The 72,089-nt window shown below is 39.2% G+C and overlaps 1 protein-coding gene across 1 annotated transcript; it reads right to left on the bottom strand.

Moving 5' to 3' along the window:
* Positions 1-5,379: 5,379 nt before the first annotated feature.
* Positions 5,380-58,291, bottom strand: STMN2 (stathmin 2). Its single transcript, XM_045063180.1, has 5 exons — positions 58,047-58,291; positions 30,165-30,260; positions 27,387-27,559; positions 16,275-16,466; positions 5,380-6,740 (listed from the first exon to the last, which is right to left on the bottom strand). Exons 1-5 carry the CDS (start codon positions 58,063-58,065, stop codon positions 6,681-6,683), a joined length of 540 nt encoding a protein of 179 aa, XP_044919115.1. The 5' UTR covers positions 58,066-58,291; the 3' UTR covers positions 5,380-6,680.
* Positions 58,292-72,089: the final 13,798 nt, after the last annotated feature.

Here is a 72,089-nt window from a genome sequence, read left to right on the forward strand (position 1 = left end):
ATTGGTAATGTGGTACAGGTAGTTTAAATGGAGAAGTGAGAACGGAAGGCAGATGACTGTAGGTTAAGGAGAGCACGGGAAGTGAAGGGAGAGAAATGGCTTCTGGAAACTTGACTGAGATGAGCAGGGGAACTAGGATTAGAAGAGACTAGAGAATAGCAATTTTTTTTTTTTCTTCAAAGACCTGAGTGCTTAATGCTAACCTGAAAGTTAGTAGAGATGCACTGCTGGATTTGGCCTCTAAGATATCCACCACCTCCTTGCCCATCGGTACAAGATGTGCTGTTGGGGGTAGGGAAGAAAGAAGATTTGGAGGTGACTCCAAGAAGAGGGAGTGGAGATAATTTCCATGATAGTGTGTGCCACCGCATACTAACGTGTGCTCTAGCCGAGCATCTGTCCTATAGCTTACAGAACCAAACAGATGCATTCATTTATCTGGTATTCAGGGGAGGGTAACATATTTATTGCAAGCAGGTGTGAAAAGACTTTCCTCAAGTACCTATGGATTTAAGTGAAATGTTAGTACACCTTACATCTCCCTTTAATACACAAAGGGTCTGTTGAAACCTCAGTTTCTGGAATTGGTGACTGAGAAATTATAACCTTTAGAGGTAGTTGACAGGAGTATGCCTGTGAAGTTTTGTATGTTAGAGTTTTCTTTTTTTTTTAACCTCTTTCCTCTCTTAGTCTTGAAAACAATGCAGGTGAGTATCGTTGCCATCATAATAAACCAATGAAAACATTCAGTTTGCCCTTTAGTATCTGAGATGAATAGTTCGGTTGTTAGATAAAGCCTCCCTCCCAATATTATGGCTTTAATTGGTTTCCTTGGCATGTAGGGTTCAGAAAAATTGAAGATAAGGAAGCCACTCGAAAGCTGTTGAAACATTCAATTTCAGATGGAGGATGATGCGGCTAGCTAAGGACCCATATGACAGTGAAAAGAGTTTCAATCCACTAATCCTTATTAATGAATAACAAACAACTTCAAAATTCAGAGGCTTAGAACAGAAGGAGTTCACCTCACTCATGTTATATGTCTCTCACAGATGTGGGCTATGCTCTTCTTCATATTTATTCCAGGCCACAGCAGTGGAGGGAAAGCAGGATGGTGAATCATGAATTTGCTCTTAAAGCTTCCGTTTTCAGGGACACACGTGACTTCTGCTCACATCTCAGTGACCAAAGTAGGTCACACAATCTTACCTAACTACAAGTGTCGGGAAAGTACAATCCTGAAAGAAAAATGCTAGAAATAGTGAGCAGTGCTAGCGACAAATAAGTGTGAAGACGTCATAGCTGTCATTAGTGCTGGCCACTGAATGAGTCTGTGGTCTGTGCTGCAGGTGGCCACGTTCTCTGTTTGTCCCTCCACGGTCTTTCTCTACCTTTCTTCTTCCTGCCTAGAAGTCAGAGGCTGACTTCTATGCACTGTGTCAACCAGGCTCCCTTACCCTCTGGTTTATGGTTGGGGATTTGGCCAATGTGAGGCTTTGGCTAGAGCTTGAAGAATGCAAGTAGAAAGATGTTGAGACGTTTATTGCCCAATCCTTCCTTGCCAGTCTGTGTTTGTTAGAGGCTGAATTCCTCTCCAGAAGATCATGGCCCCAGGTCGGGAGACCTTCTTCTACAGGAACAACTGTCTCCTGGGTCTTCAGGCTGTGGGCGGAAATGGCTTCTCTCTCTTGATATACCCTCGGTGCTTTACCTCCTTAGTTGGTTTCTTTTAATCTGCACATACCATTCTATCGCAATAGAATCATCATTCATTTCTCTTCTTCTACCCATTTATAGTGATGTATCATCTGTTTCTTGCCAGGATCTGGACCAATAGGATGACCAGGAAAAACTCAGCAACTCTTGGATCCACAAGGTGGGCAGCAAGCTGGCTGGGAGAGCTGCTCGGATTTCAAGGAAGGCATTATTTTCCAACGCCCCTGTTGATGTGGCCAAGGAGAATGAAGGAACAGGCAGATCTGCTTAGAGCCAAGAGCCATGGATGGGAGAGCTCCTCTCTGGGTATCAGAATAGAGACAGGAGCAAGGAATGTTCCCTATTTATCCTAAGGGTCGACGGCCCTCGCAATATCTCTCCAGAATTTCTATTGTCAGTGAATGCTCTGTATCTTCTATTGTTTCCCTTTAGAACAGGTATGTTTATTGTGATCATCTTATCCCCATCTCATCATTGTATATTGAATATGTTGGGGAAAATAATTTGTCTTCCTAACTAATTTGTCTCTGCTCAAGAGGACTCATGTCCACATCTGTCACTGTGCGTCATGTGACACTGTGCATCGTCACCCCGAAACCCTGGATCTTGAGCTTGCTGCTGTGGTCAAATGGACCTGGGGATTTTCCTGCAGGGACAGTGTGAATGTGCTTTACATGTGGGAAGGAGAATGACTGAATGTTTGGTGACCAGTAGTGTGGTAGTCACCTGTGCTGTTTGTGAAATATTCCTGGCTTTCTTCCTTCTGAGTTTATGTTGGGATTGCACTCTGGAGTTAAACGTGGACATATAGCTTGCTTTGGCCAATGAAATGTGATGTGGGCTGTTTCTGGGTAGAAGCTTAGGAGAGCCAGTGCATGATTTGCCTGATTTCACTTCCCCTTTTCTGCAGTGACCGGCAGTGTCTCACAGAGGCAGCTCCCTGGCCTGCAGTGCAGAGCGAGGAATGACGCAGAGTCCATTGTGACCCACACTGGCCGTGCATCAGGAAGTACACAACTGTGATTTACTAGCCTGAGATTTTGTGGGTTTTATCATAGCCTGATCTAGCATCTTCTGGCTCATTTGTAGTGAAGATAGTTCCAGACAGAGTGCAGTATGTGCATAGAGACCATAAGTTTCTTGTCAGAGTGAACAGTTTGGTGTCCAAGGGGAGTAATGTTCTTGACAAATGAGGGGGATAGTGAAGCACTTTTAATGCCTTGCAGAGGAGTGCAGCTTGGAGTGAAGGAGACATGTTTGTTGTTGTAAGAGGCTAATACAACCCAAATTAGGGCAGTGATTATGGAAATAGAAAAGAAGTAAGAAATGAGGGACCGTGTGGAGGTCACATTGATGCTACTTGATTTCAGCAGGAGGTGGGTAGTGGGGACAGGGAGGGATCCAAGATGACTGCAGTAATTTGGGGGAGGAGCGTGAGAATCTTCGTTTTGCATTGGATTGTGTGTTCGACTTAGGAATTTTCAGCAAATTGCCTGATTAGAACTCAAAGATATGCTTGTTCAGGGCTGGGAACACACAAGGTGATTGATTATTTGGTTGCTAATGTCAGGATGCATGTCTCCTCCTTCTCATCTTTTCCCTCAGTGGGATAGGAATGGTGGATCACTATCCATATGTTTTTGCCTAGTTTTCTCCTCAGAAGTGTTGTAAAGGCCGGTGTTTGCCTCCAGAGAAAACAGCATTTGTCAACCCTCAGTTGTGCCATGTATTTTTCAGTACAGAAGAAACAAGAGAGGAGGGTAAATCTTTAAACCAATGAGATTACATGAATTTTCTTCAGAGTGCATTTCAGTCATATATACAATTTAAACATAGTCCTGAGGAAAACAGACTCTGTTAAAAAAAAAATTATAAGTGGAATAAGACTAATGACCTGGATAATTCACAAAATGACATCATCCCTGCAAAGAGCATGTAGTTCAACTCTTAAAGGGTGAGGAGCATCTTAGATGTTTTAAATGACAGGAGACGCAAGACTATTGGTTCCTTGACCTCAACTGTCTCTTAGATGCTTTCTTTCTGGTGTTTTATTAACCTGCAAGATGTAGTTGTTCATTTTTTCTTCTTCTTGGATTCCTTTGGGTTCTGCTTCTACTTTTTTTTGAGAAAGATGGAGTTTCTTTTCACGCCCCACTTCAGTGGAACATGCCCTGACTGAAACAGTATCATGACTGTGGCCATTGCCCAGAGTCCACGCATCTATACCAAATCGATTTTGTGGTGGGGTCTCTCCAGTGAGGTTGCAGACAAAAAGCACTAGTACCACTTGGAAACATGATAGAAATGCACATTCTCAGGTTTCCACACAGACCTCAGGAATCAGAAATTCTGGGGTTGGAGCTCAACAATCTGTTTTTATCAAGCCCTCCAAATGACTCTGAAGTGTGCCAAAATTTGGGAACCAGTTGTCTAGGGGAGCCTCAAAGACATAACGTATCCTCAATGTTGTGGAAAGATTTGAGGATGGTCTGTTGATGAGCTACTAATAAGGAGAGAAATCCCATTAAGTGGGCCTTGTGACGTGGAGCAAAATCACTTAAACTTCTCTGTCTCTCTGTGCCTTAGTCTCTTTACCTTTGGGATGGGGCAGTTGGAATGGTCAGCATTTCCAGTTTAGGATCCCATAAAGTAGTGTGAGGGGTTTGTCGATTAATTCTAATATTTCAGAAAACTTCACAGAAACTATGTTTCCCCTCAGTATGCTGAAAAGACAGACCAAAATATCTTACTTGCTAGTTCTGAGCCAAAAATAAGCACTTAAACTGTGAGCTTCTTGTGGTCACTCATTTTCGTGTTTTCAGGGCTTAATCACAGGGTCCAGTCTGAGGGGAGCCCTTCAAATAACGTTATATAAAAAAGTTATGAACCAAGTTACATAAAAATCAGTATGAAAATACAGATCACTTTATGCTAATCAGAAGCTGCAATAGATTTCCCAAAGGAAGATAATGGCGCCCACGTTTGTAAGCATGCGTCTTGAGGGTTGCAGCATTAGAGTCCTGCAAACAGAGGCTAGTCAAGGCAGGGACCAGGTGGCCTGCCCCCGACACTTGGCTTGTTAGTGCTTCTATGGACGATAGCCCAGTTCACTTATTCATAAGTCTGTGTGGTTTCAATTATTTATGATGTTCTGCTAAACCTGGATGTGGTTCATTTGGTCCTGGAGGATCCATCTGGGTCACTGACAGGACCCCGCTGTGTCCATGTGTGCCGTGCGCTTCCTGGCAGTGCAAAATTCAGCAGCATGGCAGGGAAATCACATCTCACAGACTGGCGAAGGGGGTCTGGGGCCACATGGGAGAATGCAAGGTGTGCCAGGAACCTCCCAAATGCTTTGCAAGGGGGTCTCTTTCTCAGAATGATCAATCTGAACCTAAGGTTATCTCCTTCAGCCCTGAATGTTTTTTTTTAAGGGGAACAGATTGAAGACCTCCCCTGCCGGGCTGGCCTGTCAGAGGGAGAGAGAAGAGAGAGGCCACCTGCTGCCCCAGAAGGGAAGTGAATCAGCAGGGCATTGGTTTCCTTCAAACACTAATTATTGTCTCTTGGCTTTGGAGATTGTCTAATCCCATGGCTACTCTTTGGAAATCTGAACTCTGGGGTCAGATATGTACAGGGGCAAGAGACCAGACCGAACCTTTATTAGTTCACAGAACTCCAATTCTTTATTAATCACAGCTTGCTCACAATGACACAGGAAAATAGCACTAATGAAGAGTAAATATGCAGGCAGCAACCTTCAGGAGTTGGGATTTGGGGGAGAAACGACTTCAAAACTGCGATAGGTACTTATGGTGGGTGTCTGGTGATTCTTAGTTGGCACAAATGCCCTGCCTAGCCCCCTTAGCTGTACCAGCCCTCACAGATGGAGTTTCTTTTTATTTTAACAGGCAGGATTGCCTCACACTGGGGAGAAAGACCAGCTTGAGTGAAAGTCCGCAGTGTTTTTGACCTTGTTCGTATGTGTGTTTTAATGCAACAACCAGCTCACAGTTTCCAAGTGGAAAAATATTCAGTAGCATCATGTACTTGTACTATAGGTAAGAGCTTAAAATGACATCATCAATCATGGCATCCACAAATAAGCCACCTGACACATTAAGTAATTCATTCCATCAAAAGAACTTAAACTAGAGAATTAAGCCCACTTCATGAAGAGCGAATTCGTGGCTGCTTGAACCACTGGGATTTGGATCTGTGTTCAGCAGTTTTAAAAGGTTCGACTTTTTGCTTCTACCCAGACTGATCTCAGATCTGTCTTCTCATCCATCCCTTTCTAAAGCCAAAGCACATTTGTAGCACATAATCCAGGAGAAGCCGAAGTAAATGCTATGATTGGTGTGTGTTTGTTTTTTCTTAGCCTGGTTTTGTAGTTTCTAGGCAGTTAGTAGATTATGAGTGAACAAATGTGGAGGTTTGCGTGGAATTGTAATTAATACCTGTAACCTAGGCATGGTCTTAGTCAAGTTCAGATATTACAAAGCCGTCTAGGTCATTAGGCAATGGTGGGTTTCTAGCACCATGGACTGTCTACTGACCTCATTTTTCTGTTGGTGTGAAAAGGGCAGGGAATGGAGTTCAACATGAGGGCTTCAAAAAGAACAGACCTAGCAAATTCATTTGAGTGGAAAGACACAACATCAAAAGCCTGTTACAGGACATGTAAGATTATGAAATAACTTGCATAATGCAATACTTGTATTTTTTAACAAAAATGTAAGTATTTACAAAATAAGATCCAAGGTATTTTTTAAACATCAAGCAAAACATTCTGCAAAGAGACCGCATTGAATTTTTTTTTTAATTTTTGATTCTGTTTTTTGTTTTTTATAATGAGTTCTTTTTAAACCATGTCATACATTTCCCATACTGATATCGCATGATCCATTATAATATAGGCAGGGGGATTTACTAACGGTGGGGCGTGCCATCCCTCCATCGCTTCAGCCAGAAAGTTCAACCTGCAGCTCCTTGTTCCTGCGCACCTCGGCAGCATGCCTCTCCTGGAAAACACCAAAGGGAGAAGCAACGTCACAGAGCCTGGCTGTCTGCTCCACAGAGAACCAGGAAGGACTGCCTACTCCTTTCCACAGTCTGCATCTCACTGGACATCACCCAGTTGTTTGGTGTCTATCTTTAGGAAATTTTCGCATTTCATGATAAATGACCACAGGAGACCCAGGAAGTGTCACGTTAGGGAAAACCGTATAAGACTTATGGAGACTAAAAAGACCTTCACACCATATTTGATCAAAATCATGATCAGAAGGTCTATGATTAAGAGAATTTTGAATATGCCAACTACTGTCCTAGATCCAGAAAATAGCAATAAAACATCACATTGTTGTTTACCCTGTCATTTTTAATGGTGTTTTTTTCCCCCCACTTCCCAAATATATATAAAGGGCTTTATAATTGCTGGTGGATACTTTGAGAGGATTAGTTGCAAAACTTTTTGTGCGCTTCCTAAATGCTTACCCTGTTTGTCAGGGCCTTTCAAAGCTTGTCCAAATCACCTTTGCAGCCTTGCCCACCATTCTTCTCCTTTCCACGTGAAGCCGAGGCTTTTGTATAATGGAGTTGTCTTTTCATGAATTTTTAATGCTTGAGATTCCTAGTCTTCTGTCTCTATTTGGTCAGGATCTTAAACCTAGTCTTTAAAGCCCGTAGCAGTCACGTTTTCTTCCATGAAGATTTTCAGGAGACCACAAAATAAAATTAATCTTACCTTCCTTTTGAACACCTGCATAACTGTTTGCTTATATGTGGCAGCCATTTTGTTTTAACTTGTACTATGGGCATTTCTGTGCTTGTCTCATCTTCTGTGTTAAGTAGTTGCTTATATATAAGCTCATTGAGGGCCAGGACTCTATTTTCTCACCATATAACTATATAACTATATATATATATAGTTACCATATATAAGTAGTTGCTTATATATAAGCTCATTGAGGGCCAGGACTATATTTTCTCACTATATAAGTTATGCTATACCTTGCTGAGCATAGCAGAGTGTTCTACGTTCAGCCTGTAATTGGTGGATGTTTATTTATGTGAGGGACTGAGGTGCTAAGTTTGGTTTGGGAACTGAGCTTACTGTGGAGGGAACTGAGAGGAAAGGTGGATCAGGTATTTTTCAGTACATGGTTCTGTACCAAATGACTATAATCCCCTTGTCTTGCATATCATAGGTACTAAATAATTGCTTGTTGAATTGAAATTTTAAAACGCTAATGGTTACTAGTATTACTTCTTTTTCTAATTAGAATATTATTTACATTCCCATTTTTTCCCTGCAGTTCCAGAAGTTTCTTGTGGCTCTATGGATTCCCTTAGTTCAGGGGCAAAGACCTGGACCAACTATAAAGTAAATCTTACCATTAAACTCCAGTAATCTCAAGGAGTCTCTGCTGTGTTCTTTATAATACTGAGCATTTATTAGAACTTAATATGGAATCAGTTCTGCATAAATACAGATTTTTATCTGTTAAGTTCCCTTTCTTCCTCACAACAATCCCATGGTAGAAATGTCATTCTGGTTCCCACTTAACAGATGAAGAAACTGAGGCACGGAAAGCCTACCTCATTTGTCCAGGACCACAGAACTAACAAGCGGCAGAGCTGGGACTCCACCTCAGGAAGCCTGTCTCTACAGCCCACTCTGTTAACCACTGCTGTACAAACTCACTGTTAGCAGAAGGAAAAAAATTTAATAGTTGTGAGGAAAAATGTGTCTTTTCAAATGTAGGTGTTGGGACAAAAAGGCATATAACATCTGACACTTCCTTTAAAGTAAGAACTGGAGCAAACAGGAAGTTGACTCTAGAGAGTTGAAACACAATTTTATTTAATTGGTTTAAATGAGCTTTTTGTGTTTGTTGAAGAGCCATGAGGAGAAGGAGAAAAAAGCATTGTTAGGGAAGTCACCTCTGTCCCATCCAGAAATGTCACTGAGGAAGGGGCAGGGATAAAACTGGCTCTTCCTTCCTTCCTTTTTCCCGCCATTACAAGGAAAACGATAAGCAAAACCTTTCTCAGGCAGAAAGAAGCTAATTAGAGCTGAGCTCTGATAAAAATTGAGAAAAAGTCCAGACCATCAGTATACTTGAGCAAAATAGCAGACACCCAAGCATAAGGGTTGATACAAATTCCAATTTCTAACAGGGAGCATTATAATTAATATTACTGGGCTACTCTGGAGCGCACTTCTTACGAAACTCAAAATTAGTTGTAAGGAAACAGGTTTTGCTATAGGAAAGAACAACTACATCTGTGAGCTGGAGATAAACATTAAAAAAGGGAAATTAAATAAATTCTGAGTTTCTAGGAAAAATATTGTCTGTTTTCAGGTATTTTACTAAATACATTATTTGAAAACTTTCTATTCAAATCACCAAAGAGATACCCATGAAATTGTACTTTCACTTCCTATTAGAATGTGGGAGAGGGGCAGCTGGGTGGCTCAGTGGGTTAAGCCTCTGCCTTTGGCTCAGGTCATGATCCCAGGGTCCTGGGATTGAGCCCCACATCGAGCTCTCTGCTTAGCAGGGAGCCTGCTTCCCCCCACCCCCGCCCCTGCCTACCTCTCTGTCTACTTGTGACCTCTGTCTGTCAAATAAATAAATAAAATATTAAAAAAAACAACAACAACAATGTGGGAGAATCAAAGGGCAGACATGTGGGAGTTTTTCAACAGTTTTTTTTTTTTTTTTTTTTAAATCAGGAAACTCTAATTGTCAGAGGTTACTGACATAGTTGTGATACTCTGAGATAGCTCCTCAAAAGTCAAGGCTATTCTTTGATAAGATGCATCTCATTATTGACCTTCTACTACTTGGTGGGTGCTATCAGACACTTGGCAAGAAAGACTGAAGCAGAACTACATTTACCAAGTTCTCTGCAATCTCCCTCCTTCCTCCTGTCTATATAAGGGAGGTGTAATACATCATCTTTTAGCATTGTATGCAACTGTGTGATACAAGCATGTATTAAAGGAAAAAATTAGGAAAAATTCTGATTCCTTAAGAATATGTGATTAGAGATTTCTTTGAGGTCTTCCTTCTTTTTTCCCTTTACATTTTAATGTCTCCTTTTCCTCACTAGATATCAAATACAAACCAGGGATTTGAATTAGATGACCTAGACTATCAGTTCCATCTATGAAATTTTGTTAGGTGAATCTATTTAAATGCCCCACGAGGTCAATTGGTGTCATCAAGAATTCTTTTGACAAAAGAACAGGCAACTTGTAAAATAAAAGAGGGATCAAGAGTGAGCTGTGAGTGCCCGGAAGGCATGTTTTCATTTATATCAAGATGACAGTGGTCACTGAGTATAAACTCCCAATGGTACTGCCCAGCTTTCTTACTGAGCAGTGTTTGATGATTGACAAAGAATTGCTGTTTTAGCTTAGTACAGACACTGGGAATCAAAAAGATGTGGGTTCAAATCTAGACTCTGTGGTCTACTTAGCTTTGTGATCTTGACCAAATGGTGTAATCTCTCTAGGGGACGGTAACAAGATCTCCTTTCAGGGTTGTTGTTTGGATTACGTGCAATAGTACACTCAAAATGGTTGGTCTACAGGAACCAATCAGTAATGGCTGGGTTTAACTCCTTTTCCTTTCATTAGTCTTTCATCAGACATGTTCAACAGTAAATAGTTTCATAAGTGGCACTTATGAATGAGAATGACCCCCCCCAAAAAAACAAAGTCAGATGAGAAGAATAAAACTTGACAATAGATGAAAACTAATAATGGCTAAAATCTTGATTTAAAGTTATATAACATTCTCTCAAAATATTTTTATTATTTTAAGTTATATCATGTTATGTGATGTGATTGTCACTGAAATAAAGGCTATGATGTTTCAGTTCAACTTTTCTATATTGTTAGAGGTGAAATTTATCAACTATAGTAAGACAATGTCCCTTATTTCCTAAGTGCTATCCTTTGTGGTTGGCTAGGTAAAGTAGCTGTCAAGGTCGTCTGTGTTTTTTTGCTTCTCTCACCCCTGAACACCATGGAAAGCTCCTCTGGTCTCTTGTCACAATATTATGATCTGAGCTGTCTTGGCAGGGGCTAGTGAATGGTGGCGTTGTGTTATCAAAGCAAGAGGATGTGACAACTTTGAGTTAAGTGGAGAATTCAACCAGATTCAGCAGAAGTCCTCTCAATTGACCTGCTAGGTTAAACAACATTCTCCATTCCCCCCATTATCTTGGAACCTCCTAAATGTTGGGTTGTTTGTGAGGCTGGGAGCCTCTTCTCTATTATCTCCACATACTTTTCCTCTCACTGGTTGAGCTATATAGCTTGCTTGCAGTCAGTGATATTTCCAGCCTGTTCGACCAGCTAGTTGAGAATTTCATTATATGATTCAGTTAAATATTATAGTAATAGAAAATTGTGAGGGTGGAGGGAAAGCTTTGGAAATACTCAGGAAAGGGAATTATGATCAGATAGTGGATCAACTGTAAAAGCGAGGGGAAACTGTAAAAAAGAAAAGTTGTAAAGATTCTATGTATCCATATTATTATACAGAAGTTCTCACCCAGTTTTAAAGAAATTAAAACTGTAAAACATGGCTAAGAGGATATAGGTGGAAAATGGGAGAAAAAAAGGACATGGCACCCCTATTAACCGATCCATTTCTCACAAAGGTCTTGGTCTACATCAAAAGATTGGTAACTGGCTATACATTTAAATGTTTGATGTTAAAGTTCTGTGTTTAATGAATGTATGTATTATTGTTAAAATGATTAGACCTGCTTTAACTGATTTTTCAAAATTACCCACTACAGATCCTGTATGGGTCTGAGGAGAGAGCTGTTGCTCTTCAGGGCTCCTGAAGGGGCAGCTGGTGAATTTTCTGCAGGATACTGTCCAGCGTTAGGGGAGGAAGGACATGTTAGGGGAGGAAGAAAGTGTCTCTTTAATCCTTTCTGTGTGGCAGGAACCGGTGCTTTTCTTTCTGTCTCTGTCTCTGTGTCTCTTTCTATTACACTATTCCAAGAGTAAGAACATTTGAAACTTCACCAGAGTGTCAATTTTTTTTTTTCTTAAAGATTTTATTTATTTATTTGACAGACAGAGATCACAAGTAGGCGTTGAGGCAGGCAGAGAGAGAGGAGGAAGCAGGCTCCCTGCTGAGCAGAAAGCCCAATGCGGGGCTTGATCCCAGGACCCTGAAATCATGACCTGAGCCAAAGGCAGAGGCTTTATTTAACCCACTGAGCCACCCAGGCGCCCCACACCAGAGTGTCAATTAACCCAGAGACTACAGTTTTGAGTCCTAGATATGACAATTTATGTCACTCAATTTGAAGACTATTGGGTATGTATAATTTCGATCTGAGTGACATAAACAGATCAGCCTAGTGTAGGTCTTCGTGGCCTAGGCATTCTTTTTTCCACACCTTTCTCCACATTTGATTCTTTTCTATATAATAAGCTGGAGTGTTGAGATGAGGTGTTATGAAAACAGAAATTAAAAAAAAAAGTGTCACATTCTTATCTGAAGGAAAAAAGAACAGTTTTATGGAACAAAGGTAAAAAATATTTAAATATAATTTATGGGGGCACCTGGTGGCTCAGTGGGTGAAAGCCTCTGCCTTCGGCTCAGGTCATGATCCCAGGGTCCTGGGATTGAGCCCCGCATTGGACTCTCTGCTCAGTGGGGACTCTCAGCTACTCTCTCTCTCTCTGCCTGCCTCTCTGCATACTTGTGATCTCTGTCAAATAAATAAATTAAAATAATCTTTAAATATAATTTTATATTCTATAATCTTATTTTATAATCTTTAAATATAATGAAAACCTAACAAAGCATATTTAAGAAGTCTCGGGGCGCCTGGGTGGCTCAGTGGATTAAGCCGCTGCCTTCGGCCTGCTTCCTCCTCCTCTCTCTCTGCCTGCCTCTCTGCCTACTTGTGATCTCTCTCTCTGTCAAATAAAATAAATAAAATCTTAAAAAAAAAAAAAAGAAGTCTTTAGCTCAGTAGCTTTCAACTCCTGCTAAATATTAGCACCTACTGGCAAATTTTAAAAGTAATGCTGATCTCTGGGTCCCATCCCAGATAATTAAATAAAAATCTCTTTGCTTAAAGAGCACTTCAGAGATTCTAAAGTTCAATTGAGATGGCTTTTGCTTTAGGCTTTCAGTTCTAGCTAAAGATCTTGAGTCTAGCATGGCTGGGTCTCCAAGAAGTCTGTGAAATTTATCAGTGAATGACACCAAAGAAGCCACGAATACCACACGAAGACATGCTCTGCTCGGATGCTCTGTTCTCTTACTTGAGGGGTGTGGGGGAGGGTGGTGGGGGGTGGGGCAAAGTGCTGGCAAGAACTCAACATGGAATTGTATCATGTCTCCTGGTTAATGGATAGGGTCAGTGAGGCCTGTCAAATGGTGGGAATTTAGTGTGTTAGCCTCGATGTGGATTTATTTTTATTAACATTTTCCCAGTGTTTTTTTATTTAGTATTTATATTGGTCCATTATGATACATTGACTTATTCTCTAATTTTTGTTGCTAGGTCATTTATTGCTGGGTTTTATATTGTCTGCACAGGGAGAAAGATGATTAGTTAATGCTTTTTGATACTACATTCCCTTCCAGGTTCCTAAGCACATGGTCAGTACTCGATCAATACTCACTGAATGGCTCACTAATAGGTTTCATTTTCAGTGGTAAACATCTATTGAAGTATCAGATTCCAGAATAACTTATGTATGTTAGCACTTTCATGCATTTTCAACATGATTCTTATTACTGATTCTCTTTGTAATTTTAATCTCATTGCAGTAACTTCATTCAAACAGAAGGCCAGATACTGGTATTAATAAAAAAAAAATTACTTTGTATTATTTTAAGAAAGAGAACACATATTTAAAATACATCAAAAGGAAGTAAATTTGGTATTACCTAAGAAATCTCTCGACTTCAGGGAAAAGATAATAGAACTTGGGTAACACTGGCCAAAGATCTCATTAGATTTGAAAAATGTCTCTGTGACTGTGAAATACCAGAGGAAATATGGTCTTAAAAATGATCTGCATTGTATCATTCAGCATGGGATAGAATATTGTCAGCTGAGGAAGTCTGGGTGGCTCAGTCCTTAAGCGTCTGCCTTTGGTCCAGGGTCCTGGGACTGAGCTCAGGATCAGGCTCCCTGCTCAGCTCCCCCTTTTTGTGTTCCCTCTATCACTGTCTCTCTCTCTTCACTGTCTCTCTCTCCCTGTTAAATAAATAAATAAAATCTTAAAAAAAAAAAAAGAATATTGTCAGCTGAGATTTAAATCAGAATAGGCTACAACCCCTAGTTATCAAACCTGACTAAATATTGGAGTCATCCAGAGGATTAAAAAAAAAATAGGTTCTACCCGTGGAGATTCTGCAGCTTGATGTCAGGAATGTTAAGCTGTCCACAAGTTGATTATTTCCAGGACAAACTGCATGTCTGTATGCATCTGTGTGTCTGAAAGGGGGTAGAGACTAAATCTGGGTGAGAATGGGGAAGAGTGCAAGGTCCTGGGCAGGGAGTGAGTGAAGAGAAACACACAGAGAAAAAGAAATTGCCTATTAAAATCCAACACTTCTGGAAATACTAGTTAAAACATGCAAATTTCATGTGCCATTTTATAATGTCAATCAAGAGGGACATGCTATCTACTTGTATATGTGTCATTTCAAAAACAATTATGGTCCTGGTTGTTGATGATATAAATCTTGCACTGAATACTAAGGTTTAATGGAAAATACTGGAATATGGCCAGTGTGCCCCATTCCTAGCAACTCCATGTGATTTATTTTATTTTGGGCCTAGGATAGGAGATGGTTGAGCTATAATTATTCAGAAGAGAATATATGGTGGTCTTCTGCTGTCCATGGTACCAACAAGAATCTCCTTGATTGTGCAGAAACAATGTGAACTGAGGGCAAATGGAGGAAGACCCAATGGTTCAAAGTGAGGGGCATAAATTTTACCCAATGGAACTTTGCCCTCCTGCATCTCAGCAAAGCACTGGCTATGGTACCACCATGTGTAACACGCAGAGAGTTGAAGGGCCACCTTCAAATTCTGACCTGATGCACTTAGATGAAGTACAATGACATTGTTCTGAGAGTGGGGAAACACCAGCTTATATAAGTAAATTAAATTTTAACTTTAAAGTTCTGACTAAGGCATTCAGTGGCTCTCCGTTCCCACCCAAGTCACGTAGTACTTCCTCTACACACTTCAGAGAGCCTCAGTGTCCCACTGCTGTATCAGAGCCCACACACACTTCCCCAGCAATGCTTTCAAAAGTTCCTCAAGAGCACAGATGTCCACCAAACTCTCTATGGAGTTAAATGTATCTATTTTCAGGCTTTATGCCTAATTTTCTTTGATTCTGGCCTGATAGGTGTAATCAGAGAATGGGAGCAAAAACAGAGTTATCAGAATAGGGCTTGCCTGATCCTTAGATGAGATGAGCCAACTCTAATTGAAGACATGAGTCTTCCTAAGAAAAACTCAGAAAACAGGAGCACAACTCTTGTTGTCGAGACTCCTAATGCTCTGATGACGGGGCAGTCTTACTTCTCTCTCCAGTAGTGACATGTCGTTGTACTCAGTACTGGTGCAGGGGGCAACTGCTCAGAAAAGGACTTAGGAATTGTTTCTCAAAAGTCGTATTTCTCAATGTTTCATCCAATTTCTGGAGATGGACAAAGCCTAACCATTTATAGCTATACTCCACATTTTCAAAGGAAAGTTTTCTGGGTGGTGGTGGTGGGTAGATAGCAGTGGAGCCCACAAAAGGGAAAGACAGAACACTTTCCAGAGGCTCTCCAGCACTGCTCATCCTGACTGAAGGGCTGGTGAGAAGACACCAGGATATCAGAACTTGGGGAAATGAACATCCCTTACTAGCTTCCCTTTGCTTTGGTTTCAAGCAATGTTATTATACACCAGTTTCACATGTAGATTTTCCTACATGGAGAGTTTGGGCTTCCTGCTTCTTTTCATAGATATTCTGTCCTTTTCCTACAAATGTATTTTTCCAAATTATTATTTATATATTTAGCATCATGTTTTAATTAAATAAATTAAATAAATATTGAATTGAAATAAATATTGAATGTGTTATTTTATTATATATTATTATTACTTATTAATATATATTTGAATGGTCTACTTCATATTTCCAATTTAATATTTTTCTAAGGGATTGTTCTTCAAATTTGTACAGAACTCTTTGCTATACTTGAAAACATGGATCAGCCTCCCTGAATTCATTCACTGCTTAAAAAAAAAAAAAAAAAAAAAAAAAAAACAGACACAGTTCTAGCTTTAATGTTGGATTCCCATTCTTCTACCATATTGCAGTGCCCATGACATCGATGCTACAATGGGTGAACCTACCCAAAGTGTTGGCTGTCTGTGCACTTGAAGCAGGTTTTGACTAAGTCTCTGGCTCCTGGACATCTGACAGCTCACCCTGCTGTGTTGCATAGCAACGCATGCTTATGCCCAGAACTTCGTTGGATTACCTTTTCCTGCAGACGTTCAATAATAGCAGCTAGATTAGCCTCACGGTTTTCTTTAATTTGTTCCATTTTCAGGATCAGCTTTTCCTCCGCCATTTTGCTGAAGTTGTTGTTCTCCTCCAAAGCCTTCTGGAGGACTTCTCGCTCATGTTCCCTCTTCTCTGCCAATTGCTTCAGCACCTGGGCCTCCTGAGACTGTGGAAGAAAAACATACTCATCTAAGAGTCACCCACACACAAACCTGGGGGAACAATGGCCTCCTGATTTGAGAGTGTTCTTTTCAAATGAACTCCACTTCTAGCCTTGAGCATGGTTGCCATTCAGTACTCATCTGCACAGCTTAGAGTTTTCTGTAGAATGTGGTTAGCTGGGAGATGTGGTCAGCTGAAATTTCAGCTGTGAGTTTTTTGGAGGCACTATCTTAGAAGAAGCATTTAACCCCGACTGAGGAGTTTTTTTTTTTTTTTTTTTTTTTAGAATAAGTTGCTGCTAAGCATTTATGCAACCGGGATGCTGCAGTTAATCATTGGAATGCAGCGTCCATTGAAGCCTAAGGAAAATATGGGAAGATTAGGGCAAGTTCTAGTCTTTTCCCTGCCCCATTTTTTCACCAGCTATAGGCTGAGTCCCGCAGTAAACTTTCAACTCTAGCCAATCAAATCCCCAAATTCATTTTCTCATTTTATTCCACCCCCCACCTACCCCACCCCACTTGTCCCACAACCTGCTTATTTTGTTTTCATTAGCCAAATTCTCTTTGGAGACTTGTGAACAGCACAAAATTAATGTCCACTTGGCCAAAGAAAATAGAAAGCCCTTATTCTGGCCTCCTCTTGAACATGCTGAGGTCACCTGGGCAATCTTTGAAACCCTGTGGTTACTTATGTCAGAGCAGAAACATCAAAGCCAGACACACCCCACCCAGCACCCACCCAGCATCCCCACATTTTGTGTCCTTATTTCTCCTGCAGCATCAGGGGGCTGTATGACTCTGTGCAGTGGAGGTTAGCAATCACTGAGGTGCTTGATGAAAATGCAGAGGCTTGGTTGGTATCCACCTCCCTTCCCAAATTCTGATTCTGTGGTTCTTTCTTGAGACCCAGGAATCTATATTTTTGATAAACTTCCCTGGTGATTCTAATGCACACTATTCACAGAATACCTTCTGGAAAATGCTCTGGCATGGTCTTTGATGTCAGGGCTGCATTGGTGACCCAGATGTGCTATTTAACTTGACTTTTTCCTCCATAATATGCAGCTGAAAGAAGTCTTACTCAGTGCAGAGCTATCCAAGTTTAAGACTAAATTACTGCATACTCATTGTTCCTGGGGAATGCCTTAGGACTGGCTGGCGCTCTGAGGGAAAGCTTCATAGGAGTAATTGTAAATGTGAACACCTAAACAATGACAGATCAAAAAAATATCTCATGGCTTGTCAAATATTGATTACTATTAGAAGCATTAATGGGAAACCATTTTAATTAGCAGTGGTCATGGGATCTTACGGGAGAGATCTTGGTACGTGAACACTGTGAAGTTTGACAGGGGAAGAAGCTTCTCCTCAGATACAATTCTACAGGAATGGTAACATCAGGCAGCCTTAAAGACTCTTTGCTGACGTGTTTGCTCTCAAGTTCATCAGGAACAGGTCTAGTGACTCACTGGAGATTAGAGCATTTTGGAAACTAGCCCCATGTCTCCTTTTAGACTCATCAGTCTTGCTTTCTTATAGCTAACAAAAAAAACCAGTAAGAAAAATAATGAGAAAATGTTAACATAGAATAAATTCAAAATCAAATGGAGCTTTTTGGGAAAAAACATGAAAAAGTATTTTCTAGCTGATGCATCCTCCTGCCTCTAGGTGGGACTATTGGTAAAGTATCCTACACGGATTTTGCTTCCTTATTGCTGCTAGGACTACTGAACTGGGACAGGGACACACTGATTACAGATGTGTGTGTGTGTGTGTGTGTGTACACAGTTATACAGTTTCTCTCTGATGGACTGTGGGGCAAGGGGCCACGTGCCTGCTGTTCTCCACTGTATCTGCTCATAGAGAGAGTTATCATGGATGGGTATCAAGGGGCAACTGAGGAACTTTTCATTTTCAGGTGCTCAAATTTACTGTGGCTCTTCTAAAATTGGGTTCTGACTTACAGTTTATATTTGCACTCTTAGTTTTCTTTTGTGAAAGGCCTAAAGACAGTCAGGAGACAGCAGGGGAACAGAATCGAGAAGGGAAGCCCTGGGGACTCACAGGGCAATATGGCAGCATGTGTCTTTTCAAATGACTTCCTTGGCGGGGGACGTTTGGTCTGTGTGAACAAACTCTCCCACAGGCCCCATCATCAGTGACGGAGAGATGCCATTGCCTCACTGGGTGGAGCGTTTGGCTCCTTTGGCAGCCGCTGGGACTAAATGAGACTACCCAGCATCACTGTCAAGTGTATTTCTTTAGCACAATTAATGGGGTGAAACAGAAACAGAAGGCAGTCTGGAGCGTTCTCATGTGAGGCCGCTGCTAAACAAAGAAGACTGGCCAAACTGGGCCAGGCGCACTTCAAGGCTGTTCCATCCTGTCGTGCCTTTCCTTCTACAGAGGACCTAATGATTACCTGTGTTTCAAATATATAAAGCTCAGGTCCATTAAAGAAATATATGACATGAAGTGGATTATGGAAAGAATTCCACACTGAGAAAATATTTATGACGGGGCCCCATTTTGGTTTCTCCTCACAAATACTTAACTCTCAAACACATTCTTCCACAGAGCCAATAGTCTTGGGGTCTTTACCTCAGTTCCTAAGGTTTCCATAATTCTATTGCTGTGACAGTCATATTCCTTTTTCTTATTTTTGCAGCCTAGCACCCAGATATCTCTGCCTACAACTTCTCTGAATTTATTCTTGGGTAGAAACTGATTCGTTCATATATACACCTTCATCTCCCAAGGGTGCCTGGATGGCTCAGTTAGTTACGCCTTCAACCCTTGGTTTCCCTTCAGGTCGTGATCTCAGGTTGGTGGGATGAAGCCCCTCATCAGGCTCCATGCTCAGAGGGGAGTCTGCTTGATATTCTGTTTCCTTTTCCCTCTTCCCCTCCTGCTCATGCTCTCTCTCTGTCTCTCAAATAAATAAGCAAATAAATCTTAAAAAAAAAAAAAAAAAAGATAGGGGCACCTGGGTGGCTCAGTGGGTTAAACCCTCTGCCTTCAGCTCAGGTCATGATCCTAGGGTCCTGGGATCAAGCCCCGCATCAAGCCCTACATCGGGCTTTCTGCTTGGTGGGGAGCCTGCTCCCCGCCCCCCCCGCCTGCCTCTCTGCCTACTTGTGATCTCTGTCTGTCAAATAAATAAATAAAATCTTAAAAAAAAATACACCTTAACCTCTCAGTCACAGCCTCACAGCCCGGAAGAAAACCGGTTATGGTTCTAATATTTCCATCAGTGAGAAAAAAGGATGTGGTTTAAAAAACTGCCTTAAAATACAAGGTGTGTGTAAGGATGTAGAATAAAAATATGTTAGACAAAAGTGGAAAAGTGTCCCTTCATTTTGGCAGATACAACGTTCTTACTGCAAGGTGGAAGAGGTGTTTTTTATTTTATTCCTTGCTTGGGCAGATTAGCAGAAAGAGCCCCTACTGGGAGGCTTGAAAGGTAAGATTTGTTGAAAGTTGTTAAAAATAAATTGTTTAAGGGAAAAGGTCTGACCATGGAGGACCATCTCTGAAGAGCATGTACTTAATATAGAAGATCACGGACACAATGAAATGGAAAATTAGGGCATGATAATCATCAGCTGATACAATGCAAATGTCAAGGCAAACTATTTATAGAACTGAGACATCCAACATGACATTCTGGGAGATCAGGGAACTTTCTCCACCTTGCTATTGTAATAATGGAGGCTCAGAATTGGTGAACACCTTTTCTAGGTATCAACCTCCTCACACTGAACTAAGTATCACTGCAATGATTACATGAGACTACGTGAAGGGAAAAATAATGAGACAGAGAGAGGAGTTATTGTACATTTAGGAACACTTCAACATTTTCTAAAGAGGTTCATTACCATTCCTTGTATTACTGAGTATGAATTTAATTACTATACAAATGAAATGGAAGATAAATTTGAGTTAAGTGGTATATAAAACTCACTTTATTTTATGTACACATAAGAGATTTAAGACTATATTTTAGATAGTATTAGTGTTCCACTTATTTCAGAAGTGAACACACTTCTAGCCCTTTATTTTATTGTCTCCTTCATCATTTGAATACATTACTTGTCACTAACTAGAACCTTCTATCAGACACTGGATCTCCTAGTATCTCGGTGCCTTCACAGTGATAGGTTGGAGGATGCGTCTCCAATTATTGGCTTTACTATTAATAATGAAAAAACATTAGTAACCCAGCTGGAGCACAATAATGTCTTGTTAAGATATAAAAATTGAATATAATTGTGTAAAACAAAAGGGTGCCATATTCACTTTGTGTTGGAGTGAGAGGTGTAATAAAAATTTTAAAATGATTAAAATCTAAAGACCTTTAGAATGAGCTCTTAGACTAAAGCCTGTACTGATTTTACTGTGATGAACTAGGAAAAGAACTACCGGGGGTAGGGCTGGTCTTCCCCGAGGGGACCGCACACAAGAGGGTTCTGTGGACCAAGGGTCACATTCACCAAGGAGAAGATGCTTTCTGAATGTTGAATTACAGATAATCTAGCACTTTAGCTCATAATCCACTGTTGTACAAACCACTCCCTCTTTTCCTGGATGCAACTTTCATTGCCATCTAGGAGATGCCAAAAAACAGAAAAGGTAAGTCTATCAAGTTTGGTGACCAATGGTCCACTTTATTCCATTTTCTTAAAAATAAGCAATGTATCTTTCTTTCAGAGATTCAGGGACTTTGGAGTTGATAGGTGATAATATTGTCAGTGTGGGTATCTCACTGAACTGGTTTGAGTAGTGCTCTTTTTAATTCAATCTATTTTAGGTTGAGATTTTACCCATGTCATTAGAATTCTTAAATTTTCATCATTTTTTCCTAATGCTAATTTTTTCAGGCCACTGGTAGCTGTGCAGACCTATTTATATAGGTGTCACCTATCAAACTGTTTCTCCTTCTTTGTAACTTGATAAATAATATTTTATAATATTTGAAGTATTTATGAAATGTACAGTAACATTTCAGTATCTTTGTTGATAAGAAACTTCTTTTCTTTATAAAATTGTGAATTTTATAAAGAGGGAGAGGGAGAGGGAGACAAACCATAGGAGACTTTTAGGTATAAGAAACAAACTGAGGGTTGCTGGAGGGGAGCAGGGTGGGGATGGGGGACCTGGGGGATGGGCATTAAGGAGGGCACTTGATGTAATGAGCACTGAGTGTTATATGCAACTGATAAATCCCTGAATTCTACCTCTGAAATGAATAATACACTATATGCTTAATTGAATTTAAATAAAATAAAATTTAAAAAATTGTGAATTTGCTGGACTAAATGGGCAGGAACCAGATGTGTTTTTGCATAATAATAGCTCTTTGTCTCACAGGGTTTGTCAAGTGTCTTCATGTAGGATAGGTCTTCTGGTTCTCACATTAACTCCATGACAGAGGTCCCTTTACTAGGCTCACTTTACAGATGGGTAAAATAAGACATAGATTAAGGACTTGTCCAAGGTCATACAGCTATTATGTGGTAGAACCAGACTTTGATCACAGGTATTGTCTTAAACATATGTTTTCTCCCACTGTGCTTTTAAAGATGCTCTTAAACACTATGATCAGCTTATGATGACCATATAATTTATGTCCAAACTGGGGTACTTGTAAAATTGAAATGATAATAATGATATAGAAAAAGCAGGATTAAGCTGGAGTTGTCCTGGGCCAATTGGGACTTTGGGTTAGCTTAGCTCTGCTGTTTCTTGCTAAACGTTTGTTGAATGAATAAATGGCTGGCTGGCTGGCTGAACAGATGGATGACTGAAGTGTTTCACCCATGGGGGTCAGTTGCAAGTATGGAAACTTTGATTTCAAAATATGAGATTCAAGCTGACCTCATGAGATAATTTGGTCTTACGGAGGCGAATGCTGATTCCCACAGATAATCAAAGAGAGGAGGAAAAGCAGGAAAAAGACTTATTTCTTGTGTAACAGATTTCTTCTGTGAACCAATCAATGGGGATTAATTCTGGTTCAAAGGAGCCTAAGGGAGGACTGTCCAACCTAGTAACCAGATGGTCGGTGCTGCAATAGTGTCAGCAGATGGTATGAGGAATTGGGGACACTGCCAGAACATTTACTGTGAACTGAGTTTGAGCCCACGTGGAGATGACTGCATTGCAGCCCTCCAGTTATAAATCTAGAAGGCCTCTGCAACATAGCCTAGGTCACTGGTTCCCAGATGTGGTCCCTAAACTCTCAGAAGCAGGCCTTTTGATGATACCAGTGGAGGGGAAAGGGGCTCATAAGCTTTTATTATCTTTTAGAAACCTTATCAGCAATCATATTTCACCTTTTTCTTTGTCTATTTTTATACTCTCATTGAGTTAGAATTAAGTCAATTTAGTGAGAAAATACTTACTTTTAATGATAATCAAAAATATTAATTAGCAGTTATAGATTTTTTTTGCTTATAACCATGGCAAAACAAATTTATTAATACTATTATATTAATTTATTAATACTATTATGTTAATTTCATACTACTATTAATAACATGTTTGATAGGCAGAATCTTTAAAAACTTGTAACTGTGAGAACAGAAATAGACCCAGAGCAAAATGTGGCTGACCACTGGACTAGGTTGGACATGTGTTTACTTTTGAAAGCCTTTGGTGTTTTTTTATGTCTTCCGTAATAGAGTTTGAACATCTAATCTGGGTGCTTCAAGGCCCTCCACAATCTCACCTCATTACTCTCCATCTCCCTACCCAACTCCACTAGCTTGCTGGTCTACCCACTGCCCTGAAAACATACATTATGCATTTTTACCTCTGTGTATCCTTAGTTCTGGAATGATTCTCTTAGTCTAGAACACTTTCATGTCTTCTCTATCTAACACTATTTATGTTTCTAGTCAGCCAGTTTTTTTTTTAGTAGATATTTTTCTAAAGAGATGCTGTGATTCACATCAAATAGTGAAATGTTTTTATCTTCCTCAATGATCTCCCATTTCAATTGAAGTCTAAGTCATTAAAATGCTACCTTCTGACCCCAATTCCTGCTTGGCACTTCCTTGTTCTTTCTGCTTCAGTCACACGGAGCTCTGTGTACTTAAACTGTCCTAGCACACTCTTATCTCAGGGCCTTTACACTTGCTAATCTCTTTACTTCAAGTGTTCTATCCCCAGAGAAGAGCTGTAAAGCTTACTCCTTTCTTTCATGCTTCCTCCCCCTGCAATGTTCTCATATTTAAGAGGCCATTTTTGGTCATCCCATATGAATAACGCCTTCCACTCCAGCACTATCAATTACCTTTGCCCTGCTGTATTTAGTTATTAGCTATTTCTTCCCAATTGGAATAAGGTTGATGAGGCATCTCTAATAGCTAGAACAGTGCCTGTCAAATAGTAGGTTCTTAAAATATCTGTTGATTGAGTGATTTTTCCCAGACTAAGAAGCCTTTGGATTGTATAATTTATTTAGTGCACTTTCAGAAGATATCCTTTGGAAAAGTAGTAATTATAATTTTGTTTTAGGATGTGAAGACAAAATAAAAAGTCAAAACAAGTGATAAATTGTCACTTTAACATTTGGTTCTAAAAATTATCATTTCCTTAGTCATTTAAAAATATTTGCAGTACTAATTCTTTCTAGGGACTAATAACAAAAGACAGAATCCATGCCTTCATGGAGTGTATAATTTAACAGCAGGGATATTAAGGCTAAATAAATATATATGCAGATAAACATATGCTTACTAATTGTGCAAAGTGCTAAATAAATAAATAAATGTGAACACCAGGAGAGAGACCGGCAGGTGAAAATTGGGCTCAGAGAAGCTCCCTCCCCACAGTGAGGACTTGACAAGTAAATGCAGAGCCCACCGAGCCAAAGAAGAAAGTGTGAGATTTAGAAGATCCTATTACTTCCAGTAGGTCCTAAACTTCCCCTGGGTTGGTTCTGATTACGTAAAGATTGAAATCACAGCATGGCAGTTTCTTTTTAACTTTCCGAGTTTATATTTCAATGTAATCCTTAGAAAATATGTAAAAAATTAATAAAGTTGAAACTGAACAATTATCCGGTACCAATTAGAAACAGTTAGGCCTAAAATTCCTCCATGGTTCACTAAGATTTTTCTGGTCTCATTTTTATCTGTGCTGTCCAACTGAATAGCTACTTGCTGCGCAGGGCTGTTTCATGTTACTTTTTACTCCTTAAAATGTGACTGTTAGAAAAATTTAAAATACATATGTGCCTCACATTATATTTTTGCTGGACAGCACTGTTCTGTGTAGCTGCAGAGATCGCTTTTTAATGCTGAAAGGGCTAGGAGAATTACGAGTTGATCAGTGTAGGAGCTAAATAGTCATTGCAATTGTTATACTAAAGCTAAGCTTCTAAAGATGAAAATTGTGGCTATCTGTCATTTTGCTTGTCGAAATTCCACTTCCCCTTCTTTGGATAACAACACCTCAATTTCCTTTTAGGGCTCTACTCCTCTGCATTTCTCTGCAGGAATCTGACCTCCCAGCCTCTGAAGGTCATGTGATCCAAGCTAGCCAATCAAAGTACCGCCCGCATCCTCTCAACCCCAAGGATGGGCTCAGGGTTCAGGGTGTGACCCCAGGACAGGACACTGAGGATCAATCCCAGGACTTTCGTGGGAAGGAAAAATGCTCTTTCTGCTCGAGTGTCTAATTTGTGAGGAAAATAAGTTGGGAGCGACTGTTGGAAAGGAAACTCTCTTGGTCTTGAAATCAATGAGAGGCAGGAGGAGATTGATGATAGATATAAAAAGGTTTATCTGACCACATTGCTTCGTCTGAATCCAGCTTGTTTTTGAAGCTGTAACCATTTCTAGACATTTTAGTCACATGCCCACTTTGTGTTTTAGCTAGTTGAATTGAGTTTTGGTTATATGCATGTTTTCACTAAGGTAATCACTGACATATATCCACTAGCTAGAGGCTCTTTGAGGAGAATTAACAATTCTTCTAGCGAGCACTAATTAAGTTGGCACAAGCCAATAGAATAAAATCAATTAATGATTTTTTAAGTTGGTACTTTCTGTTAATTAGTTATATTCTCTTCTAATTAAAACTCTACTACCAAGACATAATCTATATAATGATTTTTGCCTTGAAAATTGTAACAAGTAATACCAGACATGTGAAGGAATACTGATTTTAAAGGCTTTCAAAAATTTTTCCTGGTGTCACAATGCCAGATGATTATATTTATAAATATCTTAAAAAACATTTTAAGGCCAATTTCTAGTTCAATTTCTAGTTCAATTCACTTGTATAAAGGTGTAATTGTTGATAATTTATCATTGTCAGGGTGTAGGAATTTTACCAGAAAGAATTAGTAATTAGCTAACTCAGGAGTTTTATGAGGCTACCAAGTCAATTTTGATAATCTCTGTGTTTTTCTTTCCTTTTAACAGTATCCTTCAAATTAAATAAGTGGCCTGGAAACACCAGCAACATTCTGAACCATGATGCTGAATTTTCATCTCAAGTTTCAATCTCAGCTCAGTCACTGACCTTCTATTCGAATCAAGTCCCAGCATCTCTACAGGACAACGTAGGACCCGTACCCATTGCCCTTTACCTGTAAGAGAACTTGATCCGCCTAGAATGTAACACACCATCACTGTTGTAGTTAGTAACTTGTATCTGTTGGCAGCAAGTTAGAAGATAAGTTCTCATTATCTGATATTACATCTGTTGTATATATATGTGTTTATATATGTACACATGTATTATACACACACATATATGCACATACACATATTTGGCTTTGTGTCATGTTAACTGTTAGAGAATTCAGTGAGAAAGACTATCTTTGTTTTCTTTGTAACTATCCAACCTGTAGGTGTTGAATGTATTGGCTAACTTTTTATAGGTAATATATTAATAAAATAAAAAATTATTGTAAATGCAGAGTTTCCACTTAAGTAAGACAGTGCATGGAGCATATTCTTAGGGACTACATGCTTCTAAAAATATATTATGATAAAGTCAGTGAAAAATACAATAGAGGCATGAATTACCTAAAAATAATTCCATTTGGGTTGGTCAAGAGCATTTTGGTGGGATGGACTTTAACAATCACTTGATTGGTACAGGCATATTCAGATGTAACTTCTATCTTTATGTGTAGAGTCTTTGGGATTTCTGAGTGTCCCCCTCTCATTTTTAATACCCTTGGCTTCTTAGTCATCTAATTGTGAACAATTAGAGATTGGGCAAAAGAAAAGTGCTTTAATACAAACAGAGGCCAATGGAAAAGAGAGAAGAAAAGGCCATCAAGGCTTAGAACTAAGGAGAGGAGGACACTGATAGATTTAGAGGGTCCTGATCTTGGAAGGACCAACTTCAAAGGCAGGAAGTGAGGCCTTGAGGACAGAGGCAAGCTTGGGGCCCTTATCCTGGGGTGAGCAGCATCTGGCAGAGATATTTTAGGGGGAGGATCTGGTGGTCTATAGTTTCAGGGAAAGCCTGCACACTGGGGATGGGACACGGACCCTGAGAGGAGTAATCACCACTCGTATATCCCTCCTCACCTCCAAACCGTGAAGCTAAGTTTCCCAAGTTTATGCTTTCCTGGATATGCACCGTGGACTAAGGCAGGGAGATTTTTATGATGAGGGATCTAAGAGAGGGAGAAGGGCACCAAGGTATTGAAGCTCTTTTAGTGTCTAAGATGTTTGGTTTCAAGTAGCCCAGAGGCAGCAATTTTTACTTGAACTAGCCTGGCTCCGTGTCTGTTGAAGACCTACACGTGCTGGGCTATTGTAGGTTTACACATATTGTTCCCTGGAACCTCTGCTGGAATGTGTGGGGTGGGGGGAAGAAAGGAGAGAGAAGAGGAGGGAAGGGAAGAGACAGAGAAAAGAGAGAAGAATTGAAAAACCTATGGGAGAAGTTACCTTTCTTCTTTCCTCTGCAGCCTCCAGTTTTTTCTGGATCTCCTCCAGAGACAGGTCTTTCTTCTTTGGAGAAGCTAAAGTCCGTGGGGCTTCTGAGATGGGAGATGGTGGCTTCAGGATCAGCTCAAAAGCCTGGCCAGAGGCACGTTTGTTGATTTGCTTCACTTCCATATCTGAGGAATGAATGTTGGAGGATGTTAAGCATACATAGCAGTGAAGCAGGGGGTTATTGAAATAATTTGAGTTCTGGCAATGGAAAGCAGCCTTGTTATTCTGGCAAATAGGAATAAATGCTGCGTGTGATTATCTGTTCTACATGGTTTTGAACATATAAGACCTCTTTTTTACTATCATTACAGATATATTCCAACAGAATAAATATGTACAGTGTTGGGAAATTCAACAACGTCCATAGGGAGTTGATTAAAGGCAGGCGTCCTTAGGAGAAAAGAGCTCAAATTGATTTTAAATCGAACTTTTTTTTTCCTTTTGAATAAACATGAGCTTCACATGAAAATAAAGTGGCACAGATTTCGATTTATCCTTTGAAAATTATCATGGCTGGAGGCATTTTCAGGCTAAGTGAGAAAGAAAAAAAAATAACAAAGGTTTATTGGAAATTTGAAATGCTTTACCAATTCTTCTAGGAAGCAGTGCATGAGCAATGTTGAATTTATCTGTTTAGCTTCTAAGACTCAGCTCACCCATGACTTCTGACTTTTTTTTTCTCCCCTGTCTTCAATCCCTAATGCTGTAGAACCTGCCACTGTCTTCCCATTTGTGTCACCTCCAGCTTATCCCTTAACCACACTGTGCTCTGCTTGCTGATTATTTGACTGTTGGACATATGTCTCTTCTCTTCGGCTCTAAGTTCCCCCAAAGAGAGGCCTGTTCCATATTTATCTTTGCAGCCTCTGTGACAGCCTGTAGTGAGGTATTAGAATCCCAGAAGAAACGTGGCCGGATTACGGGTTACAGCTGTATCTAGCAGAGGAAGCCTCTGTCTGGGTTATCTGTCAACTGGATGAATTTACACAAGGTAAGCGTTGGCCCTGCCTTCTAATGGAAGTTTGGGTTGGAAACTGAAACCCTTTCACAAGGACATGGTTACAAAACAGTTAATTAGCATTTATGACACTTGTGCTATGTTAGCGTAACTTTGGAAGGAAAAAGCCTCTAAGTTCTGGGTCAGGCTTTAAAGGCATAGAAGTGGGGCGCCTGGGTGGCTCAGTCGTTAAAGCGTTTGCCTTCAGCTCAGGTCATGATCCCAGGGTTCTGGATGGAGCTCCATGTTGGGCTCCCTGCTCAGTGAGGTGCCTCCTTCTCCCTCTGCTCCTCATCCTGCTCTCTCTCTCTCCCTCTAATAAACAAATAAAATCTTAAAAAAGAAATAAACACACAGAAGGGGTCAAGTGCCACAGATGCCTTCAGCTTATCTTTAATGTATGTCTTTACTCATCTGGAAAAGAAACATAAGCCAACAAGTAACAAAATAGACCTCAGCTCTGACTGCTACACATAGACCTCTATCAAACACCGTCATTACATTGACTGAATTACGTGAGGATGAGATCATTGGCAATGATAGCTACCATTTTTGAGGCCTTGTAAGGGGTCAGCCTTGCTGCCAAGACCATTTAAACCCTGTAACAATTATGGGAAGAAGATACTAGAGTTAAATAAGGCTCAGAAAATCTAAGTAACTTGCCTGAGGTCACACAGATAGTTACAAAGCCAGGAAGAAAAGCAAGCTAAGTAGACTGAACTTTGATAAATCCAGTGGAAAGTGTTGTACTACAGTGAAGTTTGTAGTCATGCCAGGTCTTTAAGCTGGGTTGGTTTCTTTCTTTCTTTCTTTCCTTCCTTCCTTCCTTCTACCTATCTTTCTTTCTATTTTAATTTCAATTCTTATTATCTAGGGCCTCAGTCATAAGTCACTTTTATCATGGGAACTTGTTAGCTTGTTGACAGGCATATTCAAAATATGGGAACGTTATGGAGAATATAATAAGGGGAAACAGTGATGGTTGTTGATTTTTTTCTTTTGAGTTTCCTGAGTATAAAGCATTTTCTTGCAAATTACTGTTTGGTCTAACGAAAGCTTAGCATATTATATCATTTGCAAAGAAAAGCCTTAGACTTGCTCTCCATGTTGGTATGCTGGATGTGGCTGCTAACAGCCATCTAGCTCTATTTCTGAAGAGACATAAATGTGCTCTTGTTAGCATCAAACTGGAACTGGAACTGTTTGAGGGGTGTCTGGCTTGCTCAGTCAATAGAACATGCGACTTTTTTTTTTTTAAAGATTTATTTATTTATTATTTTAGAGAGAGAAGGCCATGTGGGGAGCAAAGGACAGAGGCCTGCGTGTGATTATCTGGAGAGGGAGAGAGAGAGAATCTCAAGCAGACTCTCTTGAGTGTGAAGCCCCATGCAGGGCTCGATCTCTTGACCCTGAGATCATGACCTGAACTGAAATCAAGAGTCTGAAGCTTAAACTGACTGAGCCACCCATGTGCCCCAAACGTGTGACTCTTGATCTCAGGGTTAGGGTTTACTTAAAAAAAAACAGAGAAACACACACACACAAGCCACAAAACCCTTAAACTGTTTAGAGCAAGAGGCAATCAATATGACTAAATAGCTAGACGCAACAAGTCAATAGTGAGATCTACAAAACATTGATTTAATTCAATCAGGAGCTGTGAGAGAGAAACAAGTGTATGTAAGCTTTTCCAAACAATGTTAGCGGGAGCATTTCTACTGCAGGTAACTCACCGTCATAAGTATAGATGTTGATGTTGCGAGGTTCGGGGTAAAAGCAAGAGCAGATCAGTGACAGCATGGACAGCTCCTTCATTTTTTCCTTGTAGGCTAAAACAAAAGACTCAGGATTAGTATCTTTCATTTTCGGAATTTCCTCTCGGTGCTTCTTTTAATCTAAGAAACAATTACAGACTCTTTCAGAATAAATGTTGGCAGGGACCCAGCTTCGCAAAATATAAATGAAAGAGGACTGAAACAGGTGCATATTCCTTATTACAGAGGACATAAATGACACATTCTATCAGGTTAGATAAAAAGCGAGAGAAAGGGAGTGAGAGAAAGAAAGGGAAGTAGGAGGAATGAAGATCCAGCAGGACAGGGAGGACAGTCAAAGAAGACAGAGAAGAAGCAAAACCAGACGGAATGCTCCGGGAGACGGGTCTGTCTGAGTACACGTGTATGTGCATCTACCGGACGTAACTATGACTCAGGAGGTGTCCTTTGTTGTCTCGGCCTGTGTGACCACAGATGTAGTTGGGGACAGGCAGAGAACCCATCAGGATTGTTCTCAAGTGGATGCATCCTCCAAGGATCTCTGTTCATGCTTTCTCTTTATCCCCAAGTACACTTTCATGTCCCAACTTCTTTCCACACATACCATAAAGCTAGATCTGAGATCTGATAAGGCTCTTATCTCCTCTGTGGAACCTGGTTTGGGGGCCCACCTTGCCAAGCAGCTTTAGGCATTCAGTGAGGGATCTCCTTCCTCCTTCACACCCCCTCCCTATTTCATTTTTCCCTTTCTCTGTCAAGAGGCCTCCTGCCCAGGTAACCTGGGAAGGCATCTCCTCTGTGCTGGTTGTCACTAGGACGAGAGAAGACCCGACGGGTATAAGGAAGTGCGATGGTCCCACCATTGTTGATTATCAATAAATTTTTAAAAAATGGAAGAGAAATGACAGGCATACTGTGCACTAACTTGAGGAAAGGTACAAACAATGGTGATGGTCTAATGTGTTGAATCTCACGGTAATGTTCATCTTTTGGCAGGGGCTTCTGATCATTATGGTAATGCAAGGGAGGGTGAGTACCCTGGGAAGACAGGAATTCCCAGATGATTAATTTGGGCATTATTGACAAAGTCCATCTTTTGTTGGCTAATGGGAAACAGATTTGACACCCAGATGCTCTAGAGCTACCAAATGCTAGATGAGGAAGGTCTTCAAAGATCATTGAGCTAACAGTCCACCTACCCCACCACCAATTTTGCAAATGAAACTGGCCCCCAGAGGCTAAAGTCATATGTGGCCTCCAGATAAAAATGCAGTAAATCAATCAATATCAAGATTGCCAAGTAGCCTTTTTCTATTTCTACTTTTAGGATGAGGTTCAACGTCAAGGCTAGACATGCTTGCATATCATTGAACCACATGCAAAGATCAAATGTTGCCATATTGTATATGGTTCAACCTAATACATCCAGAGGGTCACTCTAAGAGAATTTTCTCTCCTTGTGTAGCTTATTTCCTTTAAAATAAACAACACAATTTGCCCTTTGTTGTAACAGTCCTGCTAACACTTACTTTGAGAGATTTCATTAGATGCTTTTGGAATTTTAGAAGACTGAAACTGTATTTCTTTGTCTTATTTGTTTATTTGGTTAATAAAATTATGTCACTTCTAAAGTTCCAAGCAGGTTGTGAAAAAAAGAAAAAAAAAGTTCCAAGCAGGTCTTTACATGGATGCTTAGTGTGAATCACAGCTTCTGTCAGATAAAAACATTTGGTGGTTTAATACATTTGATTCCATGAAGAATAAAACTCACAACAGCAAGTTTTTGCAGGCTGGTGCCTTTTTTTTAATAAGAGAAAGCAAAATGGTATCCAAAATATTTTGCAAAATTAAGCACATACAAGGAACACATGTTAAAAATACCAACTTTTTAAAGGGAGGGCTAAACCCCAAATAAAAATAAAATAAGATCTCTATCTCATAGAGCAGTAACAGATTAAAGCTATAGAAGAACATGAATTTCTCTGAAAAGAATACTTCTCAACATCTGACTTCTGTTTCTTGGAAATGAAATTCAATACTCTTTAGTAAGGCCACTGTTCTATTATACTCCATAAGTTAATGAAGGAGGAAGCTAGAAAGATTGTCTGAGACCAACAGCTTAGAACCTTGTGTGTAATGTATAACCATGATTGATGTAAAGTCTGTCTTTCCTCTCCTAGGCGGTTTGGGGACAAAACTCAATTGACCAATGTGGGCAATTACTTAAGGGAATCCTTACATTGTTTTTATGGAGGGCCATGACTCTCCATGGCATGAACATAGATTCTCATTCATATATTTGCTCTGAATCCTAAGGAGCTCCTTAAAACCACTTGCAACCAGTCCGAGCATACTTGACTTTCCCTGAAACAAAGGCACATTCTCCAGTGAAGAAAGGTTTCCTCTTCACATGGTAGAGTTGCCCAAATTTTACCCAGGTGTCATTGCTCTTCCTAATCCTCTCCTTGCAACTAACTTCCTGCCAAAATTTCAATCCCAATTCCAGCCCTCCCTCCGCAAGGTTTCTCTCTCTTAGGGGTGCTGCCCACATGGATCTCCAATTGCCCTTAGCTGACTGTACTACCTAATCTTGATTATATACTGTTATATGTGGTTCTATACTGTCTACGATCAGTCACTACTGGGTTTTGATGTGTAATTTTTGCATATGAAACCATAGGCTCTATGAAAACAAATACTACATCTTACTCATCTATGAAAAAATTCACAGCACAGGTCTGGATGGAACAGAAGACTATTAATAAACTGTGGTTGGCTACCTTGCTCATTGGTTTTAAGTCAGTCTCTCAATTAACAAGTATTTATGGTGGTGGGTATTATGGAGGGCACACATTGCATGGAGCACTGGGTGTGGTGCAAAAACAATGAATTCTGTCACGCTGAAATGAAAAAAAAGTATTTATGATCACCACTGATGGAGAGGGGTTTCTGTAAGGCACTGTGGAATTACAAAGAAATACAATAGTATCCTTACTCTCAAGAAGCTTTCAAATTTAGGAAATGGAATACATGGATATAAAAATATGGAATATATGGATAGAAACGCATGCAAAATACAGTGTCAAATAGAGGTACAGGTGATTTGTGTTAGAAATGCAGAAGAATCTCAAAGCCTTGGTGCTATGGGGGGAGTGGTCAGATATGGCTTTACAGTTACAGTTGCCAGATTCAGCAAGCAAAAATATGAGGTGTCTAGTTAAGTTTTAACCCTAAAATTGCATGGGACATACTGAAAATCATTCCTTGCTTTTCTGAGGTTTAAATTTCATTGGTTGACTTATTTTTTATACAGCAACCAGAACAAATGGACCCGGATGGTAAAGACTGAGTGGTGTTAAGGAAAGCAAGGAAGGGAAAAGGTGTGTTTATTATTGTTGACATGGAAATGGGGTTCTGAAGAAGCTATCTGGAAGGCTTTTGTGGGTGGGCAGTGAGTTGAATTCATGCAAGAAAAGGATAACTGAACTACGGGGACAATCATTCACTTCATTTTCATGGACTACACTACAATGAGGTTTTCAGGTGTTGTGTCCTGACAGAAAGACTTCCTGGGACTCAGTTTTGCTCTGAGATGTTGGTTAGGAAGTTCTGAATTTTTGTTCATGTGCAAAGGTTATGACTTAAGATACTGTATTTACATTAAGACAACCATTCGTATATTTTTTAACAGAATGTCACAATATCATGAATTTTCTACATGGTATTTAAAAGAAATTTAAGCTCGAGGGTTGGGTTTTGAGTCCACTCTCAGGAATATTTCTGTGGGAAAATTTGAGAAGCTCAGAGTTGAGAATGAGTGGTTAGCTAGAAGTCCTGGTTTGCCTGCACAGTTCTAGGTGAAACCCATAATTAATATCCTCTTTCACTGTCAGAATTTGACCATTACAATTATCTTAGCAATAGGGAGCTAATGAACATTTTGAAAGGGGGTTACCTGGTGAAAGCCTCTTCTTAGAAAGATTTATCTAGTCACTTTATTATGCAGGAAGGACCTGTTACCACAAGAGACACTTAAGATGCAACCGAATAAGGTTCAGCAGGTAATGTGGTATGACTTAAGAAAACAGTAAGGAATGGCAAAGGGAAAATAAAGGGAAGACAGTTACTAGAGACCGTATGAAAGAACAATGGATAGTAATCAATAACTGTATTTGGAGTTAAGGGCAGAGGAAGAAAGCAAGAGATCCTTACAGATGGGTGGTTAAGGAAGCTTTCCAGACAAACTGTCACTAAATCTGAGTCCAGTAGGATAAGCTGGCCACACCCTAGAGTATGAGTCAAAATATATGGAATTTGGGTTACCTTCTTCTTCTTTTTTTTTAATCAACAATGAAAAATCCGAAGCCAATGTGAAGGCTATTAGAGATGCGCTAATAAGATTTCACTATTGATATTTCATACTTTGAACTGACAATCCCATTGACTGGTTTTTGGAACTCAGCATATATTAATTTTTTCATTATACTCCAACACCAAGTAAAGTTCTGGGCAGTTTGTAAGGATGTGGGAAATAACAGGTAATTCCATATAATCTTTCTCATAGTTGGTTGCATTTGCTATTAACTGTTAAGTTTTCAAGTTAGTGTATTTCTCTAGTGGATTCATTTAAAACTCAACCCATATGATGTACAAAGATTCTATAGCAATACTCGTTTCACCTTTGTAAGGATGTGGGAAATAACAGGTAATTCCATATAATCTTTCTCATAGTTGGTTGCATTTGCTATTAACTGTTAAGTTTTCAAGTTAGTGTATTTCTCTAGTGGATTCATTTAAAACTCAACCCATATGATGTACAATGATTCTATAGCAATACTCGTTTCACCTATATCTAATGATATAGGAACACTAATTGTTTTTCCATTCTTCCAAATGGCTACAGTGGACTGTGATTCATGGTAGCAGTGGCTTATTTGGGTTTGGAGCACAAAGAATATATCAAGCACCGTGCTACAATATATGCATGCATTTCTCATTTAATCTTCTCGATAATGTTAGGAGAAAGCTACTATAATGAGACTAGATTTACAGATGAAAGAAAAAGATGCAGAGAAGTGGAGTAGTTTGCCCAATAGCCAACAGATCATGAAGCGTGGAGTTCAGTTTGATTATGGGTCTGTCTGGTTCTATGTGCCTTGCCTGTAATGCCATTCACTCCCTCCAACTATCTGTTCAGATGCATTACACATACCTTCACCATCTCCATATTGTTTAACAAGAAAGTAATGCATGTTATTACTGCCTTTGAAAATAAAGAATCCAAGACTTTTTTCTCTTCCCATTTTTCTTTGGCATTTGTTCCTTAATTAATTCCCACATGTGACTTACTGACTACAGAACTATGGGTCAAGTACAGAGACTTAGAGAAATAAAGTATAAAGTGTTTTTTTTTTTTACTTGTATGTTTTACTTGGATAGTAAATACTGGCAGATGGCTACAAAACTCAGGAACAGTTTCTCAAAAGGAACTCTTCACATGGTAGAGTTGCCCAAATTTTCCCCAGGTGTCATTGCTCTTCCTAATCCTCTCCTTGCAACTAAATTCCTGCCAAAAAAAAAAAGTATGTGTATTCTTTTATGACTGAATATATCTTTATCCACTCCTATCACACCTAATGAAATAAGTGGTAATTATCTAGGCATTTTAGGGGGGAAAATGCATTGCATTGGTTATTTGGATATTTTAAGAGCAATACATTTTGCCTGGCAATTACCTGAATTTTTTCATTTTCTATTTGTGTTTGTGTGTGTGTGTGAATCTGAGGATTTTTTTTCTTTGAAGAACAAGGAGCATCCAGGAGAAAAATACAATTGGTACTAGAGATTTAATAGATTAGATCTTGGCTTAGATTAAGTTAGTAGCAGAGAAATTAATTGTACTTAGTAAAATATGAAATAGACAAACACATATATAATGATTTCCTCACTCTTCTAAATATGCAGTCTTCACGTAGATCAGAATCAGTGATCTTACAGCTTTCTTTGGCACCTTTTTCTGTGTCATAAATTAAGCTCCTCATCCTTCTTTTAACTTGATTTTGACCATATTGTGTGTGTGTGTGTGTGTGTGTGTGTGTGTGTGTGTTGCATTTGATAGTCTGATTGCTTTGGGGTCCTAGAGCTTGAGGTCAGATTATTTTCTAAAAGTCAAATTTGTTATCCTATTTAGAAATACTTTTGGGTGCTCTATCACTATGATTTTCTTCTTGAAAGAGGAAATAAATGAAATGGATTTTATTTAAAACACTTGTATACCACATTAGCTTGAATTTGGACCTTAAAAAATGGTTGATGAATATAGTTGATGAATATGTAATTGAAGATTCAACATTGACATGAAAAATAAATCTCCCATTTTTGAAGGTCTATTTTAACATCCCAGAATATCATTGATATGAGGTAATGTTCTAGATATTTCTGCTACGATGATGTAATGTTAATTGGCTTAGCACAAAAATGGATTCAGTCTACATTCATTCTACCCACCTTCTCCCCACCCCCCAAATTATGGTTTCCTAAGATAAAATGACCAGGGAGAGTTTGAAAGATTAATGTTTGATCAGCTGAAATGGCATACTTTTCCTGCAGGAATAGATATCAAATCAAATTAGGGGACATTTAAGAAGGTCAAAGCTGTACAACCCATCGCTGGGTTGTACAGAAACATATGAGGCTCTTAAATTTCAATTTGATTGATTTTGGGCAAAGCAGCTGTGACAAGGAAAAGAAATTGGATGACATGAATCAGTCCTTGTGATCAAAAATGTAATAAGAGCAGTAAATTGTACCAATCGGAGACCTCACCTTCCCCTTGATTCCAGTTAAACCTCCTGCTGAGTTTAATGAGAATCCCACTCTATCAGGCAGGGCCTTGCCCTTTTTTTCTCTCCCTCTAATGAAAGACATTCTTACAGTTCTACATGGAGATCTACACTGGTTTACTGGAGTAATGAAAACTCTTTATTCTGTTTATATTTCAAGACTTTATTGCCAACCTAATTTTGACTATTCAAGGAAATTTTTTCTTAGGCCTTAACACTACCGGGTAGTATGAATAAAATGATAGCCTAATGGTAGAGCTAGATTGGTGAGTACTTAAATGAGAGAACGCCATCTCAGACCCTCAGGAGAGTCGGCTCACCTGGGTGAATGGAGTTGTCTTATCTAAATGACTCTTCCCTTCCTGTAGCCTCCTGAGCTGGAAGCAGCTCTCATCTGAGGCTGCTGTGCCTTCTCTGAATTATGCCTGCAAAATGGCTTCTTCGGGCATCTATGTAATTTAAATTACTCCCCATTACTTTTTTCCCCTTCCCATTACTTTTTAATTTTATTGGCTGAAAACTGGAAGAATACTTCCCATCCATTCTTAATTCAGCAAAAACTCATACTTCCTATCCAGACTAATTATTGCATTTGTGGGCTCAATTTCTAGAATCCAAAATGTTTTGGTTATCAGTGATAAGGATGTCAGTTTCCTCTTTCACTTTGTTATAATGTGTGACCTTTCTCCGGGAAAAAAAAGCCCTGGATTCTATTTCATGTGGATTTTATTTGATTTTTTAAAAGATTTTATTTATTAATTTGATAGAGAAGAGATCACAAGTAGGCAGAGATGCAGGCAGGGAGAGGGAGAGAGGAGGAAGTAGGCTCTCTGCTGATCAGAGAGCCTGATGTGGGGCTCAATCCCAAGACCCTGGGATCATGACCTGAGCTGATAGCAGAGGCTTTATTTAACCCATTGAGCCACCCAGGCACCCCTTCATGTGGGTTTTAGAATAAAGTCCATGATGTGTGTCTTTGCATTGAATAAAGTGGTGTGAAACTACAAATACAGTAAGTTACCTACTATGTTCCCCGTGAAAGCAACACCTTTCAGAAATGGAAAATGCAAGACTTTTATCACAAGTGCAAAAAAGAAAAAAAACCTCTCATATAAGATTTATATGATTTTATCTCAGTTAATGGGACTTTTCCCCTGAATGGACCAGTGGTTTAGATACTGAGGATACAGAAAATGAATTCAGAGAAACTTATCTGTCAATCACAAGAATGGGCTGTCTGTATGCAAATAAAGGAACACGCTAATTTATAAAAAACACTGTGAAGAAACACAGTAGGATTAAGCCGAGACTCCACAGCAACTTGTGTGACAAGCCTTAGCCGTTAATCTTGATTTAATTAATCTATTGGGCTGAAAACTTACTAAAACTTGAAAGCATATTTCTTGAAGAGTTTCTATGTAAACTTCTGCTTCCTTGGAATGGTGTGAAGTTTCTATGCATTCAAAAAACTCTATATTGTTGTTTTAATTCTGAGCGTGTTCTGCAAAATACATTCTACTTAGAACAGTTTCTAGCATCAACCACGAATAGAGGTATTTCACCTTGGTGTGATTGTCAAACGTTTCTTAAGGGTCCACTGGATAGAATCTTTATCTGGATAGTGTACAGACTGAATTCAGATTAGTCTCCCTAAATGTTTTCTTAGGAAACCTAAATGGTATGTAAATAATTAATAGAAAATAACTATTTTGGGCAATGGCTGCAAAAACCTCATGGAAAGGCAAGCATTCTGCTTGCTTTCAAAAACCTAATGAGAATTCCAGGATCTCATTTAATGAAATTTTGCAAAATGCACAGTATGTAACATTTACTTAATGGTACCCTAAAGTCAGATCTTTTAAATCACGTTCAGTGGCGTTTTATTTCAGCCATCCATTCAAAAACCTCACATTACATGCTTCTGTAATTGGTAGAGTAAACCAAAACTGAACAATCAGGTAATTTTTCCCTCTGACCGAAAATACATCCGTGACTTTGCTAGTCACATTAGTATGTGCCCCAGTCACTCTGTGTTACAGAGAATATGAAGAACAAATACATCTTTAAAAAATAGTAAATATAGAGGCGCCTGGGTGGCTCAGTGGTTTGGGCTGCTGCCTTTGGCTCGGGTCGTGGTCTCAGGGTCCTGGGATCAAGCCCCACATCGGGCTCCCTGCTCCGCAGGAAGCCTGCTTCCCTCTCTCTCTCTCTCTCTCTCTCTGCCTTCCTCTCTGCCTACTTGTGATCTCTGTCAAATAAATAAATAAAATCTTAAAAAAAAATAGTAATATAAATATTGTTAAGGTTTGAACTACCTGATAGTAAAAAAAAAAAAAAAAAAAAAAAAAAAAAAAAAAAATTATTGTAGTAATATTCTTGAGCTGCTCCGGGAGGATGTGGGAGTAGCAGAGCCTTGGAGGGGAACGAGAAGCACCTTAACGTTAACTGTGTCCGCAGGGCTATCTTCAGCGTCAGATCTCCAGGCATGAAAGAAACCCTTCAGGTTAATTCCGGAAGGTGACGAAAATTGTTTTTTTGTTTTGAAAATCAAATGTTACTTCCTCAAGATCTGCCAGGTAAAGACTCATTTTCTGAAATAGGATTCCTCAGATTGCACCCTGGCGCTTCAATTAGTATAGTTTTCTGCAGGGAACGTAAAGCAACATACAAAGCCAGTAATGCATCGGAAGTCTGCATTCTAAGGTCAGCTGGGGTCATCGCTGCTACAAATGGGGTTGAAATATAAAAGACAACATAGGAGCCCCTGGGTGGCTCAGTGGGTTAAGCCTCTGCCTTCAGGCTCAGGTCCTGATCTCAGTCAGGGTCTTGGATCCAGCCCAGCATCAGGCTCTCTGCTCAGCAGGGAGCCTGCTCCGCTGGCAGGGCCAACACCCCCCCCCCCCCGCCCCCGCCCCACCACCTTTGCCTACTTGTGATCTCTCCCTCTCTGTCAAATAAATAAAATCTTAAAAAAACATTTTAATTAAAAAAAAAAAAGACAACATAGTCTAAAGCAGTTGGAATCACTGGCCACAGCGATTTGGGCCTGGAAGGAACACTTGAAATCATCTTTTTTTCTTATTTTATAGATGAAGAAAGCAGATCTAATAACCTTTAGATCCCTTTGGGGGTGATCAATGGTGAGGTGATGCTTGTGGCAGAGACAGAATGGAAAACAGAAATGGGAAAGGGGCATCCTAAATGAAAGTGATGGCAGGCTTTTAATAAATCAATGTCTCTCTTCAATATTTGACTCTCATGTTTCTAAGTCTGACCTTTTTTTATGTTGGAGGTAAGAAGCAATCTTTTTTGCATTGTGGCAGGGACCTGGGAAGTCTTTAATTTCCTCTTTCAGAGCAGTTGGGGGCAGCCTTTCAAAGATGGTCACATATTTTAAATCCTCTTTTTGTGTGGGAAGACTGCTGCCTCAGGTGTGGATACAAAAGTTCCTGGGAGGGGCGCCTGGGTGGCTCAGTGGGATAAAGCCTCTGCCTTTGGCTCAGGTCATGATCCCAGGGTCCTGGGATCGAGTCCCGCATCGGGCTCTCTGCTCAGCAGGGAGCCTGCTTCCTCCTCTCTCTGCCTGCCTCTCTGCCTACTTGTGATCTCTCTCTGTCAAATAAATAAATAAAATCTTTAAAAAAAAAAAAGTTCCTGGGATACATCGTGCTTATAGCTGCTTCCAGAATTCCTTCCAGTCACAGAATTTTCAGGAAGAACAGATTTTTCTTCTACTTTGAAAAATCATGAAATGTGTGGAGATCCTTTCAAGAGAAACTATGATCCCATGGAGTTGCCCTTGGCTGGATCAATCCCACGTGAGAGGTAGGAAAATAAGCCTGAGATGCTAACTGTGTTATAGGACCTTAAAGATCTTTTCAGAACTTTAGGTTTTTTATTTTATGACCTTGAACAAGTCATTTAACCACTCTGGACCTTCTCCTCATCTATAACTAATAGCTCTAAGCTCTGAAATTTTGTGATCCTACAAATTTAGTAATCTTGTCTTATTAAATAAGTAACTTTCCTGTTACCTACAGATTCATCTTGTTGTGTTTTCTGCAGTAGGCATTTTCTTTACCTATATTTTTTTAACAAATTATTTTAAGGCATTGCATTTTTTAAAAGACTTATATATTTATTTGAGAGGGAGAGAAAGGGAGAGAGCAAGAGTGGAAGAGCAGGGGGAGGGAGAACCAGACTCCCTGTTGAGCAGAGAGCCAGAGCATAGGGCTCTATCTCAGGACACTGAGATCATGACCTGAGCCCAAGGCAGACGCTTAACCATCTGAGCCATCCAGGTGTCCCAAGGCATTACATAAAGAAAACTTAATATTTCTACTTGGCAAAAATGTTGCCTCTTTCCAAATTTTTAAAAAAAATTTTTTATTTATTATTTTATTTATTTGACAGACAGAGATCACAAGTAGGCAGAAAGGAAGGCAGAGAGAGAGGAGGAAGCAGGCTCCCTGCTGAGCAGAGAGCCTGAAGCGCGTCTCGATCCCAGGACCTTGGGATCATGACCCAAGCTGAAGGCAGAGGCTTTAACCCACTGAGCCATCCAGGTGCCCCATCTTTTTCCAAATTTTGATATTCCATAATAAATATTTGTATGACATGAAATATTATAACATATAATTTTCTTCATAAAACAATTCACGTTTTAAATTTCAAATTGTCCATCTATTAGGACAAATTTCACTTTCCCACATGTAAGATTTATTTTTGGCTTTGGTTTTAAATATGTAATTTTCACTATTAGAACAAATGATGCATACAGTGTAAGCTTCTTGGATACCATTTAGAACTCTTTTGGAATCTATAATAGTCATTCTTAAGATATGTGAAGGATTACATGTTGTTTTACTGATTGAGGTTGAAAGAGCCCATGCATTTTATTCATTTGTGACAGCAAATACCATATGATTTGGTGATAAATATTGCCAATAAAATAAAAGGAAAGCAAAAATGGAATCAAGTGTTTGATCTGTAGAAACAAATGTGGGTTCGAATGTGGCATAAGTGGCTGATATTGTTTTACAAATGACAACGTGGTAATACATAATATTTGAAGGCACAATATTGCCTTTATCTTATGGTCTTTTTTTCCTAGATTTATTCTGCCCAAATATTATTCATTAAAGAGTGGCCTTGTGATTGGGAATATTGTTCAGATCTTCAAAACATTTGCCAAATAATAATAGATGGAGTAGGACAGGGGATCTGTGTACTGGGGTGTGGGCCAATTGAGAAATGTCTCCCACAGCTGTGACTCATGCAATTCCATAAGGCTGGGCTTGTAGCTCCCTAAATACAGGAGTGAGTCAACCCTACCGGTTTCCACTGCAAGGGCCTTTGAGTTTCTTCTCTTAAAAGAATCATTTCCGGGGCGCCTGGGTGGCTCAGTGGTTTGGGCTGCTGCCTTCGGCTCGGGTCATGATCTCAGGGTCCTGGGATCGAGCCCCGCATCGGGCTCTCTGCTCCGCAGGAAGCCTGCTTCCCCCTCTCTCTCTCTCTGCCTGCCTCTCTGCCTACTTGTGATCTCTGTCTGTCAAATAAATAAATAAAATCTTTAAAAAAAAAAAAAAAAAGAATCATTTCCTGGCTGTTTCGTAGAGGTTAGCCCTCATTCCTCTACTATTTTGTTTGCTGCTTATTGTTTCTTCCCGACTATATTTAGGTTTTTTGAGGACGAGGAAAGGTGTCTCACTTAATGTTTTCTATAGTTTTCCCCCAACATGTAGGAGTGTGTATGAAAGTTAGAAAGTGTTCTATGAACCCTTATCCATTGGGGGCCAAGCAGGATAGGGCTGTTCATCAGCTGCAAATGATATTTGAATGGGTCAGTGGCCCAGGAGCTCTCCCATTGAAAGTAGGTACAGGGGCGCCTGGGCGGCTCAGTGGGTTAAGCCGCTGCCTTCAGCTCAGGTCATGATCTCAGGGTCCTGGGATTGAGTCCAGCATTGGGCTCTCTGCTCAGCAGGGGGCCTGCTTCCTCCTCTCTCTCTGCCTGCCTCTCTGCCTACTTGTGATCTCTCTCTGTCAAATAAATAAATAAAATCTTAAAAAAAAAAAAAAGAAACTAGAATGAGGTATATAGTAGCTAAAAGGCCTCTTCTAGTCTTACGATCTTAAAGGTCTCTGTCTTTAAAAAAAAAAAAAAGAAAGTAGGTACAGAGTGGGGGTTAAGAGCCCAGATGTTGGAGCCAGATTGAGTTCAACTTTTCTCTCGACTAAATGTACTAGCTTCATGTTATGCTACAGACCGGTATTTCTGCATACTTGAAGTTGTTTGCTTCTCTCACCTAGCGCTTATCCCTTAGCTGTAGCTGTGTGCATAGTTTCAAAATGGCACTAGTAAAGGGCACAACTATGGTTGTGTGGTTCCCTGACAAAATTTAAGAAACCCCCACCACCTTTATTTTTCACAACAGCAGGTAATCAGGTCTCTCTATTCAGGAGAAAAAGGAGACAAGTGAATGTTTCCTCTACATGTATGTTGTGTGGCTTTCTTTCCCTCCTCCCCCACACCCCTGCCCATGGAAAGAATATGAATAGAGCTGAAGACTTAAGCTCTTGTTCAGGATCTTTTCCACTTTGAACAATTTATTAAACCTGAAGAGTTTATTTAGCCACAAAATGGAGATAGGATGTTGTTGTAAGGATCAACTTAGGAATATGTTAGGAAATCGAAATGCTGTACTGACTTAATGTATTGTTAGTGAAGATTCTTCTTCTATAAACTGATCTATATTCTTTTTTTTTTAAGATGTTATTTATTTATTTGACAGAGAGATAGAGAGATCACAAGTAAGCAGAGCAGCACGCAGAGGGAGAGGGAGAAGCAGATTCCTCACTGAGGAGAGAGCCCGATGCAGGGCTCGATCCCAGGACACCGAGATCATGACCTGAGCCAAAGGCAGCCACCCAACCGACTGAGCCACCTAGGCGCCCCAACTGATCTATATTTTTGAGTGACCTTTTGAAGTTTTATTGTGTTTGGCTAAAGTGAAATGTTGTGGAACCTCATTTTGTACAGTTCTGCCTGCTTCTCTTAGTTCACCCTTATCTCATTGAGTCAATAAACACAGAGCTCCTACCATGTCCAAGAGAGACATAGTAGTTAAGCGGGTGAACCATGAGATTTGACTGATTTGACTGAATCCTGAGCTATCACTGGGGGGGGGGGGTGACCCATCCCAGGCTGTGTGTGACTTCTCTCTCCCTTTCTCACCTGTGAAAATGGGGATGATAATACCCCTTGAAAGTGTTTGGCATAGTCACAGAACCCGACAGAGTTAGTACTCAGTACACGTTAGCCAATAGCAGTATTATTATTACCAGCCATTTACAAAGTAAGTGGAACATGGTTCAGTCCTAAAAGAAGCCCTTAGCATAGTTGGATCAAAGACAAAGAAAGGTCTGCAGTAAAACAGGAACTAAGAACAGCTCACGATGAGGAAGCTGGAGTGTAGTGAGGTGAGCACTAGATTGAAACCTAGCACTGCTCTGAATATCTGTACCCCAGGGCAAGTCACTTAACTTCCCTTGGCTTCTGCTTTCCTTCCTTGTCAGGTGGGGATAATGAAACTTGTTTGGGGATTGCCATAAAAATTAAATGGGGAAAAGGAACAGAAGGAGGATGTGTGGCATGTGGATGGTTCACTCGTAGTAGGGAAGAAATAAGTGACCAGGAAGATGTTAGCAAAATGTGTATTTGACGATATATGGCCAATTCCCACATTTACTGGGAGACAGTAAATCGGCTGTAAGAGTTCTCAGGAAGGGAAGATTAAGGAAAGCCAGACTTGGGAAAGCTGGTAGAATATGCTTCAAGGAGAGCAAATCGTTTCTCAGAAGCAATTCTGAGAAATCCTGTTTGACTTCTTAGCTGACTACCCTACTTATTGCCCATTCGTTTCTAAAATTTAGCAGAAGTGATAAAACCGGTAGTTTTCTGCAGAGAAAAACTTCAGGGCTGTTTGTTATTTGTCGTTCCCCTTGCAATAAATAAATAAATAAATAAATAAATAAATGAATTTCACCAGGCAAGCGGGACACGGAGTCCAGTGTTCTGGGCAAGCTACATCTTTCTGCATTTCTTTTCTTGGATATGTTGTAACATAGCTTGTAGCAATTGGTAACCAATATGGACTGCAACTGTGAACACTATTTTGAGATTGCATTTTAAGAAACATTTCAGTGGGTGAAATCCAATTCTTTCAAAGCTACTTAATTCAGTATTTCTTCCATGTCAGCCCTGAACTTAGAAAAAAATTTTCACTCTAAATACTGACTTTCATTTTCTTTTATTTTGTTCTGTTACTAAACTTTTTTTTTTTAAGGTTTTATTTATTTATTTGTCAGAGAAAGAGAGAGAGCTTAAGCAGGGGGGAGTGGCAGGCAGAGGGAGAAACAGGCTCCCTGCTGAGCAAGAAGCCAGATGCTGGGATCATGACCTGAGCCAAAGGGAGACACTTAACCAACTGAGTCACTCAGGCATCCCAACTTTTTTCTTTTTTAAGCCAAGTTTTTGTCTGATAGAGAGGTGCAGCTCTTTGCTCTCTACTTTGTGCTTGGTAGCTATTTCAGAACTCTGCTAGATTTTTTTTTAAGTGGGGAAATATCTACATTTTCTTTAAAGCTGGTCTTTCCTACCAGGTGCATGTATTATGAACTTGTGAGGATTTACATTGTTGTAAGGCTTTTATATAAAGCTCCTCCTTTGTCATTATTCTATGTTTATGAGAAAGTAGGAGTCTATTATTACCTGTATTTTATGGCCTTTAGATGTGAAAAAATATTGAGGACTTTTATACGGAGAGAGCTATAATCAACAGTAACTAATTTGAAAAAAGGCCTATACAGCACTTATAAATGTAAGCACACAATTCTATTAATATGTCTGCAGTTATGTCACAAATATAATTCCTAGTTTATGTACCATACATTTATATGAAATTTTGGAAGCAAACACTTAAAATGCTCTTTTCTATTGGTAGTCAATTCTCCTCCCTTAAGCCTTTGTAAAGTCAGATGTCAGATGAATGCTAATTTGATTTCTCAGGATAGCTTTATTATTCTAACGATTACATTCTGCTAACATCTTCCAGATTTATATTGGCTGGTACCTGAAACACTATCGATTGAAAAGATATTACTGTCATCAATGACTGAGGAATAATACGAACCTCTACGTATCCATAGTCTTTTCCCATCACAGTCATCCAAGGAATATTACATTCTCACTGTGTGGCTCAAACTGATGGGTTTATAAGATTGTAAGGAGAAGAGACTCTGCGTGTGTGGTGTGTGTATGTTACATGATATAATCCCCACTTCTCCGCTCTTTTTTTCTTTCTTTGAGAGGTGGCGGGGGGTGGGGGAGGCAGAGGGAGAAGGAGAGAGAGAATCCCAACAGACTCCATGCCCAATGTGTAAGCATCTGCCAAGGGACTCAGGCAGATCTCACAATGCTGAGATCATGACCTGCCCTGAAATAAAAAGCCAGAGACTTAACCCACTGAGCCACCAGGATGCCCCCTCTTCCTGCTCAGTGTAGACTTTTACATCTTATTGTTTTTCTTAATTATTTCTACTGAATGTGACATTTTACGTAGGTGAGCCTTACCGGGCAGACAAGAACGGTCAATTTTATTGAAGTTTTATATATATTTGAAGTTGGATGAGATATAAAATATGACTGTGAAACATGTGATGAGAAATAAAGGTAAGAGAGGTGTGTTTTCCGGAGGCATTCTCCAGAGTGGATCTGTCTTGGAGATATACTATATTGGCAGCTGCATCATAAATATAATATCAGCTCTCTCTGTATCACAAAGAATTGTTGAGTAGTGGCCATTTCTTAAATTCCAAGTAATTTCTAGTAGATTTGTTACTACATTCACAGAGCATAAGAATTTAGAAGTTTACTTTAAAGGATTACTTTTATTTAGTATTTTCATCATCTATTTAGGGGGACTTGGAAGGAGATTAAATTTTTTTATTAAAAAGTACTTAACAGTCAATTGTTTAATGACACCTCATAACAACCATGTGATTTAGGTAGCATTATTTTTCTCATTTCATAATTGAGAAAATTGTGGTATAGAAATGATAATTTGCTCAATGATTATCTGATAGTGAGTAGCAGGGCAGGGTTCAAAACTATGTCCATCTAATATGCAACCCACCTCTAATCTGCCTGACCTAAGTTTTTTTGGGGGGGAGGGGGCTGTTTTAAATTTACATAGCATTTTGCATTCTTTTGAGTTCCGTGACAAGTTGCATTTTCTTATTATACAAAGCTTTTCCCTTTTGTTTTTAACTTTTGGAGGCAGCTTTAAACCAAGCTTTCAGCAGCATGAACATTTGGGTTTAGGTTGTTTGATCTAAGGTGGGCTTGTACTGTTGCTTGATGGGGCAGACTCAGAAGATAGAGAACGTCAAGATGGTGCTGGTAAGGGGCAAACATGGAACCAGCATAACAATTTGTATTGAGTTTTATCTTTTCCTTTTCAACCCTCTGATATTTTCTATTTCTAGTTGCAAGGCCACGCCTACTTTGCCCAACAATTCTCTTACCTTGATGGCTGCCATCTTGGGCCACTATTCATTACCCTTCCCTTAAAGAAGGTTGGGCTGGAGATAAAATGGGGGTGGGGACTGATTGCAAGAAGTTAAGCTTTGGAGAAGTTTGTTGCTTCTTCTCAGCCGATGTTCATTTAAAAAAGCTTTTAAAGAAGAATCTTGAGTGGACCTAAGCATAAGACCTTCAAAATATCAGATACTGTTGCTCAAGCAATTCACTAGACATTTTATTTTAATTTATTATTTAGGAAGTGTTTTTCAAAGAAAACCAAATGACTCTGTTTCTGTGCTCCTTGTTCCTTCGTTATTCATTCTAAATGTGCATCAGTACATGGGTAAAATATCCAGGCATTCTATCTGATGACGCATAATGCCACGGCTGTATTTATACAGTGTTTGACAGATACTAATCACTTTCACATTTGTTTCCTTGGCTCCGGAAAGGACCCTCTGAAACAGACAAGGCAATATCTTGCCACTTTATAATGCTACAATAGGGGCACAGAGAGGAAAAGGGACCTGACCAAGGTTGGCTAGCTGAGACAGTCAAGACAAGAGCTCAGGGCTTCAGAATCCTGCTCCTGGGTTCTTCCAGCAATACAACACTGGCCGCATGTGGAGAGGGGGCAGAGCTGTTAGAGCTTAAGTCCTTTATTCTCTTGAGTCCAGAGTTGCAGAGCTGTTCAGAGGAGGGAGATCACACGAGGGGGCCATGCTGCTCCCCACATTGTTCTAGGTACCCCACTGGTCACCAGCATTAGGTTTGATCCAAGTGTGGTTCTGGACCAGGAGCATCAGCAATGTGCCCCCCACCTCCCAAGCTTGTTAGAAATGCAAGGGAATGGGAGCCAGGGAATGGGAATCAAAACCTCAGGGGTGGGGGGGCTTGTGCAGAATGGGATCTGAATGCTGCTGAGGCTCAGTTAAGGTGGAGAAACCTTTTAACTAAGGGATTCCCTGGCTGGATTGGTTGATAGAGGACACTAGTTAGATATTTTAAGTTTGTATCCTCTGGGTGGATCACAGTACTTTTAACTGATGTTTTTTGTGCAGCATTATGTACTATCTTGTAATATGGTAGGATTGGTATTATAAAATTTTTTAAAATGGTGGAGACTTCCAATTATGGTTTTAAGCTACTACTACTGGCATTCAACTATTTTGTATGTACAGAGTCTTGTCTTCTACAAAAGACTAAATTCCCCCAAGCAAGAGAATCATGTTTATTTATAGTCTCATGATACTTAGCATAAGCTTCAGAAGAGAATTAGTGCTTGAATCTATTTTATTTTGGTAAGTCTTATCATTAAATATTAACTATTAACTATTAATGACTTTGGACTAGAGGCAAATATGTTTAGTGTGTGACCTCCCTCATGTATGCTCATTTGTTTATAGGACTTAGAGGAGTAAGTGCTAAACTTTATTAGTTTTATTTTTATTACATAATATATTACATAATATATTATACCATTATAATCATATAGAATATATATATATTCTATATGATATATTCTATAGAATATACCTAGTCTATATGATTATAATATATAATTATCTATCTATCTATCTATATATCTTTATTAGACACATGTTCTGGCCCTGGCCCTGAAGCTTACCACATATGAACTTGACTGAGTAAATTCTTTGAGCTTAAACTGACTCATTTTAACAAAGCAACATGTATATTATGCCCATTTCATAGGGACTGTGTGAAGATTAAAAAGGATAGAGGAAGTAAGTATTTTCTAAGAGCTACAAGGTCCTTACAGATAGATCATGCTATCTAACTCTTCTTTTGAAACTTTAACATTTCTCAGTCTCCTTTTTTTCTTTTTTTTTAATATGAAAGGAAAAGTAAGTCTGAAGTAGAATGGAAAGATTTTTAAAGTGACAAGGAGTCTTGGATAATCATGTAATCTGTACATCAAAAGACTAGAACTGACTCTGGTAATTTTTCATGTGTTTGAATGATGAGAATGAGAAGGACGCTAACTGGTGCTTTTCAGAGAAAGCTGCAAGACTTAAATTACAACAATAGATATTAGTGTTGGGAATAAAAAAGAACTTGGCAGGCATAAGGACAAGATGTTCCATAGCAAGATTCCAAGGGAGCCTCCAGTTACTCCAGGGTTGATGAACTGCCTGACGAGGTTGGTGCCCCTTCCCCTGAGATTGCTACCAAGGAACGTCTTGAGATTTTCTGGTCTCTGTTTTGCAATAGTCAGTATATCGCAGGTTGAACTTGGTCACGTGAGTTAGACTTCTATCTACTAGGAACCTGGAACTGAAAGATTATCATTAGGTTCATTGTGAATGTTGTTGTTGAACGGAAATCAACCAGGGCTGCGGTGCATGGGGAAACCTTCCAAAAGAGGGAATAGAGTGCTAACAAAAAATTGAAGTTTACAATGCTTTCTCGTACAAGTATTTCTAGAACAAGGTTTAGATAAAGTTCATCAATTTCTTTTTATTCTGACATAAAGACCTGCTACTTGAATGGTTGAAAGATTGACAGACTGATATTCAGATGATCTATTGTTAGACTAATTATTTGTCCAATGAATGGTGTATAAACTCTGACATCAAAAGTCTTATTCCAAAAGAATAATTGCTAAATAAGCACTCATGCAGGCATTGCTTTACAACTTCGCTTGAAAAAAAAAAAAAAAAAGAAAAAAGTCAGGCCCCGACAGTGTTATTTTTAGTGTACTGTACAAAAACCATAATTATCTATTTCTGGTCAAATTTTTTGAATTTCGTAATTTTTCCAAGTATTAGATATTTTAATCAGGAGGTCGACAAAATTGAAATTGAGAAAAATCTTAAAAATTTTGTTACAGTTTTGTAGTAAAATATATGACTGCTTCTCTTAAGTACAGTTCCTAGAGAAGCTGTATTTCCAGATGACTAACAAAATGATTGCTGAAATGCATTAATTAACCTTTATATTCACATAAAAATGTTTTGTGAGAACAAATGTACACAAAATGTTATCTTTAATCATGGCTAATAAAAATGAGTTATATAAACAGAGGTTTTACTACGGCAGATGTCTCCTTGACAAATGACAGGACCCGTTTCCTTTATTAAAAGATAATTAAAAATGTTTCACAAGGGATTCAGAGCCTTCCTCCTGCCCGCTTGCTTTTGAGATAATAAGGGGAAGAGTCTTGAAGTAATATCTAATGATTATACTAAATGTGGATGCCTAGGCGGTATATCTCTTTTAGTTCTAGATTTGTTTCATAAAAAAATATTAAAGCTAAATATCTAGTGTCTATGTAAGGAGGTAAGTGTGCATTTTAAAATGCAATAACCATGATGACACTGATTAGATTAAGTCAAGATTTTTTTTTTCTTTCTTTCTTTCCAGACTGGTCATCATGGTGTGTCCACATGAGAAGTGGACTTCTCATGTGGACACACAGGAGAAGGCTTCTCTTTTAGCCTTCAGACAGCCATGTGTTCCATACATTACAACCCCCAAGGTCTCATAGCTCTTGTTCCCCCAAAGCCTAAATCAAGGCAATTATTTTAATAAGTCCCAGGTTAGCAATTAAAGGTAGCCATCAATTTGAAGGCATCGCGTCTTTAAAGTGAATCGGTGCTAAAAAAGGATAAGACCATCTCAGGCTTGTTAGACAAAATGGTAGTCTCACGGGTTTGACCTCCATGGTGGGAACACCTCTGACATGGAGCATTTATAAGAGTAACTGGTACTGGTTAAAGGGACAGATTCCGGAACCAGATGGCCTGGGTTCAAGTTCTGTATCTAACTGTGTGACCTTGGATAAAAGTTACTTTACCCCCATAACTCAGTTTCCTCCTCTGTAAAAGTACTTACTTTCTGGGCTTATTGGATGATTAGCGTAACTAATAGGTGTAAAAGGCTTGGTGCCCAGCATGTTATATATGCTATATAAGGGTTAAATCAATCAGTAAATCCTTTCTTATAGATACTCTAAAATTTATGTCTATCTGAAAAAATGAATCTTGAAAGAGAACAGTGGCTTTGGAAAACTGTTGATTGGCAACAACAGCTACAAAACAGAAATGGATAATCTTGAGGCTTAATCCAACTTCACGTTGCATAATAGTATATCCTACAGCTGTGGGGCCAGTTTTATTGGGGACTCTTTGTAGTGCTCTATTTGGGGAATAATGTATTTCTAATTTGAAATATTTTATGTATAGTATAATTTTGTAGGATAGCATTTCCAGAAACATAGGAATGCACCCCACTGCATGGGAGCACTGACATATGGTATTTTCGGAGCTATTTTTCGAAGTCCAGTTTTTTTTTCCCTTTAGGTTGACTTTCTTCCAAAGTTAGTATGGAACAATGGAGGTCCTTTATTGGCTTAAGTAAGGAGAAAACACATACATAATCTGTTTTCAATTATGCAGCCATACTCAATAAATTATTAATAATTTTCTCATGTGGAAGAAATTCTCTGTTAGAATAATTTGGTAAGTAACACTTATGGGTTATGTTGAAAGGCAATTTTAGTGCTGTTTAATCTGTTTTAGTTTATACAGCATGTGGAGTATTTGTAGCAAATTATCTCTGTGGCAAATGGGATTAGCTATATGGCAAATTGAATTAGGCAAATTTTAGATTATCCCATAACTAAAAGATTGTGAGTTGAACTCTTTGTTCTGCACATTGTTTTGTAAATAACACTAAGCTAGCAATATTGATTTAGTATCTTTCTCCACTGTGCCACAAGCCATATTCATTTTTTCTTAGGCACACACACACACACACACACACAGAGCCAAATTCTCATTTTCCACATTTTCTTGAAGGTCTTCTGCTGAGTCCTAAAATATGAATATATTTTTAAAAATCCAATTATGAGAGACTGATAGCAGAGAACACATAAGTCTCAGAGGAATAAATCCCTAAGAGTATAAAGGGGAAGTGAAATATTTTGTAAAGATTGCCATGCATTTGAAAATATTAAGACCCAATACCAAAGCTTATTAAATGAGGAACACCTCTATCACAATTCTCTCTTTCTGAAACTGACTTACTGGGTGGTTAGAATCAGCATCATCTGGGAGTTTGTTAGGAATGCTGGTCTCAACCGTCCTACTGTATCAGAATTAGCATTTTAATGAAAATCACAGGTAATTCATATGCACATTAAAGTTTGAGGAGCACAGTAATATGAAACTATTAAATATTTTACAGATGGATTATAGTTACATGAAACACAAGAGAAAAAAAAATCCCTGCCAATTCAAACATGGAAAAGAACTACTTTTGATGATCCTAAAAATTAGTTTAGGCTTGTTTTTGGTACCCGCCTCCTCAGTATCGTCTTGTATCTATGTTTTAACTTCTAGCCAAAAGCTCCCTAAAGGTGGACACAGACATTCAGGTATGTCCCCAACATCTTGAGCACATTTTAAATAAAGGAATAAGTAAACAAAAACATTGTTTACTTATTCCTTTATTTAAACGTTACAACTTTCTGCTCCTAAATAATATTGCTATTACTACTGACCATTTTCTACCATTCATCCACTACAAACTCCCAAAAGTAACATAAATGATATAATAATAACAATGTAATAAAACTAGAAAGTAAAATCGTAAGAGAAGGACTAACGAGGGTTAACACTCATTCCCACTCATTTTTAATAGTCTCCTTGAAAATGTGCACAAATTTTCATCCAGTAGGGTAAAGTATGGCATTAATTTATTGAATAAGCAATTGAATGTTCCAGATTAAAAAAAAAAGATTTTATTAAATAGTATTTGAAACTGGGTTTTAAAAATATATATATCAATCACCTATTTAGAGAACTAGATTGCCCTCTAGTGGGGTGAAAGCTTTTGCGGACTCCAAGGTTTTCCAATGGAGAGAACAGGAAACGAGAACCAGCCTCCGTTCTGGAAACATCTGGGTCATCGTCTAATTTGCTATTTTATGTGGCCAATTTCTTGCATTTTTCATATAAGGTCACAGATCCTGTGACAACAGTATAGCGTGTGTTTCTTCAAGAAACAAATAGGAAATTGGTGTGAGCGGGAATTGGGTTTTAGCAGCTTGGGAATGGCCACACCCCAGAGCAGGTAGCCACCTGCCCCGGGGCCAGCATCATCCAGCCTTGTGAGCAAGGAGCTCCTGAGATGGAATGGGGCATGTCGTCAGTGCTGCTCGGTTGGAATAAAAACAAAACAAAACAAAACAAAACGTGATTGACACATGAGGAATTTTCCTAAAGATGGTCTGGATTCTTTAATGACAAAAATGCTCAATTAAATGATTGATTCATTTCCCATTTCATTTTGAACCTTACAGATTTAACTTGCAATTCTGGATGGTAGAAACTACTAGATATTCACAGAACTCAGTAACTATTTTGATCCTACAGTGTAGGGTGAAGAACTATTTTATTGCGTGCGTCGGCTTTATCCACTCTGAAAGGACTGCCAGGCACTGTGGAATCTGAGCAAAATGTAGCCTCTTACAGCCTCTTCATCACAGGCTACTTGATGGAAGACATACTGGCTCCAATGACTGAATGCTTCTATCCATTAATAATTTTAAGAATCTCCAAAGTAAGTAAGTGTGTTTTTAGTACAGCAAATAAAATCCTGCTAAAAATGTTAATGACTAAGAGCAGAGGCACTCATTCTAACAATAAAGATAATCCCCTCCTCCTTAGGATAAAACTATTTACTACAAAGCCATAGGTCACTTCGCAAAACTATTGTGAATAGTGACTGAAAAAAATTCCAGACTTTAATGCTAAAAATCATTCAATCTTATTTATTATTTTAAAGTACACTTTCAGAGAATTTTGACATGTGTCAACAAATGCCACCAGGTATACGAATTTATATCATCATACTAACTTTTTGTATAGGGCTACACTGGTCACGTAATGCTTACTACAGGTTCAGCTTACTAGCTGGTATTAACCATATATATAATTAATTGATAAGCTACTGCTATTTCTCTTTCAGTTTGTTTGTTTGTTAGATTTTATTTATTTATTTGACACAGAGAGACACAGGGAGAGAGGGAACACCGTAGAGGGTATGGGAGAGGGAGAAGCAGGCTTCCTGCTGAGCAGGGAGCCTGATGCAGGGCTCAGTCCCAGGGTTCTGGGATCATGACCTGAGCTGAAGGCAGACGCTCAACAACTGAACCACCCAGGTGCCCCTCTCTTTCAGTTTTATGTTGCAATCCTGACTAAATCCTCATTTTTCCACTTCTGGTTATTTATATATCCATTTAAAAGGTGCCCACTTTATTAGAGTAGATAATGGGGAATACTATATGCACCTAGGACAATCATGTTGAATAGTTGTTTAATGAATCAGGAAAAAGCACCTGCCCTAGTGATTAACTGATTATGCTGTGCAACTGAAACGCGTTCAAAATCCATTATTTTAGTATTGCAGAGGTTGTGCTTCTCTTCACGATTTGCAAATACAGCTTACTCACGACAGAAAGAACCCTTGCATTTGTCACACTTTGGGTGGGATTTTTATTAATGGAATGGTGGCTACCATTTCAGGATCCAGGTTTCTGTGCCGAACTGAGACACTATCAAGAATCAGCAATTGGAAGAACAGTTTCAGAAAAAAAGAAAAGAAACAGTTAAAAATGTGTGCATAACCTATGTATATTGATTGGTAGATATGACCTTATGGAATACACAGTGAAGATCATTACATCTCAATTATATACGTATAATTTTACCCTTTGCAGTCACAATTATCTGCGAAGAATTTTCCAGCAATCTCTGGCGCACAAACCCTATCCTTAGTAAGCATCTTCAGGTAGTACCCGACCCACAAGAACATATGTAATCCAGACAGGAATTGAAAACACATTCGCTTTATAATATAAAATGAACAGGACAAAAAATTCCTTTTTTAAGGGGTGGTGAAGGAAGGGAAGAGTAGAAGGAAGAAAAGAGAGTGCAACAGGGTTAATCTTTAAATTCAATCATTCAAACCTTTTGAACAAATAAAGCCATCGAATCATGAAGTAGTAGTAATCATCATCATCATCATCATGATAATAATGTGAAATAACACTGATAGTGATGAGTTTGTCGCCCCCCCTCCTGTAGCAGAAACCTCCCGGTGCGGGTGCCGAACGCAGAGCGAGATCGCCCCCATCCCTCATTCTGAGAACCTTTCTGGACTTGCGGGTGAATCGCGAACTGTGAGAAGTGGGGGTAGCTTAGGACACTGCGCAGAAACGCGTCTCCCAGGCTGCACCCGCGGGGGCGAGCGCCCAGCTTCGGGGAGGGGAGCACAGGGCGCGGCGCGGGGCTCTGCAGGGCTGGCAGCGCTCCACGCGCCGGCTCGCCAAGAGCGCCCCCACCTGGCCAGCGACTGATTAGTCCGGGCCGCAGCTGGGAGGGGTGGGGCCGAGCCGCGCCTTGCTCGATTAGTGAGGGTCCCTTCTGGAGAGACTATCCAAAGGGACTACGTCCCGGGAAATGATATAGAACCCCGCTTGGGCCGAGGGTTTCAACTGGGGGGAAAGTAGCCTGAACTCCGTGGGTTGTGGGAGGGCGAGAAGAGAAGAACCCTCCCCGCACCTCTGGGAAGGGGTCACCTCTGTGGTCTTGCCGCGGGCTGGGGTGGGGCCGCGTTTTTGTATGGCCGGGCGGGGCTCGAGCCAGCTTTTCTGCAGAGACACCCGCTTGGCTGGGAGGGGCTCGGCACCAGGACTTGGGGAAATACCGGGTGTCTGCGCAAAGCAAGGGGGTGTCTGGGTTGTTCTGGACTGCGGGGCTGAAAAAAGGGGGGGCTTTAGGACAGCAGACCGTTCAACGGCCCCTCCCCAACTCCATTTCTTCGCCAAGCCTCGGAGCCGGAGGTCTTCCCAGCACCGCAAAAAGGGTGGGGCAGGGCGGGGCTGTGCGGAGCAAGCCCTGTCCCTCGCTTGATCCCTTCTCCGCATCCTGCACCAGTGTCCCGGGGGAGGGGTGCTTCCAGCAGTCACCAGACCTCGGGCCCATCCCTGCCTGTCCACCCCGGGGGCCACCGAGCGCTGGAACCATGGGGACACTTAGAGGCGTACAACCAGTTGGGGATCTCTCGGGTCTCAACTGTTTCCCTGATATATAGGTTGAGCTTATGGAAATTGCCATTATTTGGCCCTGTCTGACCTAGAAGACGGGTATTTTCACGTGGCTCAATTTATTAAGAAGTTGACCTGTTTTGTATCTGTATTATTATATCTACACTTATCTAGGTTCCCGAAGCTTTTACCCAAAACGATTAATGAGCTCAAAGAAGCCTTATCTGCGTCAATGTCTAGTTACCCTATGCAATGTGGTTTTGAAAAGAAGAATGTTAACCCACTTTTTTCCTCCTTTTGGTTAAACAGAACAATGAGGCCAGGGTGGGGAAGGCAGGGGTAATGGTCAGGTCTCATTCGGAAGCCGAGTCGGAGTCAGTAGCTACAAGCGCGGGGCGTGGCGCGGCTGTTCCCCCCAGGGCTGGGCTCCTGGGTGTCGCGCTGCGCTCCCCACCAGGCCCTCTTTCGGCTGAAGCTGCTGCACCCGGCGGTGGGGAGGAGTGAGGGCGCCAGCTCGGCTTCTCACAGGGTGGGGCCGTCCGCATTGTGCGCCCAGCCTGCAGGTGCCTCCCCCTGGGACCGTCCTTCCACACACAAAGAAACCCCACCCCAGCGCCTGCGAAACCGCTGTCCCTCCACCCCTCCCCACCGCGCGCTTCCCCGCCCCTGCAGCTGCCCACCCGCGCCCTCCGTGCCCTCCCCGACTTCCTCTCTCTTTCCCCTCCCTTTCCCTAAAACAAAGGAGCGTAGCACCCCATCCCCCGCCCTAACCTCCCCGCACCGCGCCCCAGGACTAGCGGTTTTTCGGACGAGACAATACCATAAAATTTGCCCCGTTCTCCACCCCCACACCCCGTCTCCACCCATCTTTCAAACAACCTAAAAGGGACCGATTTGACTTCGCATTTTTCTTTTTCCTTTCCGCCACCTCCCTCTCCTCTTCCCCATTTTTCTTTTTTTTTAACTAGAGAAGAAATAAAGGATGTTACAAGCACTTTCCAAAATGTCCCTTAACCCCATTTAAGGCAAACAGTGAAGGTAGCTCCCTCCCCCCCACGACTGAGCCCTAATTTAAAACATGGAAACAGAACAAATTCTCTTCCCATGGGAAGGCAACTTACCTGCTTCTTCCTTTCAAAAGAAAATTTAGTTTTAGATTTCCAGGGACCCCCTCTTTGCCCTTCTCAAAGCCCCAGAACTGCCTTCGTCCTTCTCGGTTTCTGTTTTATCATTAACATCTTTCTCTTTATAAAATATTTCCCAATGCCTTAAAAGCTCTTAAGAGAGAAGGTGAAAGGTGGGCTCCAGGTCGAGCCGAGGGAGAAGGAGGCGCGATGCCTTACCCATTGCTGTTTTAGCCATTGTAGGGATGTGCAGATGCTGAGCGGTGGCGAAGGCGAAGGGTCCAGCTACAGCAGCGGAGAGCGCGCGAGAGAAGACTGAATAAGGCACTGAGTCTGCAGAGTGGGACCGTGCGAGAGAAAGAGCAAGAGGCAGGAGCCCATGAATAATTATCACTCAGAAGCTCAAGCAGATTGGCTCCCAAGGTCCCCTGACATGACTCCCGCAGAGTCAGAATCTCCAAGCATTAAATATTGATCGGCCAATGGTGCTGGAGTACAAAGTACCAGAATGCAGTTTGAAATGGAAATCAGTCCTTCCCTGGCAGCTCCCCCCCGTTTTGGGGGCCTGTTAGTACAGTCCAAGTAGAGTGGAGCCTTAGCCCAGAAGCCTCCTAGGAGCTAAGAACTGGGCTGTGTCTACCTGGGAGCCAGGAGGATTGACTTTATTCACACATGTTTTATCCCACAAATAGACATAAAAAGGGGAAGGGATTTAGAGCTTTGAGAAGTCTTCACAACTTGCTGACTATTGGAAACATCTGTTTGAACATCGTGGGTTTACTTGTTCATGTTTTCTCCTTCACCTTTGGCCCTGCTTTGGTAGTGTCTAGTCTCCCAGGGTGACCCTGTGTCTTGCTATGGTGGCAGCTGGAAACAGAACTGCATTATTGTCCTTTGTCTCTCAGCACATTTGGGCTCAGATGTCTTGGACTGTTGAAGTTCTCTCAGCAGAGTGAGGCCTGGTGTTTTCTCCTCTTGGCACAGAAGGAAGGGGCTGTCTGAGCTGTTGGGAACAGGGACAAATAGTTATGGTCTACCTGGGACCTCATGGAGGAGGATGAAAGTCAGTTTCCTGTCTTGTTCATCTGGTTACAGGGCAGAACCAGTTTGGCTGATTGGCTGGAGCACTGGAGGAACCATGGGTGGGTAGTGCCATTCTGACTTGGAGATGTAGGATTATAGGGACTGAGATCTCAGTGACTTCTGCAGGTCTTAAAGGAGAAACCTTTATACTGAACAGTTCATGGAGATGAAAGGTATGACCTGGAGCAGGATTCTTCAGAGATCCAGAGACTCCATTGATATGGACCAAAGAAAGATGTGTTCAGGTTTCAGGTTGAGCAATGTGGTGTGCGAGTATCTCCCAGATCAGGTGCAAAAAGTGACCTGTCATTAGAGAGAAGACATTCACTAATTCATTCCTGTTGACTTAATGAACATCATTCATTAATTCATTCTTTCTCAGAAGACTCACATAAATATTCACTGAGCATTTATCATATGTCAAGATTTGAGGACACAATGGTGAAAAAGATTTTAGACCTTGTTCTCATAGAGATTTTAATCTCTGTTAATTTAACACTTCTGTGATTTCACTGTGCCTTCCTCCATTCTAGATCCATTCAGAAAATGTGGTTTTTGACATTTGAAAAAAAGGCAAAGGATTGTTAATTCCGTTGCATTTGAAAGTTGAAAGAATGACACGTTGTTGAAATCATGAACATACACAAAGTCCTGGCAATTTTAAATTTTATACAAAGAAATGATTGGGATTATTCTAATGAATGAAATAAATTCTTAGCAACTTTCTATTAAATCACATTTCAAAATTTCTTCATAGCCTCATGAATAATATGCAATTTTGAAGACACAAAACCATTAAAACAAAACAAAACACCCCACAGGAACTCTCCTTGGTGCTGAAATAAATTTCTTCACCTCCTATTAACTTTTGAGACATTTAAACTCCATGGACATCACGCTGAGTGATAGAAAGTACTGGAACTAGAGCAATTCTGACCTGCTGAATCACAGGAAAAATAATAGATAAAGTGGAGATCAATAAAATTACTTCTTGAACAGGAAGATTAGAAATTATTTTTCCTGTCATTGTACAGGTCTGTGGCTATGACACAGCAATAGAGCAGTATAGTATGGAAGTTGGCAAGGTCTGGAAATAAATAACCATTTTCTCCCTTTCTATGGTCATTTCCCACTTTAAATGTGAGAACTAATTCCTTCTCAGTGGAGTAGTTACCAGTCATGAGATGAAGGATCTTTAGCATTCTGTGTGACTCATATCTTTAGAACATTCTTCTCCCAACCGCCCCCTTCCCCCTCAGGCTATGTAACATCTTTACACATTCTTTAGCTTCTTTGGAGAACAAGATCCCTAAGTCATGGCATTAATGTCTTTAATAATTACCACATAGCAGTTGAATAAGATCTTCTGCACTTTTAATTAAACAAAACAAAACAAAGCACACATTCTACTGTCTAATCTCTCATCCTATGGTGAACATGACTTACTAATGGATAGAAATATGAGAAGGAGGTCAGTATACATAGGGACAACTGTCACATGTGTTTCTCTTTTCTATTTCTGACTTTCTGAGTGCTAGCCACCTAACCTCATCTATGTGTGATTTTCAAGTAATGTCAAGCAGGGGAGAGGGTAGGTTAGTATGTTTAACTATAGAACATCGAGATAGCACCGTCATCAAGTGACGAAGAAAAACTCAATAAATTCAAAGAGCTGACTTATCATCAATTATTGTTCTTTCTTTTCTTTTAAGATAGTAATTTCAATCATGGATTTGGCTTGGGGGGTAGGGACAAACAGGAACAGAGAATTATCTTATATTCAGTAGTTTATTAATTGTTCATTCATTTATTCAGCTAATTCATTCACCCAACAAATATTTTTAATGAAATTTCGGGCCTTAATAGTATGAAATCAGCCAACCTTTTCCCTAATGTCTCAAAAATACCCAATGAAAGAAAATGTAACCCCCATTTTTTCAAGAAAATGCTACTAATTTTGGAGGACAAACATTGTCCTGTGTATCAGAGTGTTTTGGTTGCAAAATATAGAAAAGATGACCAAACTGACTCTGATAATAAAAGGTGTTTTTTTTTTTTTCCTTTTTATTCATCTAACTACATAGAGGTAGGCCCCAACAGTCCGGAGATAAGAGTCAGCTTTCCCTGAAGCAAGTGTTTTGTTTTGTTTTGTTTTTTTAAGCTTTATTTATTTATTTGTCAGAGAGCCAGCGCAAGCAGGGGGAGCAGCAGGCAGAGGGAGAAGCAGACTCCTGGCTGAGCAAGAAACCTAATTTGGGGCTGGATCCCAGGGCTCTGAGATCATAACCTGAGCTGAAGGCAAATGCTTAACTAACTGAGCCACCCAGTTGCCTGAACCAAGTGGTTTTGATAAGGATGGGTGGATATCCAAATTAAGGAATAGGTACTAGGTCTGTAAAATGTATAATAAGGCCCAAAGTTACCTATCTTCCAGGATTTGGGGTAGGCTGAGGGTTATCATGTATAAACAGCCTAAATCATTGTGGATACTAAATAAATTATACCTACTATGTTTGTGATTTCCAATACATTTTTAAAGTTTTTAAGGGTAGGAACTGGGTAGTGTATATCTTTATGTCCTTTTTAGTGCTTGGCTTCATGATTCACATGGTCGTAAGTCCGTAAATGCTTGTGAACTAACAATGACAATAATAAAACACTCTTGAACATAATTCAAAAGGATTGAACGTGGTGAAACCATTGTGATACTTTCAACCATCTTTCTTTGCTTAGCTCATGTTGGGAGCAGTGAATAAGCTGTTTACTATTGTTCCTTTATTTATATACTGCCCATTTCCTAAAGGACATAGGTGGATAGAACTCATATCAGTAGAAGACCCTTGTTAACTTTTTAAAATCTTTAACAGCCAGAAGAGGAAGTTGTGGAAGTCAAGATGTGCTAACAGAGATTTTAATTACTGTGGGTTACAGTGTATTGTGTATTATCTCAGGGAGGAGAACTGAGGTGCTGGTTTCTTTCCAAACTGAAGAGGAACAGTTGCTTTGGAGGATTAGCTGATGTAATCTAATGTAGTCATATGATTTTCTGCTATTAATAATCAAGTGTTTGGGAAAGAATCCTAAAGTAATTATTAGAAGTTAGTAGATACAAAAAATATTGTTGGAGTTAAATTAATTGTTTGGGTCTGGCCTCAGTTGATTACAAAGGAAGTTTGTGGGGGGGGGGGAAAGGCCAAAGAATTTTTTTTAGGTGGATGGGAATGCAGCTATAGCTGAAGATATCTAGAAATGCATCTAAAATAGTAAGATGAAAAAATAGTTAATTGACTAACATTTTGGCTATTTTGCTTTATTTATTTATTTATTTTTAAAAGATTTTATTTATTTGACAGAGAGAGATTGCAAGTAGGCAGAGGCAGGCAGAGAGAGAGGAAGGGAAGCAGGCTCCTTGCTGAGCAGAGAGCCGGATGCGGGGCTCCATCCCAGGACACTGGGATCATCACCTGAGCTGAAAGCAGAGGCTTTAACCCACTGAGCCAGTGCTCGCTTCTGCAGAACATATACTAACCCACTGAGCCACTCAGGACCCCTATTTTTCTATATTTAAACCCTTATAGATTAATGAAAAGTAAGAAGAATCAAATATTCTTTAGTAGCATTTTTCCAATATGGTTTATTTAAAAGGAAAAACATCTGAGGAGGGAGAGTTAGTGTTTCTTATTAATAATGAAATCTGTATTGTTCAGGATTTTCCAACATGTTAGAGTTGTTTTCTGGAATGGTAAATGAACATATCTTATTATTTCTCCTTAGATCAATTATTTAAAGATGAAGAGTGCTTAGTTAATTACTATCTCCTTTTTTGTATCTAGGGTTTTTTTATGTTCAAATGGGACTTGTACATATTAGTAATTAGTATAATTTACCTGGAAGGAAAATGACCTATTGAAATTAGTAAGTCCTATCGACGACTTTATAATTGAACTTCTCTGAAAACAAATTTGTTCTAATCGTAAGAAGGACTTAATATAAATTAAATACATTGAATCTTTACATTAAATTGGTATGTTGAAAAACTGTTTGCTATCTTGGCAGCAGCTACTATGACTGTTTCCTTCTCTCTATGAGTTGATTTACAGCTTGAGTCCAAGAAGAGTATTAGTTGGACATCACTGAAGCTGGGAAGTTGATTCCCCTTGGGATTCTGCTCAGCATTTTAGCTTACAACATTTGAGTGGGAACACAATGGGTACAATACTGAAGTGCTGGAGGAAAAATCTAGGGAAAGTATGACTCACTCTATTTAACTCATAGGTCCCATTTTATTTTATTTTTTAAACAGAAGTCCCACTATGAGCATTACGCTGTAAATACTGTTTGTTAAGAACTTTATTTTAAATCACACAAGGAGGAGAAGGATGAATTATGGAAGGAAAAAGCAAAAACATTTTATTATACTGCTTTCCAGCGATATTTTGCCATTAATCATTTATTAACTCATTCTCTGACCATCTGAACTTCCCTCACCCTTGTTCTGCTTTATTATCAAATGGAATTGAGTTAATAGATGTAGGTAGGATTTTTAAAAAGCTATTTCATCAAAAATTCAATTTGACAGTAACATTAGCCTTGAGTTCAAGCATCATGTATTCAACTATTAGTTAAAACTTACCGGGGGAAAATGTTCCTGAAGCAAAAATATTCCTTATCAGGGAAAGCAACTGTAGTTATTTATGAGTATTCTGATAACTCTTATTGCTGAAAATGATGTGTTTTGTTTCTGGATATGGCTATTGCTGAACTCTTGGCTGGACTTCGCTGAATTCTCCTCCTTAGTCAAACTGACTGTACCTTTTTTCTCTTATAATAACACTGTTGTCCTTTTGTCCAAAGTGGGCTAACTGAGCTGTAATAGCTTCAGTTTTTTTTTTTTTTTTTTTTAATGGTGACAGCACCAGCAAGTGTCCCTCAGGTATAGTGGCAGTGGGGTAATGTTTAAGCATATGACTCAGTAGAAAAGGCAAGATGTATTTGCAATCCCACTTGGTATCTAATTTTTAATTTGCCCAGAACCAACAAGGAGTATAAGTCTCATGGATCAATTTGGCCAATCTTAACAACTACGTGCCTTTTTCTACCCCTCACCGCTGCCTCCTACCCGGCCAAATAAATGATTCCACTTTTCCTGAAGTGTTTCCGAGGCATTAGTTATTGTATTGACTCAGGATTTGGTTGGCCTGTAAATAGTCAGGGACAATTTTATTAGCTGGAACTATTCTAGCCAACAAATTTTTGCAGGTTGAGTGGACTTCTAAAGCCTAAGCTCTTTTATTTGTCACATAGTTATAGTCTGTTGTAAATTGAGGATCACACATTTCAGTCTGAGAATGACATTTTCATGATATCTGGTATCTTGGATCTTTCTGATAAGTTACCTAGCTAGGTTTCTCACCAAAAATATGAGATGGAGAGGGATTTGTCTTGAATCCTCAGAAAGGCAATATGATCTTCTCAAAGTGTAAATCATATTTTGATATCATTAGCATGGAAGGCCCATCTAATTATATAGGAAAAATAGTCCCATGTGTGTATATTGAGAGAGCATAAAAATAATCAGCTGGTACTAGTTGCTTCCTAATTGTAATTGGTCTAATTGCAAAGAACGTCCTCGGTAGTTTTAAGCAAATGATGTGATGGTCTGCATTGATTTATGACAAGGTAGTTGAATTATAATTTACATTATTAGTGACCTGTCGCTTTCCATTTTTGACATTCTATTGGTGATCATGAGGCCTTTGATGTATATAATTGTGGGAGCCCTAGAGTTCAATTGATTTTGCATTAGATGTGTTTGGGTTAATACTCTTTAGGAGAATCTGGACCAGATAAGAAATTCCACAATTGGCGATTTTAATAGCTATGGCAATTGTCTGTTGTTATTGTCATTTTATTTCTGTAAATTTCCTGTTTCTGAATTAGATCTCCAATGGAAATTGTTATCTAGATTATAAACTCCTTGGTACATTTGCGTTGGGAGGTATAAATCCTTGGATTATATGTTCTGGAATTTAAGAACAGCGTTGGTGTTTGAAACACTTGAAATGACCCTATTTTCAATACAGTTCTAAAACTGACTTTCACTGGTGTCTTTCCCTATGTAATCAGTCTACTGGTTGTGTATTATATAGGGATGTGTTCACTGGTAACTCTTTAGGAAATAAAGCTTGCACCTGTTGGATATGATTGTATATGATGCTAGGTTTTGAAAACACCTGATAAGATAAAAATGTGGTAAGGATAAGGTTGGTCAATAAGAAAATGAGAACTTATGGGGATTTTGTAATGTACATTATATCATAATTAAGGCTAGGGTAGAACTTTAAGATAAGGAGGATTAAATTCTTCCATAAATATTAACTTCTAACTATAAAAACCATTAGTTCACAACTTTTAAACACAGTGCTTTGATTCTATACCCTCAGTTTAAAGACAACAAAACTGTGAACCCCTTGCCCAAATCTGAAACAACTACCCCCAAATCCAAAAAACAAAACCTTGAACATTTCTTAATTATTTCTTGTATGTATAATATGGATGTGGAAATTCTGGAATCATTTTGTACATACATGCTGTGAATGAGAAACTGAACCAATGTTAACCTTATTGTTGAGAGCCAGACAGTTTGCCTCTGTGGCAGAAGAGAGATACAAATGTGGAATTTGGGAAGGTGGAAAAGAATATTGTGGTATTAGATTGGAATTAGACATATAAAAATTCATAGTATAAAAATATATATGCATTTCTTAATTCATGATTTGAAATACACCATATGTATAATAAAAGCCTGTGCTTCTTAGTTTTATCTACTCAACGCACTTAGAAGCAATTATACACTGGTATAATGAGAACAGCTAGCACCCAGAGTTTGTTTCCCTTTTTAAGATTTTATTTATTTATTTATTTGATACATAGGAGAGAGACAGCAAGAAAGGGAACAGAAGCAGGGGGAGAGGTGGGAAAGCAGGATTCCTGCTGAGCAGGGACCCTGATACGGGGTTCAGTCCCAGGACCCTGGGATCATGACCTGAGCTGAAGGCAGATACTCAACAACTGAGCCACCCAGGTGCTCCCAGAATTTGGTTTTGAAATACCATTCTCCACTAAAGGAAGGTTGGGCAGTATGATCTTACCAAACTACATGCCACATTTTTATGTAGTGAGCATGAGAAAGCCATCTAATTACATAGGAAGAAGTTTCCTTGAGAGTGTATATTGAGGAGACATAAACTTATTGATTTGAGAACAAACAGTCTACATAGATTTAAACAAACCATGTAATGGTTTCTGAATACCTTAGAGACTTGGCTGATTCCAGAGTGGGACAGAGAAAATTCAAGATGAATCTGAAGCACGTTATTGAGTCAAAAAAGAAGGAGGTTATTGACCCTCCCCGCTCCCCGCCCCCCACCCCTGCCCGAGGCATTTACTTAGAAACAAGTCTGGGAAACCAGTAAAATGTAGCCAACCAGTCCCTGATAACAGAGCCGAGGTACAAGAAGGAGTCAGGTCAGGCGGAGATAACAGAGCCCAGATGCAAGGACGAGTCAGGCCAGATGGAGGCATCCAATCAGTAAAGCACACATAGTATCTCTCTAACCACCAAGGAATGTGGGCCCCGCCTTTTCAGGGGCCAACTTGAGCACCAATTCTGACCAAAGTGATAGGCCAGTTCAAATAGCTACTATAGGGTAGATTGTAATTCAATTGGCCACCCGTGTGTGACCTAGCATGACTATGCAACTTTCTCTGTGTATTACAATCTCATTGGCTAGGCTCAACTACATAGCTTTTGCTCTATAAAAGCTAGTTTGTGAGACTGGAGGTCGTCGCTCTCTCCGTAAGAGATGCCCTGGACAGTCGGTTTGATTCTCGGTGCTGGCACGAAATAAAGCTTTCCTTGACCTTCACTTTGTATCAGTCTCGCTTCTTTGATAACGTACCTCAAATGAAGGAAGTTCTAAAACTAATGGATATTATAAAAAGGGTACAGGAGCCGGCTTGAAGAAATCTTAATGACCAAATCTGGGCCAATCTGAGCATCAATAAAATATAGCAGCAATGGCTAAGAATTCATTAAATAAAATAGAATTCCTGGGTCTTGACTGATGGTAGAAAAATAAATGGGAGAGAAGGAAAAGCTTTTCTTTATCATGGAATTTTTTATATAATTAATGTAGAAGGGAAGATAAAGTTGGAAAAAAAATCATTCTGCAATTGCCATAGTGATCATTGACTTAGGCAAGAATCATTAATAAATGCTAAAACTGCTAGGTGAAAGTTTGATGGGGAAGAGATAATTAAACTCTCTCAGAGTATTTCCTCACAGATTACTTACTAATTACAGAGGAAATATTGATGATCTTACATGGAACCTTGAAACCTTGCAGAAGCCAATGGAGCCAAGTGATTGAAGTTAACATCACTAGTAATGTGATAAATAAGCATCATGGGCCTCTAGATGTGACACACTAAGGACAATCATCAGTTACTTGACATTCCTGCCAAACATACACAAATTAATTGTGACAAAAACATCAAAAAGCCCATAATTGATGGAGAGTCTGTAAGACACTCACTTGTATTCTTAAAAAATATCAATGTCATAAGGGCAAAGACTGATGAGTAACTGCTGAAAAGACATGACAACTAATTGCAATGGATAATTCTGGAATGGATTCTAGGTCAAGAACAAAATTATAGAAGTATAGTATACGCTATTGTGACATTATATTACTATTGATTTTTCTGAGTTTGATGACTGCACTGAGGTTATGTAAGAGAGTATATTCTTGAAAGGTAAACATGAAAGTATTTAAAAATAAAGTGTCAAAAAATAAAAATAAAGGGTCATAATATCTGTAATCAACTTTCAAATGGCATAGCATTTTTAATAATAATTATTTTATTATTTTTATGAGTATGTATAACATATATATAGAGAAAGGAGAAAGATGTATAAACTGTATAAATATTAACAAAGACTATGGGTGAAGGTCATATAGGAGTTAACTGTTCTTGGGACTTTCTCTAAATATGGATTTTTAATTAATTAATTAATTATTATCTTAAAAGATTTGTTTATTGAGGAGAGAGTGCAAGTGTGCAGGGGGTGGGGAAGGGCATAGGGATATGGGGTGGGAGAAAGAGAGAGACTTCCCACTGAGCCTGGAGCCTGACACAGGGCTCTATGAGATCATGACCCTGAGATCATGACCTGAGTAGAAATCAAGAATCAGAGCCCAGCTCACTGAGCTACCCAGGAACCCTTAAATTGGATTTTTAAAAAATAAAAATGTAAAAACTTAAAAATATTATTAATTCATCTTACTTCCTTAGTTTAGGCTAATAGATCAATGAAGATTTTGGGTTGGGTGGTTTATGTATTTAAAGATTTATTTACTTTAGAGAGAGAGTGTATGCAAAAGAGAGAGTGGTGGGAAGGGCAGAGGGACAGAATCTTCAAGTGGATTCCCTGATGAGCTGGACATGGGGCTTAATCTCTCCACCTTGACGTAGTCAGTGGAAGCCAAGAGTTGGTTGCTTAACTGACTAAGAGACCCAGGCTCTCCTTTTTTCACTATGTGCTATTTTTAAGCAGTGTTTTTTTTTTTTTCAGTAGGACTTCTCCAAGTCAAGCTATGGGCTCAATTTGAAGATAGATATATATATATATATATATATATATATATATATTCTTTTTCATAAGAAGCTCTTCTTACATCTTGATTTGGCTCATTGTGTGTATTTCTATGGGATTTCTATTTCTTTTCTAAAGAGAAGACAAAAAGTCATGCACCCAGGAAAGTTCAGGTTTCTTGGGAGGTCCTGAATCTTCAGACAAGCCAGAAGCTATGATTCTCATTCCATCTGCATCCTCTTTCTAGTGTATTTGTGTAAGTATCATACATAGAGTTCTTTGTTTTTCAAACAATGCAAATGTTCATTAATTCCCTATTATTTTTGTAATGCCTATTCAGATTTCTCTTTAAGTGTCCTTTTTCATTCTTGACATTGGTAATTTGTATCTTTGCTCTTTTTTTCTGGGTCATTCTGACTGTTGGTTTCATTGATTTTTTTTTTCTATTGTACTTTGTTTTATATTTTATTGATTTGTACTTTTTTCTTTATTATTTCTTTCCTTCTGCCTGCAGATCTCAGAGAGAGTTAGCTACCTGTCCTGGAGCTGACTGACAGTAATCAGGGAAGAGGGCATTTTCAGCTATTTTCAAAAAACGCTATGCCTGTGGAATGTGTGTGGTATGTAAATTTCTGGGTAATGGCTGCCGGTAATGTTCTGGGTATCTCCATTCGTGGGTGTGTCTTATTCCCTTCATTGTAATTCCCCCAAACTTTTTGGTAAGAATCTCTCACAGGTGGCACAGTATGCCTTATATCACAACGCATTAAGGTGCGTGCACTGTCTAAATTTTTGTGATGCTACAAATGGTCAGGGGGTTTTTTGGGTGGTGGCAGCCTCGTCCCTCCCTCCATTGTAAAGACCTCTGTCATGTAATGATTTTATCTATTGATGAGGCTTGAATCAATTATTTCATTTCAGGGTATAAAACAGGTTTTTAAGAATTCTATATTATAATCCCATAAATTTATCCACACCATACCACAAAGAAGAACTTTCTCTAATTAAGAAGAATGACTTTGGGGAGCACCTGGGTGGCTTAGTTGATTAAGCATCTGCCTTGGGCTCAGGTCATGATCTGGGCCTCCTGGGATTGAGCCCTGCATCAGGCTTCCTGTTTGGTGGGGAGTCTCCTTCTCCTTCTGCCCTCCCCTGCTTTGCATGTGCTCTTCCTCTGTCAAATAAATAAAAAAACAATCAAACTTAAAAAAAAAAGAAGAGGGAGAATGATTTTGGATCTCTGAAATAGTAATGACTGATGGACACTCAATTTCATCCTTTTAATTGACATTTTTTGAAGTAAGGTTTTTAAAAATTTCTATTAAATAGATTTTTTTTTGTTTTCTTTCTTTTTTTGTATTATTTACTCATTTAAAATACACTTACATTAAATGTTTTAAACAATTACATTCATTATTGTATTTGACAGATCATTTCAAGTTTGGCCAGTAGGCACCCCTTCATGTTGGCTTAGTGTGTAGCCTTTGGAAATGACTCTTTGACTTTGACAATTTCCTTCCTCCTTGACACAGCAAAATGTTCATCTTGTATATTTACAGATTCACATTTAGAATAAAGTCTTCCTCTGAAGTCCCTGAATTCTTTTAGAAGGAAATGGCATTTGGAAACCATAACGCTAGTTGTGTTCAGTTATTATTTGGCTATCATGACTTCTAGGTCTCTTCAGTAGACAGAACTAGGGCACTTGTATTTTTTCAAAGGAGAAAAAAAATCACGAATTTATAATGATATTTCAAACTCAGATTTAGCATTAAAATATTTAAGTCAAATTTTGATTTTCTACTTTTCTCTTGCATTTTACTATATAATAATATTAAACTTCATTGTATATTTGCATATATACACATAAAATGTCAAGATAAACTTACCAAAATTATTACCAAAAAATAGACTACTGTTAAAATTTCTTTTGAACTCTATTTGTCCTTGAAATATGTCCTATTCCACTAAGTATGAAAAATCAAAACACTATGTGTAAAAACAATTTTTTGTGTGTTTGTGCTTATGTCTCTAACTAGATATATAATTAGGCTTATTTTTTCTTTTCGTTTTTATATTTTAGGGTTCTTGCTTCAATTCCAATATATTCCATTTTTTTGGTAACAAAACCAAATGGCTATCCATTTTTTTGGTAACAAGTTTTGATTAGTACAAGTTTTACACACAAAAATTCTTTTTACAAATGTAATTTACTAAATAAATGAAAATTCTTACTAATACTAAAGATAGCATATTATATATGCTATTCCGAGTTTTTTTCCACTTTATGTATTTTGGAGGTCATTTCATTTCAGTGTATAGCAATCTTCTTCAGTCGTGTTTATGATTAGATACTATTTAATTTACCATAATTAATTTAACCAGCATTTGAGTGACTTCCTGTTTTTGGTTTTAAAAATATATTTTTAAAAGAACTATTTATTTTGGGGGGAGGTTTTGAGGTGGGGGAGAATCTCAAGCAGACTCCTGGCTTAGCACAGAGTCCCTCAGGGCTGGATCCCAGGACTCTGAGATCATGACCTGAGCCAAAACCCAGAGCCAGGCACTTACCCAACTGAGTCACCCAGGCACCCTGGTTTTTAAAAATAATTTTGCAAAGAATAACTTTGTACATAAAATATTTCATATTTCATAATTTTGCCATTTCTTTACAGATATTTAGAAGTGAGTTTAAAAAAAGTATAAGTCTTTTAGTTACTGTCACATCCCCCTTTATCACTGTTAACTTCTTTGTATTCTTACCTGCAATGAGTTTGTTCCATCAAAATAAAATAGATATTGTAAAAATTTTGGATGTTTGCCAATTGGAAGTGATATCTTAATAAAATGTTCATGTATGGTTGAGGTTAAGCAACTTGTTATATGTTTCATTCTTCTGTTTATTGTTAGTTCACATTGATTGCCCCTGTTTCTATCTGGTTGTTGTTTGTTTTTTGTCTCAATTTTTAAGATATCTTCATGTCATAAAAATATCATCTCTTTGTCTATGATATTAGTTATAAATATCTTTTCTTAGTTTGTCCTTTGTTTTTGATTATGATATTTTTTCTTATATGAGTTTTTTCAAAAATTTAGTTTAGTCAAACTTATTATTCCTTTTATTGTTTTTAAATTGCGAATCAGGGATATTTTTCCAATTTCCAAGTCATAAAGAAACTTACCCTTATTTTATTTCTCCATTGCATAATTTCCTTAATTTAATTTAATTTTTATATTTTAGATCTTGGATCTCCTTGGAGTCAGTGTGAAATGAAAATTCAGTTTTCTTTTTTCCAAATGGCTATTCTTTATTTCAATGTCATTTAAAAATGTCCATCTTTTCCTCACTAATTTACAATCCCATATTTGTTGTAGATCAATGGAACAGAATAGGGAGCCCAGATATGGACCTTCAACTGTATGGTCAAATAATCTTCGACAAAGTAGAAAAAAAATTTTTTTTTCCAATAGAAAAAAGATAGTCTCTTCAATAAATGGTGCTGGAAAAATTTGATGGCTAT

This window comes from Mustela putorius, unplaced genomic scaffold (assembly GCF_011764305.1).
Source record: "Mustela putorius furo isolate JIRA1106 unplaced genomic scaffold, ASM1176430v1.1 tig00003846_pilon_pilon_pilon, whole genome shotgun sequence".
Lineage (NCBI taxonomy): Eukaryota > Metazoa > Chordata > Mammalia > Carnivora > Mustelidae > Mustela > Mustela putorius.

Bases quoted from the DNA above. Each gene is read 5' to 3' on its own strand.
- STMN2 (XM_045063180.1), bottom strand. The intron at 27,560-30,164 runs GTGAGTTACCTG...TTCATTCCTCAG, and splicing joins CAACATCTATACTTATGACG to ATATGGAAGTGAAGCAAATC. The intron at 6,741-16,274 runs GTAATCCAACGA...GGTGTTTTCCAG, and splicing joins TTGAACGTCTGCAGGAAAAG to GAGAGGCATGCTGCCGAGGT.